This window comes from Balaenoptera borealis (assembly GCF_965194805.1).
Source record: "Balaenoptera borealis genome assembly, chromosome: 1".
NCBI lineage: Eukaryota > Metazoa > Chordata > Mammalia > Artiodactyla > Balaenopteridae > Balaenoptera > Balaenoptera borealis.
This window is the reverse complement of record NC_138860.1, coordinates 58,800,804-58,863,951: the sequence shown is the minus strand read 5'-3', so window position 1 is coordinate 58,863,951 and position 63,148 is coordinate 58,800,804. Positions and strand designations below refer to the sequence as shown.

The window sequence follows — 63,148 nt, the reverse complement described above, 5'->3', positions numbered from 1 at the left end:
TGAGGGGAGAAGGCAGAGGCTGTGTTGTTTTGTTTCTTTGGTATTGGGGAGCACTTCAAGCACAGTGTCCTCTGCTCTCAATAAGTGCTCTCTGAAAGAACACACATCACATCCATTAGGAATGCTGCATGATGTCATAGCTGGAGCCACTCAGAGGCTCCTTCCAGCTCACCTTATCTTGGGTAGAGAGGAAATAATGTGAACTCAGCAAGTGGTACATGAAAATAGATTTTCTTTGAGGTTCTTGTAGAGGGCTTTTAGATTAACCTTTTAAAATTGTGGAGTTGGAACCATATCCATTTTGGCTTATCTCTTAATTATATTTTAAAACAGTAATTCTCAAAGTGTGGTCCCTGGGCCAACATCGTTGTTATCACCAGGGAACTTGTTAGAAATGCAAATCCTTGGGCTTCACTATAGACCTGGTGAATCAGAAACTCTGGGGCTAGAGCTCAGCAATCTGTGTTTTTATAAGTCTTCCAGGTGATTCTGATGCATGCCAAAGTTTGAGAACTACTGTTTTAAACCAAAGTTCAAGTTCAGTTTAATCGATTTAACTAGTAAGAGAGTGTGCTTGGCTATCTATGCCAGTGAGGTCTAAAATAGCCCAGACTACAGAAGCTCAATTCCAAGCCTACCTGCCTTCCTTCAGACAGGATGACAAGAGCACAGCCATTTTGGAAAAGGACCAGGGAACCGCCTTGGGCAAACAGAACTTGCAAGCTAAAGAACAAAGGCCCAGAGGGCCTGCGTCCCAAAGACAAAAACCAGGCTTGAAGGAATAAAAAATTAACTTTATCTCTGTTACACTAAGGAGTATACGTAGTTGCCACAAGACAAGAAGCTCAACTATAAATTTTAACCATATCTATTCCTGTGCTTTCTTACAGAAAATTCTCATGCATTTCTTTCTCCTCGGAGAAGCACTCTATTCCTGATAGCCACCATGGAGCCACCTGTTGCTGATCAAAGACGTTTGATTATTCCTGAAAATTATCAGTGATCATGAGACAAACCCTCCGTTTTGTTATACAGTAGGTCCACTACATACAAACCTTCAAGTTGCGAACTTTCAGAGACGCAAACGTGCGTTCCATCAACGTCAGCTATGAGTGAAATTGCAGCTTTCCCTCCATCTCCTATTGCTGACGATCCTTCAGCTCTACCACCTCCCACCTCCTCCAGTCAGTAAATCTTCTTGCCTGTTCACTCGATGCCAGCCCCTGTATGACAGCTGTTGTACTGTACTACTGTACTTTTCAAGGTACTGTACTATAAGATTAAAAATGTTTTCTTTATTTTTGTTTGTTTTTTAATGTATCATTTGTGTGAAAAGTATTATAAACCTGTTACAGTAAGTACTATATAGCTGATTGCATTAGTTCGGTACCTAGGCTAACTTTGTTGGACTTAAACGAACAAATTGGACTTACAAACGCGTTCTCAGAATGGAACTCCTTCGTATGGAGGGGGCTTACTGTAAAATCAACTTGCCCCTTCTATTCTGAGAGCTGGTGCTTTTTTTTTTTTTTTTTTGCGCCATCCTTCTTATGTTCAAGCTATCTCTTTAAATAAAAAGCTTTGCTTGCCTAAGAGTCTTGCGGAGGTGATATTCATTTCTATGGTATTGCTGTCCAAGAATCTGGAAAGAGCCCATAACATCCTCAGTCTGTAAATTCCTCCTGCAGTTTATAATGCTGTGAAAAGCCCAATGATGCACATATTTTAAAACAGTGCCATTCACAGGAACTTCCTTAGGGTGTTTGGATAAGATGAGCATCTAAAAACATAGTACGTTCATTAAATACATAAAATAAGCTGTAGTAACTACTTTTAATGGTTTTTTATTTTATTTATTTATTTATTTTTGGCTGCATTGGGTCTTCGTTGCTGCACGCGGGCTTTCTCTAGTTGCGGTGAGCCGGGGCTACTCTTCGCTGCGGTGCACCGGCTTCTCATTGCACTGGCTTTTCTCTTGCTGCAGAGCACAGGCTCTAGGCCCTCCGGCTTTAGTAGTTGCAGCATGCAGGCTCAGTAGTCGTGGCGCACAGGTTTAGCTGCTCCTCGGCATGTGGGATCTTCCGGGACCAGGGCTCGAACCTGTCTCCCCTGCATTGGCAGACGGATTCTTAACCACTGCGCCACCAGGGAAGTCCCAAGTAACTACTTTTAGATGACATCCGAATGACAACCTGAGGAGGCCAATTACCAAAATGAGCCTTAAGTTTTGTGCACTGTGCTTTGAGGGAAGGAGAAAGAGGGAGAGGACGCACTTCTGAATAACTGATTGTTATTCTTTTCCCCTGAATTTCCATGTTGTTACATTATTAATAGTGAAACCCTGGGAATTCTCTGGCAGTCCACTGGTTAGGACTAGGCGCTCTCACTGCTGGGGCACCAGCTTCAATCCCTGTTTGGGAAACTAAGATCCTGCAAGCTGAGCACAGCCAAGTGCTACTTTCCTCCAAATTAAACCTGAATTGTACAAGTAAAGTGGTTAAAGTAACGCAGGGGTGGGGCGGGAGATGCAGAAGATACAGCTGGGTTGGGCAGTTTTCTTCTGCTATGCACTGGCTCTACTCATCCCTTGCCTCACTTCCTTCTAATCTACAAGTTTTTCTTTTCCGAGGCCCCCCTCCTCCAGTGTGCCCACCGCCGTCAGCGCTCAGCCCTTATGTGTCTCGTGATCAGAATGGGAGCTCAGAGACGAAAGGAACAAACAGCCTGGGACCCGGGAGCTCTCTTCCAAGGCTGGAAAGCCCAGAGCTGAGAAGGCTGCCCCCGCTCGGTGCTCCGACGCAAGCCTGAGACCGGGACACCCCGGCTCCCGCCCTGCCTCCGGCCCGTGGCCCCGCCCCGCGCCGCTCCGGCTCACGTAAATTAAAGCGCGGCGCCTGCGAAGAAGCCGCCGGCGTGAGGCGAGCGCGTTGCAGCCAATGACGTGCCAGGACGAAAATCACTGACCAATGAACTGCTGCGATGGGCTGGGCAGCCAACCAATCGCGAAGCCTCGCACCCGGATATGATTGCCGATTCTGAAACCGAGCTCTGAAGAAGTGTGAGGGCCTCCCCACATGGGTCTGGGGGTTTGGGGTGGAACAGGGGGTGAGCGTTTATTAGGTTCAGTGCCTTGCGTGTGCGGCGGGCGTGTAAAGGTCATCCCTTTGGGTTTTGAGTGGGGGACAAGTCAATGTGGCTGTTTGTCCGTTGTAAGAATTCCCGCTGCGGTGTCCCAGAACCAGCGCGTGGGGAAACCCCTCGGATGGTACCGCACAGGGAGTAGGAGAGTCTTGAAGACGCAGCTCGAGCAGTGGGAATATGGATCTCTTACCTAAAAGCCCTAAGGAGTTTGGCTCCATTGACTATTGGGAGAAGTTCTTCCAGCAGCGGGGAAAGAAAGCTTTCGAGTGGTATGGAACCTACCTGGAACTGTGCGGGTTGCTGCACAAGTATATCAAGCCCAGGGAAAAGGTAAGCGCGGCCGGGCAGCCCTGTGTGTGCCCTGGAAGGTAGGAACTGATAACAGAAATCCTGCATTTGGTAGACGGTGACAGGCGTGGGGGCCCTAAACGGGCCCATGTTTTCAGGATTCCATACAACATTCTAGCTAAAAGGTAATTACAAAGTATCCTTTTAAAGGTTTTCAGATAACAGAGCTTCCACCCCCAGATCATTCTTGAATTAATAACCTCACTGGAAGAATGACTTCTTTAGTAGTGCAAGCTAGACATCTCCTCCTAGTGAGGGAAGTGTGCTTTTCTGTCACTGTGCATCCCCGTGGAGCTGGCAGCACCCGTGGCTTTACTGATAAATGAATCTGTTAACAAATAGTTGTTGTGGGCCCACTGACTTTCAGGCACTGTGTTCAGCCCTTAAGCCACACAAGCATTAAGATATAAATCCTGGGCACATTCCAGAAGTGAAAAGTGCCAAGTACAGTAATAGGAGGTTTGATAGAGGTGGAAGTAGGGAAGGAAGAAGGGTAGAAAACGAAGATTGGAGGAGGAAGCTTTCAGAGCCAAACCTTATGCTGGGTGCTGTGTGTGTGTGTGTGTGTTTGCTCAGTCACTGAGTTCTCATGATAAACCTTGAGGTGAGTGGTAATACACGAACTCTACAGATGAGGAAACTGAGGCTCTGAGAGCCAGTTTCTTGCCCAAGATCATACATGTAGTAAGTGGTCGTGTGGGGATTTAAACTTAGATCCACCTAGCTCCAAAGCTTATGCACTTGTCATTGTACAATGCTTTTCCAGAGATGGTGACATCAGGGCAGAATTTTGAAGGATCAATGGGAGATTCCTCCACAGAGAGGGAGGCAACAACCTGTGTTTTAAGTTTGGCTTCAGAAAATAGCACAATATCATGAGTTGGAGCCAAAGGCATGAGTGGAATAGGATTATGCCAGACCTAGGTTTTCAACAGTAAAACAAATAGGAGATTTCAGTTATAACTACTGTATTTGGATTCTGTGACTTCCTATCAATTCTTGAATAATAAATTCTTGATTCAGAGAAAAGAACAACCATGATTAGTTTGTTCCTGCAATTGATTAATAAACGCTTGATTCAGAGAAAAGAACAACGCCGGTTAGTTTGTTTCTGCATAACTTGCATTGTTATAGCGGAATGTGGTTTGTTACTAGTGAGTTCTTCTAACCAGTGGTGTTTCAAGATGGAGCCTAGAATCAACTTTGTAGTGGTGCTTTCTCATGGCATAGCATCTTTGCCCTCTGAAGACATACAGCAGCCAGGGTGAGACTTGATTCCTTGAAGTGTCTGAAGCTCATTCCTTTGCCTTGATCACCTCCATCTTGTTTTCTTTCCCCCTAGGTGCTGGTGATTGGGTGTGGTAACTCAGAGCTAAGCGAGCAGCTGTATGATGTGGGCTATCAGGATATAGTGAACATTGACATCAGTGAGGTCGTCATCAAGCAAATGAAGGAACGCAATGCCAGCCGACGGCCCCAGATGAGCTTCTTGAAGATGGACATGACACAGATGGAGTTTCCCGATGCCTCATTCCAGGTGGTGTTGGACAAGGGCACCCTGGACGCCGTCCTGACAGATGAGGAGGAGAAGACCCTGCAGCAGGTGGACAGGATGCTGGCTGAGGTTGGCCGTGTCCTGCAGGTGGGCGGTCGCTACCTCTGCATCTCCCTGGCTCAGGCTCACGTCCTGAAGAAAGCAGTGGGTCACTTCTCTCGGGAGGGGTGGATGGTGAGGGTGCACCAGGTGGCCAACAGCCAAGACCAGCTGTTGGAAGCAGAGCCTCGGTTCTCCTTGCCTGTCTTTGCCTTCATCATGACCAAGTTCAGGCCGGTCCCTGGCTCTGCCCTTCAGATCTTTGAGCTGTGTGCTCAGGAGCAGGGCAAGCCTGTGCGGCTGGAGAGTGCCGAGCGGCTGGCTGAGGCGGTGCGGGAGCGGCAGCAGTATGTCTGGCTGTGCAGCCAGCTGTACCGCAAGGCCGGGCTGGGGAATGTGTCTCTGGACTTGTGCAGTGGGGACACGGGGGAGCCACGCTACACCCTCCACGTGGTGGACAGCCCCACTGTGAAACCATCGCGGGACAGTCATTTTGCCATTTTCATCAGTGAGTTGGGATTGCTCCCTCTCTTCCCTGGAGGGGGCTGGCTTACAGGGGCTGGGGCTGGGGCTTTGGTGGATGGGTATGCCTTGGCTGGTTTTATCTTGCAGGGGGCGGTGCTTGAAGAGGTTAGACTGGCCAGGGCATGAGGAAGGGGGAGCTGCCTGCTTGGATTTGAGGTTTATTTCTTCTCATCTTCCATTGCAAAGGCTTGAAGTAATATAGATGCATTTAGGCAGGTCACGCATTTGTAGAGATGTTAGTCACTTTGTAACAAGGAGTAGTGGAAGCAACGGGAGTCCCAGCCTTGTAGCCTGTAAGCTGTGTGACCTGGGGAAGTTTCTGTGCGTCTCTGCTGAATTCAGAGACAGTACAGAGTAGTAGCTAAAAAAGTGAGCTCTGGAACCAGACTATTTAGTTTCCAGTCCTGGCTCAGTCACTTCCTGGTGGTATTGGACAAGTTAGTGTTCTTTCTGTGCCTCAGTTTCTTCATCTATAAAGTGAGATCTTAACTGTGTAATTGTGAGGAGTGTAAAAGCTCTTTGAATGGTGCCTGGCACATGATAAGTTTTACAAATGTTAGTGTTATTATTGAAAGGGGTAAATGATACCAGATTCACCTTAGTAATGATCAAAAGAGATAGTATGAGGAAATGCTCTCAAAAGTAGAATATTCTAGACAAACGTGAGGTGGTGATACATCATGCTGGTAATTTGTTTCCTGACATCGAATCCATTTTTCCAAGTATTTCCTTATCCTAACTGTGCACCTGTGAGAACTAATAGCACAGCGGATACGAGCATGGAGTCTGGGGCTGGACTGCCTGGGGTTGAGCCCTAGCTTCGCCAGTTACGAGCTGTGTGAACTTGGGCAAATAATGTAACTTCTGTGTCTTAATTTCCTCATTTATAAAATGGGAATAATAATAATACTCCCTGCATCTTGGGCTATTGTGAGGATTTGATTAGTTTCTGTTTGTAAACTGCTTGGAATAATGCCTGGCATGTAAGAAGTGTTAGCATTATTGCTATTTTTCTTGCACTAGGTACTTGCCTCCCTCCCCTTACATACACGCTCACACTTCTTTTCCACGCTGGGTCCTGCCATGGGTCTGATGGCAGCTTTGCTGTGGACATTGTTGACTGGGGATTGATAGCCCCTCAGTAGGTCACAGTTGGAAGGGTTGCTGGGCTTGGGGTAGGGGCTGGCTCTCTGCCACGTGGGGCATATTGGTTGTGGGCTTGAACTTTTCCCAGGACTCCCTGTCAACAAATGCCTCTTTCCAGTCCCCCAGGGTCGGGAGACCGAGTGGCTCTTTGGCATGGAGGAGGGCCGGAAGCAGCTGGCAGCCAGTGCGGGCTTCAGGAGGCTGATCACAGTGGCCCTTCACCGAGGTCAGCAGTACGAAGGCATGGACAGCATCCAGGCCGAGCTGTCGGCCAGAGTCATGGAGCTGGCCCCGGCCGGGATGCCCGCCCAGCAGCAGGTAACAAAGCTTTGGTAGCAGCCTTCAGGGTCTCTGGGGAAGTCATATTAGTAGCCAGGAAGGCAGAGGTATCTTGGCAGAAGCTAGGACTAGGGTCTGTGACCCTAGTCTGTTCCTGGAGGGCATGTCAGCAGCTAAGAGCTAAGTGAGCAGAAGTTATGTTCCAGGCAGTGAGTGGAAGGTGAGCGGTTGCCCTTGTTGAGACCCCCAGTAGCATCTGTGCCTGTGGGGCCACTCGGATGGCATGAAGGAAGTGCTCTCCACCTTGCAAGCTGCAGCTCTTCACACTGCAGCTTACTCAGGCTGTATTTCTCCTAACTCACTTTGTGCAGGATTTCCTTGGCCATTTTGCTTTTTAGAACCATCATTATGTGAGGTAGAATGGGAAAGGGCCAAAAGAGCTCAGCTTAATTTTCAGGATATTAACATTCCTGGTCTGATGTTCCACTGGGAAGGAAACTGAAGGTTTTTGCCAAAATGGTGATATGGTATTATCATTTGACGCTATCTTTCTTGTACTATCCTGGTCACAAGAGAGGGTAATTGATAGGTGACTTTATTGCAAGGACTTTATAGAAGGGAGTTTATCCTTCTTGATAGATGGGAAAGACAAGGTACCTGGAAGCTTGATGCTGTAGTAACAGAACTGAAAAGAAGAACCCAGGCTCCTGGGTTCCCAGCCTGTGGCTCTGCCCACTAGGCTGACTTGTGCTTACAGATGAATATGTATTTGATGCTTTCTGGAAGACTTTGGGGTTGGTGTCCCCTCAGAGAGACCCAGATCCTGTGGGGAGGTTCATTTGTGAATTTCTCTCAACAGTGCCTACATCTCCGCAAAGTCAGGAGTCCCTCATGATTATTAAATACTCTTCTAAGTCTTTAAAAAGAAATAAATGTGAAGATTGGGAAGGGAATGGAAAAGTTTAGGGGAAAAATGTATTTTTTCCTCCTAATTTTTTCTTCTGTTTAGAAGAATGCAGAAAAAAGTTGAGAATAACTGGGGGAAGGGAGACACTTCACCAAATTTGGAGTGGTTGCTTTCCCCATGGATTTTGATATCTTTATCCCTATTCAGATTCCTTCTCTCATGACTCTAGTCCCTTTGTGAGGCTTCCTTTTAGCTTTCATTGTCTTGGACTATTGAAAGTCCTTTTAAGGATTACTGTTGAGAAACTCATATTTTTCTTGTGGAGAACCAACTGCATTTCACGAATGGTTTGGGGAATCTTTAGTTGTTCAGTTGGTTTTCAGAAAGAGAAAGGTCAGTTAAACCTTTTGAGATCTAGTCAAGTGCCCCAGAAGAGTACTTTAACAAAATGGCAAATCTTCGGAGTTGTTGCTGCTCAGAACCGTGGTGCGGGGATTCTTCACATACACACAAAGGGAAGGGATTATAATTTCTCGTATTTCTCAGTTGAGCTGGTGTTTTCACCACATCTCTGCTGTTCCTTCAGGTACCCTTCCTGTCTGTGGGTGGGGACATCGGGGTCCGGACTGTTCAGCACCAAGACTGCAGCCCTTTGAGTGGCGACTACGTCATCGAGGATGTGCAGGGGGATGACAAGCGCTACTTTCGGCGGCTGATCTTCCTCAGCAACAGGAACGTGGTGCAGTCAGAAGCCAGGCTGCTGAAGGATGTGTCTCACAGAGGTGAGGCGTCGTGGGCACAGTGGTGGGGCCCACGTGGACGTGGTATGGACAATTTGGGGTGGTCAGAAAGACCTGGGAGCTTGGCGGAGCTGTAGGACAGACCCGGATACCTGTGACCAGAGGCACACGGCTCTGTGGGTTGTCCTCTTATCATCTGGGCTCTTAGGGTGTGAGTGGCGATGAACAGAAGGGAGGTCAATGTTCTGTTCTTGAGCAAAGCCTGACTCTGCAGTGATAAGGAGCAGGGGTGGTGGTTTATCAAGACAAATGTGATAATCACTTTAATGCCTGCAGTTCAAAGACCACGTGTTTTACAAGTTGCTCCATATACGTCTGTATATTAATTCCGTAATATTAATTCAGTAGGCCTGCCCTCGTCCATGGGGCCACCTCCTAGCACCTGTTTTAGAGGGTTGTACAGTTGGTGGGTGCCCTGGAGGTCACCTAGTCTGGTAGAACTTTCTGCAGTGAAGGAAATGTTTAATACCCAGTTAGCTGCCCAGGGTGGCAGCCATGAACCATATGTGGCTACCGAGCACTAGGAACATGGCCGGTGTGACTAAGGAACTGAATCTTTAATCTTTTTTCTGATGTAAGTTCTTAATTCTGATGAACTGACATTTAAGTTTAAATGGCCACAAGTGGCCCATGGCTACAGGCTTTGACAGGGTAGATCTCTACCATGTTCTCTCTTTTTTAAAAAATTAATTAATTAATTAATTAATATTTGGCTGCGTCGGGTCTTCGTTGCTGTGCATGGGCTTTCTCTAGCTGTGGCGAGCGGGGACTACTCTTTGTTGTGGTGCCCGGGCTTCTCATTGCGGTGGCCTCTCGTTGCAGAGCACGGGCTCTAGGTGCGTGGGCTTCAATAGTTGTGGCTCGCGGGCTCTAGAGCGCAGGCTCAGTAGTTGTGGCGCACGGGCTTAGTTGCTCCGCAGCATGTGGGATCTTCCCGGACCAGGGATCAAACCCGTGTCCCCTGCATTGGCAGGCGGATTCTTAACCACTGCACCACCAGGGAAGCCCCCCACCATGTTCTCTTTTAAGTCGTCTCCCACGTGCTGCTCAGAAACACCCACTAATGGGGAGAGCAATCGTTTGTTTATTTTCTCGGGGCATTATATGTTTGTATTATAAAAGTAATACTTACTCATTGTAATCAATCACAGATCACACGTATAGAGTAGAAAAATGTTCTTCCCCACCCCTTCTCCAGTATAACTTCCCTTTAGAGGCACAGAGAGTCAGGCTTGGAATCTGAAATTGGCTCTCCTGATTGCCGGTCGTTCCCTTTGCCTGATGATGCTGTCCTGTTGGCAAGGCCATCTGGAAGGAGGGCAAAAAGAGAGAATTCAGAACCTCATGAGGTCATGGGTTTGCCCACAGCTCAGGATCAGGTTATTCTCAGCAGGATGGTCTCCTCTTGAGGGGTGTCCCCTGGTCATGTGCACCCATATTTGTTGGGTTCCTGTGCTGTCATTGGGTCACTTGGGCTGCAGGTTGGTTCAGTTTCATCTCACTGAAAGCTCAGTAAAAGTGCTTCAAAGAACGTTTTGCCCTCCGATTTGGGTTTTGGGTTTTTTCCCCACTGTTGTCAAGACTTCTTAGTATCACTTAATTCCTTTTTTTTTTTTTTTTAACTTTTTTTTTTTTTTAATTTATTTTATTTTTTATTTTTTTATGGCTGTGTTGGGTCTTCGTTTCTGTGCGAGGGCTTTCTCTAGTTGCGGCAAGTGGGGGCCACTCTTCATCGCGGTGCGCGGGCCTCTCATTACCACGGCCTCTCTTGTTGCAGAGCACAGGCTCCAGACGCGCAGGCTCAGTAACTGTGGCTCACGGGCCTAGTTGCCCCGCGGCATGTGGGATCTTCCCAGACCAGGGCTCGAACCTGTATCCCCTGCATTGGCAGGCAGATTCTCAACCACTGCGCCACCAGGGAAGCCCCTATCACTTAATTCTTATGGGAATGATTTCCCTCATGGAAGTATTGGTGAGCAAAGAGGAGAATGTGTTAAAAAGCAACTTAACATCTCTGAAAAGCACACTGCCACTTACACTTCAGTGCCCAACGGTACAGCTGGTCCCTAGGAAAACCCCAGAGCCATCTGTTCACTCTATCCTGGAGCAGTTGAGGGAGTAGGTAGAGGGAGAGTAGAGGGGCCTTTTGTATGATTTCCCCCCTTCTGTGAACATTTGTGATGTCCTTGTCCAGTGGGGTGGTATGAATTACTGTCTGTGTGATGTAGTAGAAAGATGATAGCTGCTGCAGACAGGTAGTCCCAGGTTCAAATCCTGGCTGCATTGCCTACTGATTTGGGCCTAATTAATAACTCTTCAGATCTTCAGTTTTTCCATCTGCCAAGAATTGGAATAAGAGCATTGATATAGGATTGTTTCAAAGCTACAAGAGTAAAAGTCCTAGTATAGTAATTGGCATAGAGGAGGTAGTTGGAAACTGAGTCCTTTTTCCCCTAAAAGAACTGATGAATAAACTTCTCACCTGTTAGTGGCTTTATATTTCCCAGAGGAGAGGTACTAGTACTCCTCACTTGAGTTTTCCCAGTGTTCTGAGTTTTGGGGTGTTTCTTTGCCACTTCCCTTTTCTGACTCTCTGGTGTATGTTAAATGTTTAACAACCATCTCTTTGGGGAAAAAAGCCATGATATGCACTGTTGCCAATTTCTGTGGCATAAAAATGGCCACCATGGCCAGATTTCAAGCCACCAACATGTCAACCAGTTCACAAAATGTCTGCATATTTCACAATTGGGTTCTCAAGTCTCATCAAACCAGTCGCAGCACACTGCTGCTGGTGTGCCTTACTTTCCAAGGAGTAGTGTACCACGCATGTGACTTTATTCATCTCTGTCTGTGATCTAGCCCAGAAGAAACGGAAAAAAGACAGGAAGAAGCAGCGGCCTGCTGATACTCCAGAGGACCCCCCTGCAGCCCCGGGGCAGGCCATTGATAAGAGTTACCTGTGCTGTGAACACCACAAAGCCATGATTGCCGGCCTTGCCCTGCTGAGAAACCCGGAGCTGCTCCTAGGTGAGGGGGTCGCCACTGCCTTCCACAGGAGGGAACATGTAAGATCACGGAGGTAATCAGTGTCAGCTGCCTTGCAGTTTAAGAACCATGATTATAGACCAACAGATGCACATATAGTCATGTCTGTCTTATTCCTAACCATCTTCTACATTCATGAACATCCAAATAACTTTTCCTTCAAACTCAAATTGTTTGAAACAGCTACATGTGCTGATACCTAAATTTTTTTCCTCTTCATTTATTTTAAAAATCAGTGTAAAATAAACTATACTTCAGTTTAAAAAGTTAGTGTGTAAAATACATTCAGTGAGATCTGTAAAGTGTACAGATCTTAAGTTGTTCAGCTTGATGAATTTTTGCACATGCATTTACCCATGTAACCAGATGGAATATTTAAAAATCACATCTCCGGAGAAATATACCTGTGCACTTTAGGAGAATTTCTGGCTTTTCAGTGATGCATTATTTGAGTACTAGATGCAATTCTATGTTGAATTTCTACTTTAAAAAGAAAAACCATAGTATAGATAGTACAGTCATAGCCTTATCACTAATAATAGGTTTGGATCTGACCACAGTAGCAAAAAATGTCCATGATTCTGTCTACTCTTTTTTTTTTTTTTAAACATCTTTATTGAAGTATAATTGCTTTACAATGGTGTGTTAGTTTCTGCTTTATAACAAAGTCTGTCTACTCTTGTAACTGTCTTCACCCAAAGTCCCTAAGTATGTCTTATTGGAACACGCTGTACATTTGATCTATCTTGGTGTTGATGTATGTCCCTAGAGTCTCAGTTCTTCCATTTAATCCTCAGGGTCTGTCTCCTTTTGGTGATTCTTTCTTGTTTCTTACCTTCCCTTCATCCCCTGTGGTTGCTGTGGTTTTTCTGTGCTTGTGTGTAGGATTTGGGCCTTTGTTTTCCTGTGGTTTCTGGAACTTGGGTGGATGGCCCTTGCTTGGTGGCTGTGTCTGAGAAGGCAGTGTGGCCTTTGAGTTGAAAGCTGAGCAGAGGGCATCACATCTACACTCCCTGTGATCGTAAACCAGATGTTGGCCATTGTCCCTCCCGTTTCCTAGAGGGGTTTAGTAATGCTTATGGTGGGGGTTATTGCTATAATGTCAGCTGAGTGCTTTGGGATCTTTAAGGGGCCATGATAATAATACACTGGTTCATTCTTCTGGATCTAGTAAAGGAAGGATTGTGAGGCCAGGGTTGAGTTTTCAGATGTTAAATTGACTCCCGAGTTTCTAGAAAGAGACAAGGGAGGCCAGGTCTCTACTAAATCTTGTGTCCCCTGGGCAGCACCAACAATCTGACTCCCTCTTTTGCCCTCCCCAAGTGTGGTGCAAAGCTTTACAGTGAGCAGGTGGTAAAGCGATGCTTTTATTCTTTATTACAGAGACCCCACTGGGATTGTTGGTGGTAGGCCTGGGTGGGGGCAGCCTCCCCCTTTTTGTCCACGACCATTTCCCGAAGTCCTGCATCGATGCTGTGGAGATCGACCCCTCCATGTTGCAAGTGGCCACTCAGTGGTTTGGCTTCTCCCAGAGCGACCGTATGAAGGTCCACATCGCGGATGGCCTGGACTATATTAGCAGCCTGGCAGAAGAAGAAGGTACTGCTACTGGAGAATTTGGAGGGTTGTTGAGGGAGGATTGATCCCAGGTCGTCAGGCCTGCAGGAGCCTCTAGAACTCACCTCTGAGAGGGCAGCATCAGCATCATCCCAGTCTTTCACCAGTTCGTTTGTTCATTCATTTGTTGACAGCTATTCAGTAAATATAGAGTGTCCACCACATGCTCAGTACTCTTAGGGGTTGGGCTGTGGCAACAAGCAAAACAGACCGTTTCCTGCACTAATGACACTAACAAACGAGTGGGCTTCCCTTCTGAATCTCTTCTGACCCTGTAACCTTGCCACTTTCTCATCATCCCAAGAAACCCAGAATCTGTATCTGAGTGAGGAAAAGGGGAAGAAACGTTGGGGGTGTGTGTTGGGAAGTTGTTTTGTAAATCTTTCAGCTAGAGGTGAAGCCAGAAACAGAGCAAAACAGCATTCATGTAGATGAGTGGTTCTAAACCTCAGGGACAATGTCCGCAGGCACTTTTTTGTTGTAACCATTAGGTACGGGTGTTTCTGGCATCTAGTGGGTAGAGACCCAGGAGGCTGCTCAACATCCTACAATGCACAGGACAGCCACTGATGATAAAGAATTATCTAGCCCAAATGTCAATAGTGCTGAGGTTAAACCATGATGCAGGTGTTAGTGGGAATTCCAGTAGCCCTGCTGCTACTGGAATTAAGGCTCAATTTTGCTATAATAATTTGTATCCCAGACTTGGACAAAAGGCATATTAATGTTTTACAATAGCTCCCCTGATCCTTCTGCAGCTTAATATATAGGCTTCTGATGACTGATGCTTTGCAGAACATGAGCCCCTCAGGGAGAAGTCAGTTAGGTTGGTTCAGTCCTACGTGAACCTGGGGAGCCCAGGCCACACACCCTTCCCGGTCTGCTCATTCTGTAATAGATGCTCTGGTTCTCGCTGGGTTAGAGTATCTTCCAGGAAGGGTGTGGCAAAACAGGATGCCTGGGGTAAGTGTTTTGGTGCTGGGATGGACAGATGCTGTCTTATGTAATTGCAAACTGAACTTAATTCTATCAGAGTTTCACAGGTTCACTCTGAGGCTGGGACCAGTCTGGGGGCCCAGGGCTGATACATGTGAAGCGCTGAAAACAGTGCCAGGCATGTGGTAGGTACTCAATCCATGATGTGCTGCTGTTGTTATCACCTCAAGTCAGTTTTGAACAGCCCTGGCCTTCGTCTTAACAGCAACCTTTCGGATTGTTGGGGGGCTCAGTGCCACAAATGTGGGCCTTGGTTGTCCTTGGACTTTGATGAGCCAACATGTTCTGCTCTTGAAGAAACCAAAATCAGGTCTGTGCTATGAACAGTGATGGACATGTGTAGTCCTAAGTAAATATGTATTTATTGAATAATCATTAGCACTGTCTCAAAGTTTGCCCAAAACAAATCATTAGTATCGCAGGCCTACCCCTTGTAAAAACTAACATTATAGTAAGGAGTGGATCAGATTCATGGTCAGTTCTTTCTCACCCATTGAGCGAAATCAATTCTTTCTTGAGCCAGTAATTGTTCAAGCAACTAGAAAAGATATGCTAACTTTAATTTGAGAACATTTTCTCCTAGGAGGCAACATATGCTGTTTCCAGAGTTAAGTTAAAGTTACCATTTGCAGGGTCAGCCCTTAAAAGCAGAGGCAGCTCAGCTGTTTTGTCTAGATCAACGGTTCTCAACTCTGACTATATTTTGAATCACCTGGGGAGCTTAAGAAAAGTACACCAGAGGCTTCGCATCTCCCCTCCCATCTGTTCCTCGCCACCCCAGGGTTTTAACTCTGTTGATTAGGAGTGGAGCCCAGGTTCTCTGAATCTTCAGAATTTTCCCATTTGACTCTAATGTTCTGTCAGGATTGAAAATCACTGGTATAGATGGACCCTTAACCAAGCAGTAATCCTGCTAGAGTGGACCCCAGTAATGTGTGTGTGTGGAAAGGGCTTTAAGATGTGGAGGAAGAAGATGAGATGCAGGCCCCATCGTAGACGTGGAGTACTCACAGCAGGACGCTGATGACATGCCTCCTCTGGACTGTGACGCTAGTGCCCTCATAAGCAGACCACACCCTCCGTGTCATCCTTGTGACTTAGCCACCTGTGCCCACCACAGGTCACGGAGGAGATGTGGTGGAGGAATGTAAATGGCGTTATTGTATCCAGCAGAGACAGAGACTCGTTTGCTTCTCTTTCCCAGCACGACCTCACTACGATGTCATAATGTTTGATGTGGACAGTAAGGACCCAACCCTGGGAATGAGTTGTCCACCCCCAGCGTTTGTGGCCCAACCTTTCCTGCAGAAGGTCAAAAGCATCTTGACTCCTGAAGGTATGAAGAACAGAAGGTTGGGGAGGGAGAAGGGATGGGCCCTTTAAGGACATTTTTCTTTTTAATGAAAAATGCACGTATCATAAGTACCTTGTGCCTTGATCGGTTTCCCCAAATTGAACATATTCATTTACCAGCACCAAACACCGAACATTTCCAGTGCCCCAGAAGTCCACCTCTTACCTCCTTTCAGTAACTTGTCCTCTCAAGGATAACCACTATCTTCACTTCTATCAGCACAGCTTAGTTTTGCCCATACGGAATGTTCTCTGTTTCTTTCACTCAGCATGATGTTTGTGAAATTCACCCATTGTGTTGTGTTGACACTGGGTGATACACAATTTATTTCTCCATTCTGCTTTTGGCATTTGGGTTGTTTCCTGTTTGGGGCTTTTATAAGAAGTGTTGCCATTAACGTTCTAGTAGATGCCTTTTGGTGAAATGTGTGTGCAGGTCTGTTGGGCATAGATGTAGGGCTGTAATTGCTGGATCACAGATTATGCATATGTTCAGTTTTTGTAGATGCTGCCACACAGTTACAAAGTAGTCGCAGCAATTCACATCCCCACCAGCATGGTGGTGCTAGTGACCATTTGAATTCTTCCCACATGCCCTGGACTGGGCAGTATGTGATTTCATCTTCATAGCAGCCTGTTTTCAGATGAGGAAACTGAGATAGAGACTTGCCAAGGTGACACAAGATAAGAGCTAAGGCTCCAACCCTGATCCTTGTGACTTGAAAGCTGGAGCTCTTAATGCTTATGTTCACTGCCTCCCAGGTATTTTGATTTGGCTGAGGTACTGTGGTGAACAGTTGATTTAGAACCCTGAATTGTCACAAGTGAAGGCATGTGATATATATGTCAAGAACATAATCTCTCTGTGGAATTGCTGCATTCTTACTTGGGGGTATTAATTACTTCTTTCTCAAAGCAATCCTTTGTGAAACTGGAGCAAGGAGAATGGTAACATTTGTTAGCAGCACAAAAGAGCAAGAAGTTAGCTTGAAGCTTTCTCATGGTTCACACATCCCTCATGCTTTTCTCTTCCTGCCTTTGTATGCTGTGTGTTCTCTGCAAAGTCACTGCTGCTGTAGGTGTGTTCCTTGGTCCACCAGCCTCCCTGGGACAGGAATGGCTCTATTCCTCAGAGCTGAACCTTGTCTCCAACGTGTCCCCTGAACCACAGTCATTCTGACCCTTTCCTCCCCACCCTACAGGTGTCTTTATCCTCAACCTCGTGTGCCGAGACCTAGGGCTAAAGGACTCAGTGCTGGCTGGGCTCAAGGTGGTGTTCCCCCTCCTATATGTCCGGCGAATTGAGGGTGAAGTAAACGAGATCCTGTTCTGTCAGCCGCACCCTGAGCGGAAACTTGCCACGCGAGAGCTGCTGGAAATGGCCCAGGCCTTGGAGCAAACCCTGAGGAAGCCTGGAAAGGGCTGGGATGACACGTACGTCCTGTCAGACATGCTCAAAACTGTGAAGATTGTTTGATTGTCAGGACCAGGCAGTCCTCTCAGCTTCCTGCCAGACTGAGCTTGGGCTCCTGGCCTACCAGAGATTGAAGAAATATAATGCACAATACTTTTTAAGCCTTGTATTTTTCTTAGTTTCATACTCACCTGCATGCGACCTCCAGCTTGGTGAGGTTGCGTGAAGATCTGGGAAAATAAAAAAGTCCTTTCCATCGTGTCTTCTTCAGTACTGCTTGGGTTGATTGCCTTTGCTTCCTTTACTGTGTCCTTGAGTAGGAGTCCCTGCTGGAGCCCCCATCAGGTGTGATGCCTTAACAAGCATGCCCCAAGCTCCTTAGGACTGGAGACAATCAAATGTGATTGCTGGTTTGCTTTGCTTTCTCCTTCTCTTGGTCCTAAAGGAACAATCTCAAGTGAGATAGCAGAACATTCTGTGCCAAAAGACTATAAATAGAGTAGGATCATTTAAGAGAACATCTATGCTGTCTCCCTACAGATGGAACAGCTGCTGACACGGTCCCAAGTTTTTTTGTTTTTTTGTTTTTTTTTTTTTTTTATTTTTGGCTGTGTTGGGTCTTCCTTGTGGCGAGCGGAGGCTACTCTTCGTTACCGTGTGCGGGCTTCTCATTGCAGTGGCTTCTCCTGTTGTAGAGCGCGGGCTCTAGGCGTGTGGGCTTCAGTAGTTGTGGCACATGGGCTCAGTAGTTGTGGCTCGCGGGCTCTGGAGCGTAGGCTCAGTAGCTGTGGCACACAGGCTCAGTTGCTCCGTGGCATGTGAGATCTTCCTGGACCAGGGCTCGAACCCGTGACCCCTGCCTTGGCAGATGGATTCTCAACCACTGCGCCACCAGGGAAGCCCAATGGTCCCAAGTTTTAAGAATCTGCTAACCCACTCCTCTGCTTAACAACTTTCCTCGTAGGCTAAGCCATCTGTTCTGTTCCAGTGGAGGGAGTGGATGTAACTGGCCCCATGACTGCATGTGTCAGAGACTTAGCAGGCTGAAGTCTCCAGTATTGGTTTACTCACATTTACTGAGTGGCAGCTACATGCCAGACCCACTGTAAAGAGCTGTAGTGGAAGTAAAGATGTCTAAGAATTGCCCAAAACCACGAATTAGTGATAAAAATTAACATGTTCCAGGAACTTTTCTAAGTAATTCAATACACTGTCTCATTTGATCTGAGATAAAGGATAGTTAAACCAAAACTGCATCTAACCCCAAATCTCACTTGGCCAGAAGTATCAATCTTACCTACTGAAACTGTTATGCCAGCAGTTCGGAAATTGGCTGGAATTTCACCTCTCCTAATAGTAGTAAGCCAAGGCTGACTTAATGAGGAGCACCACGGAAAATCCACCACCCCATCGCCTCTCTCCGCAGACCCTTAAAATGAACTCTAACCTCTTGAGGGGAAGCATATTTCAAAACTAGGTTGTCATCCTTCCAAAATTTGCAGCCCGTTGAGGAGAAGGCTGTGTGTGCAGAGTAATGATTTTAGATGGTATCCATTAGAAACACTAGGTCTTCTTCAGGGGAGGGCCTTCCCTGGAACTGTGTAGAGGGAAGGTTATCTCTTAGCATGCCCTGCACCCCAAGGACCTCAGCTTGGGAATCCTCCATTGTTTTCTAATTTGTTAACTTATAATGCAGTGTTAGGATAGGTTATAGAGGCACCGGGTCTGAGTTGGAGGATCTAGTGCTGTGCAGACTTTGAAACAGCATACGTGGTGGCATAGCCAAGCTAGAGAATTACCAGAATGCTGACAAGGTCTCAACTGTGTCCCTTACGAGGAGTAGTTGAAGGAATTAGGTTCACTGGAGAGAAGCCTTTGGATGTAGGAAGAGGCACTCAGGGGTGATGATAATTGTCTTAAAATTTTTGAAAGACTGTGGGTATGTAAGAAGAGTGAGGTTGGTCACACGTGCCTCCAAAGGCTGAAGAAAGACCAATGGGCAGAAATTACAGTTGGGCAGCTTTCAGCTTAATTTCCTACAAAGAGGTTTGTGCTGATGGAGACCACTGTGTTTACGAGGACACATGGCGATTCAGGCTTTTATACTCAAACCCTAGTCTAACTGCTCGGTGTGCTCACTTGTGAGGAAAGGGTTTTGTGTGTACAAGGCAATGCCATTGGCCTGTATACTATCTTTCCTACTGGAGAACTATTAACTTTTTCTTTTTTGGGGGGGGTGGGGGATTTCATTTTATTTCATATTTTTAAAAACTGAGGTGTAGGGCTTCCCTGGTGGTGCAGTGGTTAAGAATCCGCCTGCCAATGCAGGGGACGTGGGTTCAAGCCCTGGTCTGGGAAGATCCCACATGCCCGCAGAGCAACTAAGCCCGTGCGCCACAACTACTGAGCCTCTGCTCTAGAACCCACGAGCCACAACTACTGAAGCCTGTGCACCTAGAGCCTGTGATCTGCAACGAGAGAAGCCACCGCAATGAGAAGCCCGCGCACCGCAATGAAGTGTAGCACCCTGCTCACCACAACTAGAGAAAGCCTGCGTGCAGCAACAAAGACTTAACGCAGCCAAAAATAAAATAAAGTAAATAAATTAAAAAAAAAAAAACTGAGGTGTAATTGACACAACATTATATTAGTTTCAGGTGTACAACACAGTGATTCAATTGTATATATTGTGAAATGATCACAGTATGCTATTCACTTTTGCATTGATGACAGGCAAATGGCTCTTCATGAGAATTTTGCCTGACTTCAGGCGTATGAACTCTGGAGGATAGGGAAGCTTGTAAAGTCATATTCCTTCCAGACCAGGCAAGTAACAAAAGTGTGAAGTGAGCCAGGTGTGAAACAGAAAGGCTAGGTTAAAGCCTGCCGTAAACCAGAGAATATATGCCCTGTAGAAAGGCAGCAGCTCTTCTTCCAGCGGAGAGTTGTTCTGCAGGAGTGCTAGATTTTTTTAAGAGAAGCCAGAAATCCCAAGTGGATGTGTGTGTGTGTGTGTGAATATTAAAGTGTTAGCCAATCAGAACACCTCTTCAAGCCATATTCAACCAGTTGGCCAGTCATCTTCCACTACAGGGCACAGCCTTCAGAGCACTTGAGAATCTGGCATACACCCAGGCTCCAAATGAGCATGAAACAAGGAACGAGCTGATAGCTACCAATCTCAAAAGTCTGGAAAAGTTCCATCTTGTGTTATGACTTAACATTTTCCGTAATGGCTACTCTTGAGTGGGGATTGTCCCACCACCTTTGGGATAGTGTACAATTTATCTTCCCAGGACTGTCAGAGAACTGAATGAAAATATATCACATGACCCACCCCCCACCACCAAGGCACATTCTGCAACAATGTAGAACTGGTGAGACTGGTTATTGCTCCTCCCCCTTCCCCCTAACACCAGTTTTTCACTGTGTGTCTCCAATCTGCCTTCATGGCTCAGCTCGCCAACTGGGCTGCTGCTTGAGTCCATCTTCTTACAGGTAGACCAGTAGTTCTCAGCTGCATGTTGGCGTCATCTGATATGATAGGCAAAATAATGGTCCCCAAAGATGTCCACATCCTAATCCCAGCAACCTGTGAATATGTTACATTACATGGCAGAGGGGAATTAAGGTAGCAGAAGGAGTTGAGGTTGCTAACCAGCTGACTCTAAGATATGGAGATTATCCTAGAGTATCCAGGTGGGCCCAACATAATCACGAGAGTCTTTAAATGTGGGAGAGAGAGGCAGAACAGCCAATGTCAGAGTGATGTGATGTGAGAAAGACTTGACTGGCTTTGAAGACGGAAGGAACTCAGGCAGCCTCTAAAAGCTGGAAAAGGTAAGAAAACCGTTTCTCCGATAGAGCCTCAGTAAGGCATGCACATCAGCCAATAACTTAATTGTAGCCCAGTGAAATTTCTGACTTCTGCACTATAGACATATATAATGTTTGTGTTTTTTGAGCTACTAAGTTTGTGGTAAATTGTGACAGCAGCAATAGAAAGCTAATATACAGGGGAAATATGTGTGTGATAAGAACTTTTAAAATCTCATTTGGCAACTTTCAAATATGCAATACAGTATTATTAGCTCTGGTCACCATGTTGTACATTACATCCCCATGACCTGCTTTTTTTTTGGTTGCATTGGGTCTTCGTTGCTGTGCTCAGGCTTTCTCTAGTTGCTGTGAGCAGGAGCTACGCTTCGTTGTGGTGTGCGGGCTTCTTATTGTGGTGACTTCTCTTGTTGCGGAGCCCAGGCTCTAGGCGCGTGGGCTTCAGTAGTTGTGGCATGCAGGCTCAGTAGTCGTGGCTCGCGGGCTCTAGAGTGCAGGCTCAGTAGTTGTGGCTCACAGGCTTAGTTGCTCCTCAGCATGTGGGATCTTCCCGGACCAGGCTCGAACCCGTGTCCCCTCATTGGCAGGTGGATTTTTAACCACTATACCACAAGTGAAGTCCCAAGACCTGCTTATTTTTTAACTGGAAGTTTACATCTTTTGACCCCCATTTTACCACCACTGCCACCAACCCCCCCTCTTCCCCTGTCCCTCTGCCTTTGGCATCCACCAGTCTGCCCTCTGTATCTACGAGTTAGGTTTTCCTTTTTTTTAGATTGCACATATAAGTGAGATTATATGGTGTTTATCTTTCTTTGCCTGACTTAGCTTGGCATAATGCCCTCAAGTTCCATCCTTGTTGCTGCAAATGGCACTACTTCATTCTTTTTTTTTTTTAATGTCTGAATGATATTCCATTGTGTGTGTGTGTGTGTGTGTATGTATCTCACATCTTCTTTATCCATTCATTCATCGATGAACACTTAGGTCGTTTCCGTATGTTAGTTATTATAAATAATGCTGCAGTGGACATGGTGGTGCATATATTTTTGAGTTAGTGTTTTCATTTTCTTCAGATAAGTACCCAGAAGTGGAATTGCTGAATTGTGTGGTAGTTCTATTTTAATTTTTTTGAGGAACCTCCATACTGTTTTCCATAATGGCTGCACCAATTCACATTCCCACCAACAGTGCACTACCTGGGAAATTTTAAAAAATACTTAGGCCTGGAAATTTCCTGGCAGTCTAGTGGTTAGGACTCGACGCTTTCACTGCCGTGGCCCAGGTTCAATCCCCAGTCAGGGAACTAAGATCCTGCAAGCTGCGCGTTGCGGCCAAACAAAACAAAACAAACAAAAAACCAAAAAAACTTGGGCCTGGGCCTAAGTTAAATCAGAGATTCTGATTTAATTGGTCTGGGATTCAGCCTATGCATCAGAATTTTAAAAAGCTTTCTAGGTGATAATGTTGTGCAGCCAAAGTTGAGGCCCACTGAGGGAGAGGTTCTATGGTAGCTGTGTTATTGTAACTGAAAGTGGGGTCCGGCTGCTCACTGCTCAAAAGCCAGTAAAGAGGCAAGTTTGGTGGAAAGGAAAATTTGCTTTATTTTGGATTCCGGCAACTGGGTGGGGGGGTGGGGAGGGGGGGAGGGTGGACACCTCTCCAAAGGCCAACTCTCCCCCACTGACAATCAGGGGGCAAGGGCTTTTATAGACGGAGGGAGGGAGCTATATGTAGAAACAGCATAGTCAGCTCTGACAGTCATCTTGAAATTGGTCATCGGTAGTCTGGCCAGTGTCGTCTTGATTGTTTTAGGTACAGTTAATCTTCAGTTCCAGGGTTGGTTTGTTCCCATTTCCTTGAGGCCAATTCTCAGAATTGTGGCAGCTTATGTCTTGGCTAAAGTATGGTCATCATGTAATTAACTTCTTCCACCTAATGGGGGTTTCAGTATCTGCAAGACAGCTCACAGGATATGGCTCAGAATATTATCTATAGCCCTTGAGGAGGAGCTAAAGGTCCTTGACTTTACTTAATGACTAAACTATTATTATTTGGTCTCTTTTGACTGTTTTCCTTTGTTTCTGCACTTTCTCACTTCTCTGATTAAACTTATTCTTTGGCTAAAGTTTCTCCACAGACAAAAGGCAGGCGAAGGACATGGTTTGTGGAGGGGGGGGGAACCATAGGGTCCTGCTCGGTGTCATTATGAGATGTGGGGGAAGGAGCTGTTATTCCCATCAGTGAATATCAGTTTAGTTCTGAGATGTAAGCAGCAACAGTCACTTGATAATTGGAATATGCCCTCCCACCTTGTCTAGGAAAAACACAGTGTTTGCCTTTACTCACAGAATACTCTGATATCAGATGTGTGGGTTCTTTTTCCTCCACACTGAGCAATTCTCCAACTCTCTCTGGCACCAACTAGGGGTCATACAATTCAATTCAAATCTGACACTCTCTTTCTGGGGTTAGTGCAGACCACACAAGACTGCCCCCCAACCCCACTTCAGACGCCAGTCTCCCCACTGCAAGTCCAGGTTGTGGCCCGTGCTTCTGACCAAGTGGCTGTAAATCCGAGGTTCCCATGACCCTCTCTTCGGGTTTGATAATTTGTCAGAGTGGCTCACAGAACTCGGGAGAACAGTTTACTTAGATTACCAGTTTATTATAAAAGGATACAGCTCAGAACAGCCAGATAGAAGTACATGGCAAGGTATGTGGGAAGGGGTGTGGAGCTTCCATGTCTTCTCTGGGCATGCCACCCTCCTTGTACCTCCGTGTGTTCACCCACCCGAAAGCTCTCAAAACCCTGTGCTTGTGGGAGCTTTATGGAGGCTTTATCATGTAGACATGATTGATTATTAACTCAATGTCCAGCCCTTCTCCCTTCCCCAGAGAATGGGGGTGGGTGGTGGGGATGAAAGCCCCTAGATCCTAATCATGGTTTTGCGAGCGACCCAGGTTCTTGGACTCTTTAATCAATAGAAATTAATGAGAGGCCAGATGAGGAATTCAGGCAAGGCTTTATTGGAACTAGTGCTGCGGCATGAGGGAGAGAGAACAGGTAACAGGTGCCCTTGCTCGCTCCCTGTGGCGGGGCGCTGGGGCAAGTCGCTCCCTTAAAGGGGGTGAGGTCGGGGCAGATCCGTGGGTGGGGCCGGAGGGGCGGCTTAGGAGGTCTCCCCACCTCCTTGGTGGTGCTGTGTGCAGACATCATGTGCAGTACCCTGCTTTTGCTCCTGGCACCTCAGAAGTGGCAGCTGGGTTTTGGTCTTTTTTGTATCTTGTTAATAATTTGCCCCAACTGCTCATGCTAGCAGTTGTTTTTAGTCCCTTATAGTTTCTTTGTAGTCTGTTGCTTGAGGAGACGTTTGTCCAGGTGCAAGCACTGCAGTTAAGGGTCCCAGGTCTCAGCCTGTCTCAGCTTGGTCTTTCTGATGGCCAGCTTTCATCCAGGAGCCTAGCAAGAGTGACCACTTAGAACAAAAGATGTTTTGCAGGAGTTTTAGGAGCTCTATGTCAGGAACTGGGGTCAGAGACCTATACATACATAATTATTTCGCACACCTATGCGCTGGTGCACACGACAGCCCCCTGCCCTTTGAGTGGACGGCAGCAGCGGGGGAAGGTCAGCTTGTGGTATGGGGTGATCTCCTCTGTGGAGCACAGTGGACACACTCGTGCCATAACTGGGCCCTGGTGTGCATCCTAAGGACTGCTCAGTGAAGGCCAAATACTTCAGCAGAGTAAATCACAGGTAATCCACTTTCCCTCTTGTGGCTTGGCTTGCCATTTCATTTCTACAAATTTGTCAATAAGTAATGGTCAATAAGAAGTAGAATTCTTTGTTTTTTTAAAAATATTCAACAGGCATTTTTTTGAGAGTGTGTTATGTGCCAGACACCATGCTTGTGTTGAGGATAGATGGAGGAAAGAGAGACAATTCCTGCTGTTACAGGACTCACTGACAAATTGCAACACCTGGATGAGTTCTGGAACCACCGCCCCTCCCCCCCATGTTAATTGTGAGGAATGCACAGAAGATGGTCAGGTGTTCGCTAAGAGTCTTCTTAGATCCTTGTTAGGACAGGAAAGGGTCAAGTCTCAATAAAAAATGGCTCCCTTAAAGTGACTGAAGGAGTGACGAACTGTCTTGTTTTTCTGGCTCAGGTCTGAGCTGGTTCCTATGCCTCCCGGTAGATGGCACTAGAAAACGCATTTAAGTGCTGGGGTGTCTACAAAATTTCCTTGGGAGAGGCAGAAAGAACTCTTTCAATGACTTGTTTCTCCTGAACCATTTTTCCTGCTTTTTTCTCTCATGTCTGAGGACAGACTCCTTTTTTCTCTCTCTTTACCCAGTATCCTACCCCCTCTGCTCTTTCGTCATCATTATTTTGTCCTTCCCATGAATATAAAAAGAGTATGCTTTTTCTCCAATCAAGGACGTCTGTCTATAATGGTTTGCCTCACATCCCTGATTTTAGAAACAATGGCTGGAAGTAGAGCAATGGGATAATTCTAATAGAGCTTAAACCTAGGAAGCGTATAAGAAAGAAAAATGTAACACCATGCACCTGGGCCTGAGTCAAATTTTCTGTCAGATGTAAGTCATTTCTATCATAGTAAATTAGAAGATAAGAGAAAGGTTGGTAAAAGTAAAATTTGATTGCAGTAATGGATTTTGATATTTTTTCATGTAAGCCTGCCTGTAGTGGGTTGAACAGTGGCTCCCAAAAAGAAATATCCAAGTCTTAACCCCTGGAACCTACACATGTGATCTTATTCAGAAAAGGGTCTTTGCAGTTGTAGTTAAGAATCTCGAGATGAGATCATTCTGGATTGGGGCAGTTCTAAATCCTATGACAAGGCCTTAGAATAGAGGGGGAAACAGACTGAGACGGGGGAGACACACAGGGTAGAAGGCCATGTGAGGACCGAGGCAGATTGGAGAGATGTAACCACAAGCCAAGGGATGCCAAGGGTCACTAACAGCCACCAAAAGCAAGGAAAGAGGCATGAAACCATTCTCCCTCAGCCTCCAGAAGGAACCAACAATGCCGACACCTTGATTGAGGACGTCTGGCTCATAACTGTGAGAGGATGAATTTCTGTAGTTTTAGCCCCCTAGTTTGTGGTCATTTGTTTTGGCAGCCTCAGTAAATGCATACCACTGCCTTGTCCACACCACTCCACAGAACCAGAGGTTGTATGGTCTCTGGGCAACGTGCTACCCACAGGTGTGTTTAGTTTAGCCCTCACAGGACAGTTTATATAAAATCTGGATTTCTGGCTTCTTTGGAAAACTTAGAAGCTCTGGCGATGCCAGGCTCACATTCACACTTGGCTAGAACTGGTAAACACCTGTCCATTTTAGATCAATCATATTTGCTGCAGTCCCCACTGCTCCCTATCTGCCTCCTTCATGCATTTGTTACACACCTGGTCCTGTAGGCATTTGAGGTTGTAGATTCTATATATGCATCAGGATTGGTAGGTTAAAAGACCCAATCCTCTCCTTTAGAATAAGAGGAAAGAAGCCCCTGATTTTGCAGTCAGTAGTTATGGAGGGTTTTTATAAAGCAGAACAGTGTAAGAGGTAGTTCTGAAATCTGGTTGCTTAATGAAACTACCTGGAGACCATTTTCCATATACAGATTCTGGACCGTATCCCAGACCAACTGCATCAGAATATTGGATATATGTGTGGGGTGATAGAGGAGGACAGGGGTGGAGACTAGGAATCTGCATTTTTAAAAGCTCCCAAGTGATTCTGATAATAAACAGGCCATAGAACAGCTGCTACAGGATATTATCTTCTAGGACTAAAAAATGGAGTGTGAATTTCTTATCCCACTGGAGATCTTTGAAGCATGTTGTTTTTAAAAAGTCTTTTCTCAATAAAATTGGAATGATTTGCAATATTTTGCAGAGCTAAGGGTTTGAATTTGTTAAATTCTTTGTATTTAAGTATCTACAAACGAAAAGTGGCCAAACAAGGTAGTTCCTTTTAATAAGAGCAGAGAAACAAACAGCTAATTAATATTATAGTGATATATTTTATCCAGGCAATATATTCATAAAACCTTTTTTCTCTCTGTTTTGGTCATGAGTGGGAACAGGCTGAGAAGATGCTCCATTGAAACAGGTATTTCCAGCTTCTCTTCTTTAATAAAAGGCCTGGATCTCTACGAGTCTCCGGGGGTGGCTCGTAGACCATCTGAAGGAATGAATAAGGAAATACGAGGGTATTTAAAGGAAGTCGTTACCACAATTTTGATCAAGGAAGGTTACATGCATTTGGCGATTCTCCAAAGCATTGCATACAAATTCAACTCACAAATATCTTATTAAATGATTCTTTTATTCGATAAACATTGAGTGCCTACTATGTGCCAGGCACTGTTCTATTGCACTAGAAATACTGCAGTGAATAAAAGTAAAAATAAAAGTCCCTATTCTCATGAGCCTTATATTTGATGATGAAAACTAAAAAGAGAGCTTTGTTAATATGTGGCAGGTGCTTTTCATAGAAAGCATGTTTGTTATATGGATTATATTAATTTCTTAATTTTAAAGGCACCTATGCCAACATGTCCTGCAGAGAACCCAAGCTGACCTCTCCCTGAATGATAATAGTTCACAGAAGCCACCAAGTGCAATTTTCAAGCTTAATTTCTCTCAGCAATGTTTTATAACTTTTAATCCACAATTATTGTACACCTTTGTCACATATCTGTCTAAATACTTTATAATTTTAATGCTATTGTAAATTGATCCTGTGCAGAAATGGGGAGGATTCCTGTCTTTCTCCTGTTCTCAGCTGTATTTCTTCATCTTCTTAAACAATGCTGCTGGGGTCCAGGCCAGGCCTTTCAGGGGCTCGTCAGCTTCTGCCTGGAATGCCCTCAGGTGGCACCAGCTTCGCCCTCACAGACCTACTCTCCCCTCACAAGCAAAGCAATGTCTGCAGCCTTGAGCGCCACACCTTTATCAGCCGTACTCAGGTTCCTCAGTATCCTCTTTATTGACGTTATTCTGGGACCTATACTAGACTGGGGAGCCAGAAGTCACCACGCAGGCACACAAGAACAGGAATAGAAACTTTGATCTTTTCCTTAATATCTTCCTCCTTTCAGCGTTTATCAAGCACTAGCCACATACCAAACACTATGCTGGGGCAGTAGGGTACCAAAATCAAGAACTTTACATTTTGATAAGCTACCAAATTGGGTTAGATTGCCAAAGGTGATGGCCCTGGGAGGTGAGGGTGGAGAGGAATGAAGGTAGGCTGGCCTTTCTCACTGCCTGGCTCTCTGGGGGCATTGCAGATACAGAGCTGCCATCTTAGGAAGACTGAAAGCAAAGGTGACTGAGCAGTTTAGCTTTTCAGAACTTGTTTCTGCCCTTTTTCTGGTGAGAGAAGAGCTCCCCTAGCCAGGAATTAAGATCCTATTAGTTCATAGCTGTAAAACATAGTTAACATAAAGAAAACTAACATTTACTTATCACCTACTATGTGGAGGCTACCATACAAATATTGTATAATTTTTAAGAAGTAGCTTTATTGAGGTATGATTGACAAACAACAAACTGCACATGTGTAACTTATCATACACTGATAAGTTTTAAAATTTGTATATACCCATGAAACAATCAAGACATCACCCTCAAGAACTTCTCTTTGTAATCCCTTGGTCCTATTTCTTCCCACCCCAAGTCTCATCTTCAAGCAACGAATGGTCTGTTTTCTGTCACTATAGATTAGCTTACATTTTCTAGAATTTTATATTATCAGAGTCATGCAGTATGTACTCTTTTTTGTTTGACTACTTTCACTCAGCATACTTTGAGATTCATCATATTGTTGTGTGTATCAATAGTTAATTCATTTTCATTAGTGAAGGATATTCCAGTGTTTGGATATACCACAATATCCGTTCATCTGTTGATTAATTTTTCTTTTTTTGGCTGTGCTGTGTGACTTGCGGGATCTTAGTTTCCCAACCAGGGCTTGAACCCGTGTCCCCTGCATTGGCAGGCAGATTCTTAACCACTGCGCCACCAGGGAAGTCTAGTGCTATTGTAAATAGTGTTTAAAATTTTCAATTTCAGATTGTTTGTTGCCAGCATATGGAAATACAAGGCCAATATACAAAAGTCAATGTATCCTGAAACTTTGCTAAACTCATTTACTCTAGTATCAATAGCTTTTTTTCCCCCCAGATTCCACAGGATTTTCTTCATAGACAGTCATGTCACCCTGAGTAAAGGGCTTTATTTCTTCCTTTCCAATTTTAAATTTTTATGTGTTTTTATTGCCTTTTTGGACTGGCTAGAATCTCCAGTACAATACTGAACAGAAAAGGTAAGAGCAGACATCCTTACGTTGTTCATAGTTAGGGGAAAGCATTCTGTCTTTCACCATTATGTATGATGTTGGCTGTAAGTTTCTCATAGATACCCTTTATCAGGTTGAGGAATTTGCCTTCTACTCAAGTTTACTGAGATTTAAAAAAAAATCATAAATGGATGTTGGATTTCATCAAATACTTTTTCATGATTTCTTTTCCTTTTTGGTCTGTTAATATGGTGAATTATATTAGTTGATTAAAAAAAAAAAAAAAACCAACCTTGCATTTCTGGGATAAAGTCCACTTGATTGTGATGAATTATCCTCTTAAAATATTGTTTGACTGGTTTTGCTAAAATTTTCTTAAGAATTTTTACATTGCTGTTCGTGAAAAATATGAGTTAATAATTTTCCTTTCTTGAAATGTCTTTGCTGGTTTTGGTTTCAGTGTAATGCTCATTTTGTAGAATGAATTAGGAAATACTCCCTCCTTTCTAATTATCTGGAAGCATTTGTGCAGAATTGGAATTCTTTCTTCCTTTAGTACACCTCACTGGTGAATTCGTCTGGGTCTGGAATTTCCTCTGTGGAAGGGTTTTTAACTACAAATTAATTCCATTTTTTGGATAGATACAGGGATATTCAGGCTTCAAAAACAGTTCTTGAGTGAGCTTTGGTAGTTTCTGTCTTTAAAGGAATTTCTCTCCCCTACTTTGGTGACTCCAATTACATATATCTTAGGATTCTTGAGATTGTTCTACAGCTCAATGATGCTCTATTTATTTATTTTTTTCATTCTCTTTCTCTGTTTTATTTTTGATAATTTCTATTGCTAGATCTTCAAATTCACTTATTTTTTTTCTGCCATGTTTAATCTGCCATTAATCCCATCCATTGTATTTTTCATCTCAGATACTGTGGTTTTCATCTCTCAAAGTTTGATTTGGGTCTTTTTATATCACACATATCTCAAACATATTTAATGTTCCTCTAAGTTCTTAAATGTGTGAAATGCAGTTATAATGATTGTTTTAATGTCCTTTTCTACTAATTGTATCAGCTGTCTTTTTTTGTGGTTGATTTTGGTTGACTTTTTTTCTCCTCATTATGGGTTGTGTTTCTTTGCTTCTCTGAGTGCTTGTTAATATTTGATTGGATGCTGCACCTTGTGAATTTTATGTTTTTTGAGTGCTGGGTATATATGTATACTTATAAATATTCTTAAGCTTTGTTTCAGGACATAGTTAATTTACTTGGGAACAGTGTGACACTTTTGTCTTGCTTTTAAGCTTTGTTAATCAGAAACACAGAAGTGTTTAGTGTAAGGTTGATTTTTGCCTTACTTTGAGGCAAAATCCTTCTGAATACTCTATCTAATGCCCCAGAAATTATGAAGTTTTCAACTCAGGATGAAAGAACTATTCCAGATCCTGTGTGTACTCTGGGTATTATTTCCCCTAATCTTTACAGTCCTTTACTGAATACTTGAAGGGACCCTCTGCCTTGCAAACTCTGGCCACTTGATCTCTCTGGAGTCTCATCTGTGTGTCTTCAGCTCAGAGTTGACTGGGCTTCATGTTGATTCCATGGCCTGGGAACTCTCTTATGGCAGTAAGCTGGCTCAGTCGTAGGACTCACATCACTTATTTACCATCAGTCTCGAGCAGATGAGCCGGCGGGCAGGCTGGCCCCAGCTGCGGCTGGAGTATTCCTTGGCAGGGACTTTGTCTTTTATTGCCTGATGTCCAATGTCTTGAAAATAGTTGTTTTATATATTTTGTCTTGTATTTCAGTTGTTGAAAGTGGGAGGTAAAATTTGGTCCCTATTACTCCATTTTAGCGGAAATGGAAATTACTTAATCCTAATAACTTCATTTTACAATGAGTATTTTTTTTATCTCTATTTTTCATGCAAGAAAATTTTGGTTCAGAGAGATTTCATTCTAAGCTAATTAAAGGTAAACCAAGGGCTTAAATCCAGGTGTTTCTTTCCAAAGTCGGTTCTTTTCACTGTGTTAGGCTCATGGTGTTGTCTGAATGGCAGTCAGGGCTTGGTTTTAGCTCAGTTTCTGACTTCAATGATATACATGATCTTAGTCAAGTCAAGCAAATTTTCTATGTCAGGGAACTCAAGGGAACCTTTCGATTGCTTTGTTCCAAGGCTACTCTTTAGGCCCTGACTGACTTCTCTTCTTATAGGCTACATATTTTCAGCCTGGTTTTCTGTCCCTTTTAAAGCAATGACCCTACTTGTAAAGTTATTTTCCTTTAAAACTCCTTCCTCCCCCAAGTGCTTAGTGCAGAGCCTTGCACACAAAAAGGTCCTCAATTAATGCTTATTGAGTGAGTAAATAAATGGGTGCATGCATGATTGACTGAAGAGAAGGGTGCTGTCCCCTTCCTTGCCTTCTCCTAAAAACCACAGCAGGAGGGTCCCAGGCCCCTGCGATTCCTGGACACCACTGGAATCACATTAACATCAGCAATTCCCAGCGTCTGGTTCCACTCGGTCAAGCAGGCCCTTTAGCTCTCTTGAAACTCTTCCCCCCCACGCAGTAACAGTATTTCTGAATTTTTAAGAGTTCATGAAGGTATGACTACCAAGTATTTTGAACTGTTGGGGAAAAAAGGCACTAACTATAGTTACATAAACAGAAGGTGGTAATTTTTTTTGTTCCGTCAATTTAAAAACCAAAGTGAAATTCTGATTGTACTGGTTTCGGGCTGTAAATGTCACCTGTCAGCAAGAAAGTCATGAAATTCATAAAAGGACATTTTCTTCCTAAGATCCCTCTGGCTTAAATAGCTCCTGCTGACCAGGTGATGGGATGAGTCAAAGCCCCTTTCTGGCACGCTTGGCCATTACCAGGAGCACTTGCCTCCTAGGAGGTCTTTTGCAGCCCAGTGGGCTATGGAACAAACAGGAGGGGCCAGAATACAAAATTCTGCTCAACAGCCCCACACGTGACTTCGTCCTTCAGGCATGGTGACATCCCCATGTATTGTTTGATTCCACAAAATGGTTAGTCTCAGACGCTGGCTTTTAGGACCCTTGGGAATCCAGTTAAATTTAACCGCTGTTTATGGAGCATATGCTGTGTGCCCAGCTCGGTGCTCTTATCGACGTGATCTTTAGCTTTCTGTTTGGCAGATATCTCACTCCTTAATCCTTCACTCTGAATAGAGAACACTGAGAAGTAACACGTTGGGGCCTGGGAGGATCAGCTCTGCAAAGAGACTGGTAGCTCTGATAGATTAAGGGTCTCTGATAGTTATAGAAATGCCCAGAAAATTCTCTGCCATTTCTGATCCCAGCCCCCTACTTATTCCCATCCCCTGCAAGGCTTGAATATGCTACAGTGTTTGGAAATTAGTTCAGGTAAGTCCAATGAAATATATACTATGATATAGGTGCTTCAATTTGTGTTTTAATTGCTTATTAAAATTCATACTTAAAAGTGGATATTTTATATATGTTAGTCATACCTACATGTTTATTCATTTTGTCTTTATAAATAGTTATTTGAGATAGGTGCTAGCATTTTCTCCATTTTCCTCAGATGTGGAAACTGAAAAGGGTTAAGGTATTTACCAAACAAGTTAGAAACTGAAATTTAATTAAAATTTGATCAGCTGATTCTAGTTCCAATGCTCTTCTCGCTATACCCCTTCCTCTCAGAGGGTCCTCTATGGGCCAGTAACATTTGTTTTAGATCTTGAATTTACCTGTTAGTGCTTTTTCTTCTACCTATGCTGCTCACTACTGACTTTAGTGTTAGATAAACCTTATTTTAAATCCTGGATTTATCACTTAAAAGCTTTGTGACTTTGGGCAAACCACTTAACTTCTCTCAGTTTCTTTAGGATAAAAGCACCTGGCTTTCAGGGTGGTTGTTTGGAATATTCTGAGAGATTATGTATATAAATGCCTGGCACACTAAATACACTGGGAGTAACCATTACTAGCCATACAGCTCCCATTTCTTTCACAATGCATCCTCTCATTGCTCTTGAAGCTTCATTCCATAAAACCTTCCCTTATTATTTCAGACCTCATGAATCTATCTCTTCTGAGTTACTTCATCATTTACAACCTCTGTTGTTCAATTTGGCAATTAATTATTGTTTTATATTCTTAATCTTAGTCCCTGACTAGTTTGGAAACTTTGGGGAGCCACTGGGCTAGGTCTGAGATCTCTGTATATTCTATGGTATTGAATACATTCTAGGTGTGCAGTAAATACTTGATGGAGTGCGATGGCTTAGATTCTTTGGGGAGTAAGTGTTGTGGTCACAGTAGAAAGCAGAAGGCAGGCTATCCCATTGCCACTGGCTTGTACTAACATGTCCAGCTCATATTGTTGTAGAGACTGAGAGGATAAAGGCAGCCTTCATATGTCCAAGCATACCTGTTTGTAGCAAGACTGGTGATTTTGGTTATGTATTGCCTCTCCAGGTTGCCCGACACATAGTGACCTATGAACTGAGTCAAGGTGGCAATGAGACCAAACCACAAGTCTCAGAGCATAGACTTTGAGTCTTACATCCATTCTGACTACCTTTGGGTCCTTGAGCAAGTTTTATCAGCCCTCTGAATCTGTTTGCTCATTTTAAAAATGGGGATAATGGTCCTTTGCAGGGCTGTTGTAAAGATAAAATGAGCTTTATTAAGTGCAAGGATTTAGTAAATGGAAATGTGCTATAAAATCTTTTAAAAATTATTTTTATTAAGAAGGATTTGGATCCTTGTTTTTACTATTTTAAAAAGGCAGAGAAGGGTAAAATGAAGTGAATAAAAAGAGAGCTAACTTGTTTCCCAAATTGTGCTTATCTAGAGTCAAGGAAAAAAGGTGAGTGAGACAATTTTGGTGAAGGGCACCTGAGGATACTAGCAAGTTTATAAGCCAAGTGCAGAAAAGTGTCCTAATCAGAAAAAAGGCTTGCTTTTTCAGAGTCCTAGAATACTGAGGGAGCTAAGATGGTTTTGGGGATGTGGGATGGAAGAGCAAGAAACAGGTATGACCTTGAGGGTCAGAGCTAGAGAAAGAGCCCATGGAAGGAGTAGAATCTGTGCTAATTCAAGGGTCCACGTGCCAATGATTAGCTATTTACCTAGCATATATACACCAGGCACTGTGGTAAGTATTTTTCAGGCTGTATCTCATTTAATCTTCGCAACAACCTCTGGGTAGCCGATACTGCTATCCCTGCTTTACTGGTGAAGAAACAGAAGCTTTAGAGGAGTTAAATCATCACAAGATCAGCTCTTGTTCTGCCTGACTGCAGATCTTAACTCTCAACCAATATGTCCTACTCTCTTGAAACCTGTGAACTTACGTTTCCACTTAGTTTGTTTCCCTCCAAATATTTTACTTTGGAGTAAAAACTACTTCTGTATGTGAACACACCAGGGTATGTGGTATTGTGATCTGGGTTAGGAGGTTATTGCCCTGGAGAAGAGGAAGTGGAGAAAGACCACAATCCTAGCGACAGACAGACACACAGGCCTCATGTTCATTGATTCTCTGGTCATCATGGAAGCAAAAATTTACAAATTTACAAAGACAAAGGAAGCAAAAATTTACAAAGGTAATCTGATGGAAACCCAGATTAGCAGAGAGCAGGGGGAGGGTGGTAAATTTTGGATTGGGGACTGCCCTGCAAGAGCCCCATTTCTTCTCAGCTGTGTGGGTCAAGATCACAAGCTGTTCCCTAAAGCACATTCACCTCTTCCTGGAACAGTGCTTATTTCCAGAGCTCTGTAGGGCTTCTTATACATCCTGACCATCTCCTGGGATGTGACCCTAATAATTCATTCTTCATACTGCTTATTAACTGAACATGACAGCATAGTTGAATACGATGGGCCTGGGAGAGAAAAGATTTTTTTAATAGCTAAAAGAATCATTTAATCTCAATATGAAAAAGATTTCTCAATTTATGCCTCAAATCTTTTCTTTTTTTTTTTTTTTAATAAATGGAGAGGTATCTTTATTTATTTATTTTTGGCTGTGTTGGGTCTTCGTTTCTGTGCGAGGGCTTTCTCTAGTTGCGGCAAGCGGGGGCCTCTCTTCATCACGGTGCGCGGGCCTCTCACTATCGTGGTCTCTCTCGTTGTGGAGCACAGGCTCCAGACGCGCAGGCTCAGTAGTTGTGGCTCACGGGCCTAGTTGCTCCGCGGCATATGGGATCCTCCCAGACCAGGGCTCGAACCCGCGTTCCCTGCATTAGCAGGCAAATTCTCAACCACTGTGCCACCAGGGAAGCCCACAAATCTTTTCTTGAGTCACCTCTTTATGGCTATCAACTGTACCAGGTACAGAGATGAATAAGAAACAGCCCCTAAGTCTAATATAAAAATGTAAATGTGATACATTGTGATTATTCCTAGAATAGAAGTTCCAGCAATTAAAGCCTCCCTCAATTAGAATAGATTACAAAGTAAAGTCATGAGCTTTCCTGTTTCTGGAAGTTTCATGCAGAGGCTGGATAACCACCTGGTCATGACTGGATTCTTGCATAGGATGGGGACATGGACTACATGACCTGAAAATATTCTCTTCCTGGGGTGCTAAGACTATTATTTCACGCAGCAGCTACAATGTTGTGGTAGTTCTGGCATTAAGGCAGAAGCAGCATGGCAGATATTCCTGGTTGCCTCCCCCCAATTTATTCTCTCTTTCCTAACTAAGAGAAATCCAAGTTTGTCCCAATTATGCCCAGCTTAAGCTACTCAGTTTGCCACTAGGGGTGGCCTTGTTACATAGTTCTGACAGTGAGATGCAAGATCAAGTCACCAAGTGGGGCTTCTGAGAAACCTTGTTAAACGAGACTGAGTCATCTGATAAGAGCCTTTTCAGCTTTTACATTTTGCCTTTTGTCCCCTCTCCAACTTTTATTTTCTGCTAGCAACATGGCTATGATGTCTAGAGGTGGAATAGCCATTTTGTGACAAAAACCACTTTGCTAAAGATAGACAGAAAAAGAAGAGAAACCTGTGTCTCTGGTGCCATCCTATATACTCTTTACCAGCCTCGATTCCACACATGGGAAATTTTTGTCACAGGAAAAAATAAACCACTATTTAGTTAAATCACTGTAATTGAATTTCTGCTAATTGCAGCCAAATACACTCTTAACTGATATATACAATATAGTGAAAAACATTATCTGGGTTCAAATTTCCTTTTCATCATTATTATCTATGAGACATAAGGCAAGTTACATGGATCTCATGAAATGTCAATCTTATCTTTAACTGACATGAATAATACATATCTTACAAGGCTTTTGGAAAGATTAAATGAGACAATATGAATGAAGTTGTCCAGCACATTGCCTGGTACACAGAAGGACCTCAATAGATGTTTCTTTGATTTTTGTAGTTGAATATCTCCCTAAATGTGGTCCTTGAGACCACTGAGAAAAGATGCTCATTTTATTGATGGGCAGAATCCATAGGGATGCACAAGATGATCCACTGATGTGTGAAAAGAAAATATTAGAAATTCTATTTAGATTTATTTGTATCTTTTTAACATTTCTATTTTGAGTGCATTTTATCTTATAAGTACAGAAACACATGATCTAACTTATAAATTAAAAAATTAAATGCCTGAAGTGCATAATAAAAAAAGGTTTGGAGACTACTGCAACATTACTTGGGTTGCTTGTTTAGAAAAGGAAAATTTCTGGGCCATTCATTACCATGAGGTGACTGCTTTCACGTGGTATGAACAAAAAGCGGTGGGAGCACAGGGGAAGAGTATCTAGGTCTGTTTGGGAGAGGCAAGGACAGCTTCCAGAAAAGGCATCACATGAGCCAAAGGATGAGGAATTTGCCAAGAAAGAAAAGTATGTTCTAGGCAGAAGATTCAGCTGGGCAAAACTTCAGAGCAGGAGAGAGCTGGAGGGTTCTAGAAACTTAGAGTGCTTTGGTTTTTTCTGTATCAATGTGGTGGGATGGTCAGGAGATGTGCCTGGGACCCAACCATGCCATGCAAATGTTTAGGTTTCATACTCTTAGCAATTGGGAGCCATGGAAGGATTTGAGGCAGAGAGACACCGTTAGATTTGTGTGTTAGATCACTCTAGGAGCAGAATGGAGAATAGATTTGAGGGGACATCAGCCTAGAGAGAAAAAGACCAGTGAGAAAGCCAGTGTTTTTGACCAGGTACGAGATGATGAGGGTCATTGAGGGAGCTGGTAATGGGAGTGGAGAGGAAGGGATGGATTTGAAAGATAATAAGAGGTTCACATGAATAAGACATGATATATCTTTGTGATATACTGGATATGAGCGGTGAGGGAGACATGTTTTTTGCTAAAGTAATTAGGTGAATGGAAGGGCCATATCCCCAAAATAGGATGTTGAAGGAGGAGGCATTCTGCTGCTTCTGCCACTAACTGTCTGAACTTCACAAGTTACTTGACCTTTTCAAGTCTCATTTCTCTTCATCCATAAAATGAAATTGTTATGACTATTAGATATAATGGTATGTAGGAGGTACTCCATCCATGAAGGCTAACAATAACATCTTTCAGATGTTAAGATGCATAATATTTTATTTTCCCAAGTAATACATATGCTTTAGCATAGTAAAAAAATGCATGCATGCATCTTCAGAAAGTCTTGAATTGTGTGTGTTTGTATAGTTGTATTCACTTATATTTGCATAAAGGAACAGAGAAAGGATATACAACAGACTTAAATACCTAAGGGATGGAGATGGGAGTATGGGATGGGGGGAGGGAGGATGGGAAGATGAACATAGACATGGGAACAAGATTTTAAAATGTGCACCCTTTTATATTGTCCTAATTTTGAACCATGACTGTATTTTAAAACATTAAATAAAAAAATTAGAATGATAAACAACAAGGTCTTAATGTATAGCACAGGGAACTATATTCAATATCCTGTGATAAACCATAATGGAAAAGAATATAAAAAAAGAATGTGTGTATGTGTATAACTGAGTCACTTTGCTGTACAGCAGAGATTGGCACAGCATTGTAAATCAACTATACTTCAATAAAAAAAAAATCCTGGGTGACTTAAACGGTGTGAATTTCAGGCATGTGTCCAATGGGTTCCATCAAAAGTCCTGGGGCTATTACACCTCTCTGCCTTTACAAAACCCACCTCTTTTCTGGAATTTTCCTCCTAACCTCCTCCCACCCCCAACTTCCCTTCTACCTTGGTTGACTTATTTTTTCCTTCCTTTCCTTACTTTCTGCTCCTCTTCCACCCTCCCCTCCTTCTTTCTTTCTAAAATATACACATATATCACCTATTCTGGTCTCTTAATCGCAATTATTAAGTAATAAGCAGAAATCCTTCAGCTATGAGGTTGACATAAACAAGGGCAAAAATTCACCTTTGCATAATACCAGAGCCAAAGGGAAACCAGAAGCCTTAAAAGAAATTCAGAAGCTGTTTCTCTAATTAGACTGTGAGCTCTTGGAAAGCAGAGACTCTTGTCTTTTCTACCTTTGTGGCTCCAGTACCTTGCACAGTGGCTGGTACACAGTAGGTGCTCAGTAAATGAGTGCTAAACTCAACTGAAAAAAATCTAATAGGGCATGTCCTTCCTTCTCTTAAGAATTTTTGTCTGGAGGTGAAGAACTCTGAATTTTGAAAATTAAATGATGCGATATACACAGAAGCAGGAAAGTGGTTAAGAGCGCGAAACTGAGGGGCAGGTAGACCTGGGCTCAAATTCCTTTTTTACAAATAACTGTGTGACCTTGGCTAAATCACTTAACTTCTCTGAACCTGTTTTCATCTGTAAAACGTGTACGCCTGGGTACGCACACACACGCACACGAGTTTCAGATGGTTAGTAAGGCAGTTGCATGGGATAACCAAAGTAAAGGCCTTAGCACAATGCCTGGCACCTAGTAATTGCTCAGTGTTGTTTCATTGAACGTGTTATTGCTGAACATGATATCTAGTTACTATAACAAAATTTCTGCAAGGTCAGATCAATGGTACAGGTCTCAAACTTACGAAAACTGAAAGAGCCTCAACTAAGAGGAGCTGAGGAGGAGAGATTGGATTAGAAGCCTGTCAGCAGAGGGTACTTGCATCCTTAAATTGAGGTCCTTGCTGAAGCTATAACTGGACGACAAGAGAGACCAGGCTTGGAGTCATGGATTTTGTGCACGACAAAATGATTAGAACAAAGTGCAGTGTTGGCTGGTGGCCTCATGCTTGTTATCTCAGAAGTGCAGACCTTGTGCACCTCTGATTCATTTTCAGCAATGTGCTTTTTTTGTGGGTGGGGTGGAAAGAGGAGGGATGACAGAAGGATATTGGAGGACTCATGGGAGAGAATATTTGAGGACAGAACCAAATAGACCAAGATTCCTGTGCTTTTTAACTCATTGATTGCCAGGAACCTGGCTGAGGCAGAGCATTGGTTTATTCAGCTTTTATGCAGCTCAGCAGCCTGTTAACAATATGTGTCTGAGTCACAGGAGGTCAAGTGACTGCAGCTTCTCTGATGAGTCATTGTCTTGCTTCCACTAATGTCCTGGTGGCTGGGGCTGACTTGTTTACTGAGAGCAAGCTACAGCTGTCTGCAGGTACAGACTCACTTGTGCTCCAGACCTCACCAGAAGAGCCAACAGGCTTGATTCCAGAGCTTCTGCACTCCTGGAAGGTCCTGATGTGGAACAGGTGGTAGGGGCAACCCTATGTGATGTGATAATGCTCCTCCCTTTGATTTGATATTGTAGTGAGCAAGATTGGGAACCCAAAGGATGGAGCAAGAGGTAGAAGGTGTGAATAGCACCAATTACATCACTCAGGATCCTAGCAAGACAGATGACACGTTCACACTGGGCAATTGAGGAACACTTAATAGAAAGACTATTTACAAGGTGTGGGCTGGGTTCAGGGAAACAACAAGGGATGGTGCAGTGTCTCTTGGAAAGCAAGAGTGGGGAGCCATTACTAGGCTGAAGAAGCAAGGAGAGGGAGTGGTTACTGGAGTTGGGAGGGAGGAAAAGTATGGAGAGGGTCACCTGAGAGGAGCTGTGGCCATCATTTAAGGGTCACAGTCGACTTCTGGTCAACCAAGAGGAAGGGAGCAAGAGGAATAAATACCCAAACTTACTCTCTTTCCACTCTCCCTTCTTAGATCCTTCCACTGGCCAACTCTAACTGGAAGCCAGTGAGCAAGGGGGCTATTGATATAGGTCACAGAGGTCAGCCTCCTGGGGAAGGGGGTGGGTGGAAAAGGGAGAGAGAGGATCTGGGGGGCAAACAGAAAATATTTAGTACAACTTCCTGCCTAGACATGTTACTTTCCTCTCTGGTTCTCAGTTTTGTTCATCAGTAAAATGGGGAAATCACTCTACCTACTGTGTTTTGAGAATGGAATGAAATAATGTGGGTAAAATGTTTTGAAAAACCCCAAAGCGTTTTTGTGAATGTTGAGCATGAAGTTGCTGAGTAGCTGCCACGTTTCAAGGAAGAAAATGTCATAGTGACCAGAGTAAATTCCTTGCTTCCAAGTTGGTTTACCAGCCCTTTAAAAAAAAATTTTGTGTTTTATATTGGAGGATAGCTGATTAACAATGTTGTGTTAGTTTTAATTGTACAGAAAAGTGATTCAGTTACACATATACATGTATGTATTCTTTTTTGAATTCTTTTCCCATTTAGGTTATTACAGAATATTGAGCAGAGTTCTCTGTGCTATATAGTAGGTCCTTGTTGGTTATCTATTTTAAATACAGCAGTGTGTACATGTCAATCTCAAACTCCCAATCTATCCCTCCACCCTTCCCCCTGGTAACCGTAAGTTCGTCTCTAAGTCTGTGAGTCTGTTTCTATTTTGTAAATAAGATCATTTGTATAATTCTTTTTTGATTCCGCATATGTGATATCATATGATATTTGTCTTTCTCTGTCTGACTTACTTCACTTAGTATGATCATCTCCAGGTCCAACCCAGTTGCTGCAAATGGCATTGTTTCATTCTTTTTAATGGCACCAGCCCTTCTTGAGACCCTACTAAGTATATAGCCCACACCTGAGGCTGAACATGGGAAAGATGGGTGCGCTATAAAAAAAAAGTGATGACAGATACAAGGCATAGCCACTTCTCCCTCAAAAGCCTGTACTATAGTTAGAAAGATATGAAGGTGTGTGTTCATGTGTGTATACTCCTTTATCTACATATGAAATGTACAGAATAGAAAGACAGGATGATACTATGTCTATCACGTGAATACACACACATGCACAAAATAATGAGTCATTTATGCAAAATGAAGCAATACAGTTAGGAATGATCAGAGCTGGTTAGGGACAGTCAGGAAGGTATTCAGAAGAATGGAGTTTGAGTTGGAAACTGGATCTTGAGGTGCCAGCCTTTGGCCTGTCCAGGTTGGTGAGTTATTATTCTCTTTCCATGTTTAGAAATAGACCTTTTCAAAAAGAGGATGAAATATTTGAGTTCTTTCAACTTACATCTTTGTTTCCTCTTTTTATCTCCAATGTCAGGCATGGTATTCTGAAGGTCCTCAAGAAATGTTTGTTAACTGAACCAGTAAAAAAGATCTGGCACTTGTGCTGTTTTATTAAGTGAGAGAAGAGAATATATATGATAACAGTGTCTCTTTTCAGCACTGGTCTCTATGAGAATTCTTCCAAGGGTGTTTAAAAAAAACCACTGCATGCAAAAGAGAAGCCACAGTGAGTGAGCTTAGCATATGCGTTTGATAAGTGATTTGCATATGATTACTGTGTGCATAGATTGCAATCTTGGAAATTTCCAGACGGAAAATGACTGCTCTCTGGGAGATGTTTAGTTTATTAAGAGCCTGTGACATGCCAGACATGTTTCTCTTCTTTATTTCTGGGACTCAGTAGAAAGAGATGAGTAAGGGTGGTGATAGTCTCCTCAAATAATTGTCAGGTTATTGCAAAGCTTAAAAACAGTGGTTAGCCCTCAAGCACTTGTCCCATAAATGTTACTAGTCAAGGACTCAGGATGTAGCAATGCGACAGAGTGTTAAAGTAACATTATCCAAACTTCTTTGAGCAAATATCAATGGAAATGATGCTGGTGTGGGACAGCTCAGAAACACTGCTATGAACTCAGAAATCACTGGCTCTGAGCCCATGGGGCACAACCCAGAGAACAGAGCCCTGGAGCCATGCCAAGACTTCTTGAGCTTTGAGATGTGTCTGTAGCAGGTAGGAGCTCTTGAAACAGGTTGAATATTGTGGAATAAAAGCACAGCCTGCCCTTCCTATCATCTCCCTGAAGAAGAAAGAGGAGAACATCACCCACTCAGAAGCTTGAGGGCCACAGAGGATGTTTGTTTCAACCCCTGCTTTCCCCCAGGCTCAGGGCTGCGGGGGTGTGAGGCTGGTGTCAGGCTTCCGATGACCAAAGAACCACTTGTGCCACACCTCAACCTAAACACAAGACTGCCAAGCCCTGGTAAAGGACCACAAATGATGAGGAGTATATATGCCTAGGTGGGCCCTGTCTGTTGAATTTTTTTTCCATTTATTTTTATTGAGGTAAAACACACATAAGATAGAATTAACCATTTTAAATTGTACAGTTCAGTGGCTTTTCGTACATTCACAATGCTGTGTAACCATCACCACAATCTAGTTTCAAGACATTTTCAACATCCTAAAAAAACACCCCATGCCCATTAAGCTGTCATTCCCCATTTCCCCCTTTGCCCAGTCCCTGATAACTGCCAATCTGGGTTTGGTCTCTATGGAGTTATCTATTCTGGATATTTCATATAAATGGAATCCACAATATGTGGCCTTTTATGTCTGGCTTCTTGTTCACTTAGCATAAAGTTTTCGAGGGTCATCCACGGTGTGGCATATATCAGTACCTCATTCATTTTTATGGCTAAATAATATTCCATTGTATGAAGATACCATATTGTGTTTATCCACTCATCAGCTGATGGAAATTTGGGTTGTTATTACCTTTTGGCTATTGTGAATAATGCTGCTATGAAATTCGTGTACCAGGTTTTTTTTGAATACCTATTTTCAGTTTTAGGGGGCTATATACCTAGCAGTAGAAATGCTTGCTGAGCAATATGATAATTCTGTGTTTAGCTTATTGAGGAAACAGCAAACTGTTTTCCATAGCAGCAGCACCATTTTATATTCCCACCAGCAGTGTAGGAGGGTTCCAGTTTCTCCACATCTTCACCAACACTTATTTCCCATTTAAAGAAAGGGCTTTAGCCATCTTAGTGTGTGGTTCTGATTTGCATTTCCGTAGTGACTCATAATACTGGGCATCTTTTCATTCCCGGTTTCGTTTTAACTCAATGGAAATAGTCTAAAGCTATAAGTTTCTGCCCTTGAGGGGATCTGTAGTATAATGTAGATGGTAAACTCTCATGTGTAGATTTGTTTAGCTATCTTTGAGTCATGTGGAGTAGGCTACTATGGATGAGTTGTAAGGTCTTTCCAGATATGACCATTATCTTTAGCAGAGCTAGAGATTTCTTCATTTCCACTTCTCTGTAGTTTCCTGCCTCTGTGTTTTAATAACTGGATCTTACCATTCCTCTGTGAGTCCTCAAATGCAATCTGCAATTGCACTGATTTTGAGTTGTTGTAACTGGTCTTGAGTATTCTGAGATTGGGACATATTTTTTTAAATTTTTATTTTATATCGGAGCATAGTTGATTAACAGTGTTGTGTTAGTTTCAGGTGTACAGCAAAGTGATTCAGTTACACATATACATGTATCTATTCTTTTAAAAATTTATTTCCCATTTAGGTTATTACAGAATATTGAGCGGAGTTCCCCATGCTATATAGTAGGTCCTTGTTGGTTATCTATTTTAAATATAGTAGTGTGTACATGTCAATCGAGACTGGGACATACTAAGAATATATAGTGAGATCACATTCCTCCTTCTTATTTGGGTATTATTTGTTCAACAGAAATGTTCTCTTCTTCCTAGTAGGACTGCAGATAAATACAGGATATCCTGTTTTGTTTTATAATTTACCTGAATCTGGCAACTCTACTTACTGGGCACTTAGTTGGACTACAATTCTCAGTGTTCCTTGCACTTGGGGGTGGCCATGGGACTGAGTTCTACCAGTGTAATGTTTGTAGAAGTGATGTGCCATTTCTAGGACCAGCCCATAAAAACCTCCCATGTGTGCTCCTGCATGATTTTTCCTTTTTGTAATTGGCTAGAATGGAGAAAACTTCTAGGGTGACTTTGGAAACTGCATGTTGAATTTAGGAGAGCTACTGTTAGACTGACTGCATAGAGGAAGACCACCCCATAACTTATTCACTTTTCTGCACTATGTGAGCAAAAAATAAATTTTTATTGTATTTGGACTATTATGCATTTTGGGATCTATTATATTTGTTATATGAATAGTTTACTTAACCAATAAATATATGCAGGGGATTAAGTAATTTTATTGGTGACTAAATTGCTAGAGAAAGAGAGAACTTAGTATGGAACAGCTAACTGAATAATATGGGAATTATTTATAACTTCCAAAAGCAGTGCCATAAAAGTGTGCCAGTAGGCTCTTGCTGTGTAATCATTGACTCTAGAACAGTGGCTTAAGAGAACAAGTCATTTTATTATCTCTCAGGTTCTGTGGGTCAGGAATTTGGGAAGGGCTCAGCTGATCAGGATATTATTTATACTGGAGTTCAATTCAATCGGTATTTAATGTGGAAACTCATCTTATGGAAGCCATGATTTGTGCTGTGGAGGGAAGTCAGAAAAGTAGATGGCATGATTCTGACCATCAGGAAGCTTGCAATACTATCAGACTTGCCCACATGGATAGGTACAAAATAATATAGAACGCCTAGTTAACGTGTTAAAAATCATTCATTCAGCAAATTCTTGGGGGGCAGAGTCAAGATGGCATACTAGGAGGACACGGAATTGGCGTCTCCTCAAAACTAGGGCACCTACCATGCACCAATGTGAGACCGCGGACATCTAAGGGGACGGGAGGAACCCCCAGCGACTGGGTAGGATGTGGGGCGTGGGGGGAATGAAGGGGGAGGAGAAGTGGAGGTGGGACAGGACTGGTGCCCCTGAGGGGCAGCTGGGGGAGGGGAACGGATCCCACAGCCCGAAGGGGGAAATTGGGGAACCATTGGGAGGGCAGAGGATCAAAAGGGAGTGTGGCCAGGTTTCCCCTGCCCACTTGGGCCCCTGGAGCCTGCTGAGATCCCGGGCCTGATCCTCTGCCCACCTAGGCCCCCTCCAGCCGCGTGGGTCCTGAGGGAGTGGGAAGGAGGGAAGGGGGAGCAAAAGTAAAGGCCGGACCTCCGGGACCCGGACCCCTGAGGGGTGGCTGGGGGAGGGGAGGAGTTCCTACACCCAGCGGGACCCACCCACGGTTAGGGGTCAAGAGGCAACACGGGAGACCCTGGGGGAGATGGTGGGGGAGGGGTGCGAAGGAACGGAAGGGAATGCGGCCAGCGCTTTCCCTGTCTACATAGGCACCGGGGAGCCTGTTTGGCTCCAGGGCCTAATCCTCTGCCCTCGGAGCCTCCCTCCTGCCCGGCAGAGCCCAAGCCCCGCCCCTATACCCCCACCCAGGGCCCTACCTCCAAACTCCGGAACTCCACACTCCAGAGGCCCTCCTTTCCATGTGCTGCCTCTCCCCTTCCTCACAGGTCCTAAGTAGAGGCCCCGCCCCACACTTGAACGTCACCACCCCACCTGCCTAGATCCTGCCCCACGCTAAATCCGTCCCTGCCCAAGTTCCACCCCCACCTAAACTCTGCCCCCATAACTAAGGCTTTTTTTTTTTTCCTCTTTTAGACTGGGGTTCTGTTTTACCTTGTTGATTCATTGTTGATTCTTTTAGATTTTTATTTTTCCTAATCTTTTATTTTTCTAGTTTTATTTTATTCTTTATACTTTGTTATTGTTCTCTACTTTTGGTTTCCTCCCCCGCCCCCCCCCCTTTTTATTCTTTATTCTGTTGTGTTTTATTTTACCTTGTTGCAGTTGTTTCAATTATAGTTTTATTTTTCCTAATATATTTCTTATCTTTCTAATTTTATTTTGTTTTTTATTTGACATTGTACTGCTCCTTTTTTTCCTTTCTTCCTTCCTTTTTTATTTTTCACTGCGCCACAAAGCTTGTGGGGTCTTGGTTCCCAGGATGGAGGTTGGGCCCGAGCTCCTGTGGTGGGAACTCCAAGTCCAAACTGCTGGACTAACAGAGAACCTCAGACCCCAGGGAATATCAATCGAAGTGAGGTCTCCTGGAGGTTCTCATCTCGGCACCAAACCCAGCTCTATCCACTGCCTGCAAACTCCAGTGCTGGACATCTCAGGCCAAACAACCAGTAAGACAGGAATACAGCACCACCCATCCAAAAAAAAAAATGAAATGACAAAAAAATGTCACAGATGAAGAAGCAAGGTAAAAAACTACATGACCAAATAAATGAACATGAAATAGGCAACCTACCTGAAAAAGAATTCAGAGTAATGATAGTAAAGATGATCCAAAATCTCAGAAACAGAATAGAGAAAATACAAGAAACATTTAACAAGGATCTAGAAGAACCAAAGAGCAAACAAACAGTGTTGAACAACACAATTAGTGAAATTAAAAATAGTCTAGAACGAATCAATAATAGAATAAATGAGGCAGAAGAACGGATAAGTGATGTGGAAGATAAAATGGTGGAATAACTGCCGGAGAGCACAATAAAGAAAAAAGCTTGAAAAGAATTGAGGACAGTCTCAGAGACCCCTGGGACAACATTAAACGCACCAACATTCGAATTATAGGGGTCCCAGAAGAAGAAGAGAAAAAGAAAGGGTCTGAGAAAATATTTGAGGAGATTAGAGTCAAACTTCCCTAACGTGGAAAAGAAAATAATCAAGTCCAGGAAGCACAGAGAGTACCATACGAGATAAACCCGAAGAGAAACATGCAAAGACACATATTAATCAAACTATCAAAAATTAAATACAAAGAAAAAATATTAAAAGCAGCAAGGGAAAAGCAACAAATAACATACAAGGGAATCCCCATAAGGTTAACGACTGATCTTTCAGCAGAAACTCTGCAAGCCAGAAGGGAGTGGCAGGACATATTTAAAGTGATGAAAGGGAAAAACCTACAACCAAGATTACTCTACCCAGCAAGGATCTCATTCAGATTCGACAGAGAAATTAAAACCTTTACAGAAAAGCAAAAGCTAAGAGAATTCAGCATCACCAAACCAGCTTTACAACAAATGCTAAAGGAGCTTCTTTAGGCAGGAAACACAAGAGAAGGAAAAGATCTACGAAAACAATTAAGAAAATGGTAATAGGAACATACATATCAATAATTACCTTAAATGTAAGTGGATTGAATGCTCCAACCAAAAGACATAGACTGGCTGAATGGATACAAAAACAAGACCTGTATATATGCTATCTACAAGAGACCCACTTCAGACCTAGGGACACATACAGATTGAAAGTGAGGGGATGGAAAAAGATATTCCATGCAAATGGAAATCAAAAGAAAGCTGGAGTAGCAATTCTTAAATCAGACAAAATGGACTTTAAAATAAAGACTATTACAAGAGACAAAGGAAACAACATAGTGATCAAGGGATCAATCCAAGAAGAAGATATAACAATTGTAAATATTTATGCACCCAACATAGGAGCACCTCAGTACATAAGCAAATGCTAACAGCCATAAAAGGGGAAACAGACAGTAACACAATCATAGTAGGGGACTTTAACACCCCACTTTCACCAATGGACAGATCATCCAAACAGAAAATTAATAAGGAAACACAAGCTTTAAATGACACATTAAACAAGATGGACTTAATTGATATTTATAGGACATTCCATCCCAAAACAACAGAATACACTTTAAGTGCTCATGGAACATTCTCCAGGATAGACTGTACCTTGGGTCACAAATCAAGCTATGGTAAATTTAAGAAAATTGAAATCATTTCAAGTATCTTTTCCAACCACAATGCTATGAGACTAGATATCAATTACAGGAAAAAATCTGTAAAAAATACAAACACATGGATGCTGAACAATACGCTACTAAATAACCAAGAGATCACTGAAGGAATCAAAGAGGAAATCAAAAAATACCTAGAAACAAATGAGGATGAAAACACAACAATCCAAAACACAACAATCCAAAACCTATGGGATGCAGCAAAAGCAGTTCTAAGAGGGAGGTTTATAGTAACATAATCCTACCTCAAGAAACAAGAAAAATCTCAAATAAACAACCTAACCTGACACCTAAAGCAATTAGAGAAAGAAAAACAAAAAAACCCCAAAGCTAGCAGAAGGAAAGAAATCATAAAGATCAGATCAGAAATAAATGAAAAAGAAATGAAGGAAACAATGCAAAGATCAATAAAACCTAAGGGCTAGTTCTTTGACAAGATAAACAAAATTGATAAACCATTAGCCAAACTCATCAAGAAAAAAAGGGAGAAGACTCAAATTAACAGACTTAGAAATGAAAAAGAAGTAACAACTGACATTGCAGAAATACAAAGGATCATGAGAGATTACTACAGGCAACTATATGCCAATAAAATGGGTAACCTGGAAGAAATGGACAGATTCTTAGAAAAGCACAACCTTCCAAGACTGACTGAGGAAGAAATAGAAAATATAAACAGACCAATCACAAGCACTGAAATTGAAACTGTGATTAAAAATCTTCCAACAAACAAAAGCCCAGGACCAGATGGCTTCACAGGAGAATTCTATCAAACATTTAGGAAGAGCTAACACCTATCCTTCTCAAACTCTTCCAAAATATAGCAGAGGGAGGATCACTCCCAAACTCATTCTATGAAGCCACCATCACCCTGATACCAAAACCAGACAAAGATGTCACAAAAAAAAACTACAGGCCAATATCTCTGATGAACATAGATGCAAAAATCCTCAACAAAATACTAGCAAATAGAATCCAACAGCACATTAAAAGGATCATATACCATGATCAAATGGAGTTTATCCCAGGAATGCAAAGATTCTTCAGTATACACAAATCAATGTGATACACCATATTAACAAATTGAAGGATAAAAACCATATGATAATCTCAATAGATGCAGAAAAAACTTTTGACAAAATTCAACACCCATTTATGATAAAAACTCTCCAGAAAGTAGGCATAGAGAGAACCTACCTCAACATAATAAAGGCCATATATGACAAACCCAACAGCCAATGTCATTCTCAATGGTGAAAAACTGAAGCCATTTCCTCTAAGATCAGGAATAAGACAAGGTTGCCCCCTCTTGCCACTATTATTCAACACAGTTTTGGAAGTTTTAGCTTTGGCAATCGGAGAAGAAGAAATAGAAGATATCCAAATTGGAAAAGAAGAAGTAACACTCTCACTGTTCGCAAATGACGTGATACTATACATAGAGAATCCTAAAGATGCTACCAGAAATGTACTAGAGCCAATCAATGAATTTCGTAGAGTAGCAGGATACAAAATTAATGCACAGAATTCTCTTGCATTTCTATACACTAATGATGAAAAATCTGAAAGAGAAATTAAGGGAACACTCCCATTTACCATTGCAACAAAAAGAATAAAATACCTAGGAGTAAACCTACCTAGGGAGACAAAAGACCTGTTTGCAGAAAACTATAAGACACTGATGAAAGAAATTAAAGATGATACAAACAGGTGGAGAGATGTACTATGTTCTTGGATTGGAAGAATCAACACTGTGAAAATGACTATACTACCCAAAGTAATCTACAGATTCAGTGCAATCCCTATCAAACTACCAATGGCATTTTTCACAGAACTAGAACAAAAAATTTCACAATTTGTATGGAAACACAAAAGACCCCAAAAGCCAAAGCAATCTTAAGAAAGAGAAATGGAGCTGGAGGAATCAGGCTCCCTGATCAGACTATACTACAAAGCTACAGTAATCAAGATAGTATGGTACTGGTGCAAAGACAGAAATGTAGATCAATGGAACAGGATAGAAAGCCCAGAGGTAAACCCACGCACATATCATCACCTTATCTTTGATAAAGGAGACAAGCATATACAGTGGAGAAAAGACAGCCTCTTCAGTAAGTGGTGCTGGGAAAACTGGTCAACTACATGTAAAAGAATGAAATTTAAAAAAAAAAAATGAAATTAGAATACTCCCTAATACCATACAGAAAATAAACTCAAAATGGATTAAAGACTTAAATGTAAGGCCAGACACTATAAAACTCTTAGAGGAAAATATAAGCAGAACACTCTATGACATAAATCACAGCAAGATCCTTTTTGACCCATCTCCTAGAGAAATGGTAATAAAAAAAAAATAAACAAATAGGACCTAATGAAACTTCAAAGCTTTTGCACAGCAAAGGAAACCATAAGACGAAAAGACAACCCTCAGAATGGGAGAAAATCTTTGCAAATGAAGCAATTGACAAAGGATTAATCTCCAAAATATATAAGCAGCTCAATTATCAAAACAAACAACCCAATTCAAAAATGGGCAGAAGATCTAAATAGATATTTCTCCAAAGAAGATATACAGATTGCCAACAAACACATGAAAGGATGCTCAACATCTCTAATCATTAGAGAAATGCAAATCAAAACTACAATGAGATATCACTTCACACCACTCAGAATGGCCATCATCAAAAAGTCTATAAACAATAAATCCCAGAGAGGGTGTGGAGAAAAGGGAACACTCTTGCACTGTTGGTGTGAATGTAAATTGATACAGCCACTATGGAAAACAGTATGGAGGTTCCTTAAAAAACTAAAAATAGAAGTACTGTACCACCCAGCAATCCCACTACTGGGCATATACCCTGAGAAAACCATAATTCAAAAAGAGTCATGTACCACAATGTTCATTGTAGCACTATTTACAATAGCCAGGACATGGAAGCAACCTAAGTGCCCATTGACAGATGATGGATAAAGAAGATGTGGCACATATATTCGATGGAATATTACTCAGCCATAAAAAGAAATGAAATTGAGTTATTTGTAGTGAGGTGGATGGACCTAGAGTCTGTCATACAGAGTGAAGTAAGTCAGAAAGAGAAAAACAAATACTGTATGCTGAGGCACATATATGGAATCTAAAAAAAAAAAAAGGTTCTGATGAACCTAGGGGCAGGGCAGGAATAAAGATGCAGACGTAGAGAATGGACTTGAGGACACGGGGAGGGGGGAGGGTAAGCTGGGACGAAGTGAGAGAGTAGCATTAACATATATATACGCTACCAAATGTAAAATAGATAGCTAGTGGGAAGCAGCCGCATAGCACAGGGACATGAGCTCTGTGCTTTGAGACCACCTAGGGGGGTGGGATAGGGAGTGTGGGAGGGAGACGCAAGAGGGAGGAGATATGGGGATATACATATGCATATAGCTGATTCACTTTGTTGTACAGCAGAAACTAACACAACACTGTAAAGCAATTATACTGCAATACAGATGTTAAAAAAATACTTAAGCATCTACTAAGCACAAGGCACTCTACTAGGAACTGGGTATATAACTGTGAACAAGATAGACAAATTCCTTTCTTCATGGAGCTTACTTTCAGCTGTGTGTGTGTGTAAAACAGCTAACAAACAACTTAAAAAGTTAGTTATGTAGGATATTAGAAGATACATGCGATGGAGAAAAATAAAAGAGGAAAGAATAGAAATTGTCTGTGAGGGAGTACAATTTTAGGTGCAATGGTCAGGTAAAGTAACATTTGAGCGCAGACTTAGAAAGAAGTGAGAGGATGAGCCTCGGGACCATTTGAATTAAGAGTGTTTCAAGCAGAGGGAAGAGCAAGTGAAAACCCCCACAAAGGAATGTTTTGGGTGTTTTCAAGGAGCAGCCAGGAAGTCTGTGGCTGTAGCAAAGTGGGTGAAGGGGATAGTTGGAGATAAAGGCAGCGGGGAAGCGGGATGGGGGTTGGGGATCAGTAACAAAGGGCCTTTTAGTATGAGTAAGATGGGAAACGGGTGGAGAGGTTTTTGACTAAAGGGGTGACATGATGGGATTTATGTTTAAAAAGCATCACTTTGGCTGCTACATTGGGAATAAGTAGGAGGGTCAGGATAGAAGTAAGGAGGCCAGATAGGAAGCTGTTGTAATAATCTAGGTACTAGATGGTGGTGGCTTAGACCAGGGTGTAACAGCAAAGACGGTGAGAAGTAGTCAGGTTCTAGATCTATTTTGAAGGTAGAGCCAATAGGATTTCTTGATGGACTGATTATATGGTGTGAGAGAAAGACAGAAGTCAAGAATAACCATGATTTTTTGGTGTACTCAGCTGGAAGGAGGGAGCTGCCACTAACTGAAATAGGTAAGAAAAAAATAATTATATGCTGATGGAATGATCCAATAGAGAACTTAATGATGCAGTAAAGAAGAGAGAATCGTTGTAACTGAATAAAAGAGTAGAATCTAGTGTGTATGTGGAGATTCTGTCTTAGGAGTTTCAATAGTCCATCTATTAAAAAAAAAAAAAAAAGTAGGGAAGGCAGAATATATGGCCGAGAAATAGTATATAATTCATCATTTGAGAATGAGGGTGAGAAGAGACCTGGAGGTCTGAGGAGAAAGGAGAAAATATGAAGTTGTCATCTAGGAGAGTGAGAGAGTGAATGGACTATGGAAAGGCAATAGGATTGCCAGGTCTATTTGAGGTTCAGTGATATTAACTTAAAGTGGTTCCTTATCAACATGATGGTGCTTTTTTTTTTTCTAGCCACATTCTGCTTCTCAGGTGCAGGCACAGAATAGGAGGAGAGTTGGATTTTCCCAGGGCTGGGTTTTGCTATGTGTTATAAATTGAGAGAGAAGCAAGAGGGTGGAGGGCATAAGTAAGATAGTGTTTATAATGACAAATCACAGCATTTAAACAGGATGAGGGAAGTGAGGACATGATGGGGTGAGGAACAGTGAACAGATGGTAGAATTAATTGATTGTAGGCCCTAGTGGGGCTGACAGATTATTGCAGGTAGATACTATAGAGAGTGACCTGGAAAGAGAAGTGGATGGAGGTCTGACTGTGGGATGTTTGAATCTGAGATTATGGGTGACTGTAGATTTTGGTAATGACAAGGACTAGGGGTTGGCCCAGGGGAGATGGACTGAGATAGAATAGAAGACAAAATCATTGGAGGGGGGAGGATGGAAGAACAAAGAGAACAGTGTTGAAAGTATCATCAACATGGAACTGAAATTACTGAGAATTAAGACAAGCATGTTGTTAGAGTGGCAGTGGCAGTGGCCTTGAAACAGGGAGAATGACCAAGAAGTTGGTAGATGTCTACAGCAAGGTGGGGGGTGATAATATACTGAGATATAGATTCAAAACTGGAAAATTTTAGGGAAAGGGAAAGAGAATGATTTAGAAACAGCAATGAGGAGCACGGAGTATACCTACCTCACTTTTAGTCTTAAGAATTTAGGACACATGAAGGAGACAACAGCTACCACTAGAGACTACTCCAGTAGTCTGCAGACAGGGTCCTCAAGGAAGAACCAGGTTTCTGTTAGTAACTTTGGAGAAAAGTTGAGGATAGAAGAGAATTTACTGCTAATAGACTGTGGGGTGCAGAAGGCACAGTGGAGGGGGTTCAGCAGTAGGGGGGAAATGGAGATAGGAGAGATGACCAGACTGATGAAAATAACAGGCCCCATATTTAATGCAGAGATTATTAATGATAGTATGAGAAAGTTCTTTCCCTTGTCTGCTTCTGACTGACTGTTTCCATGAACTAGGGCTCTGCCTGCAGCAGGTAGTGTGTGTCCTAGTTCTCTCCTGTCTAAAATGGATCTAACTTTTGGAACAGAGAGGAGAAGCAGATAATAAAAGAGCCCTCAGCCAACAAGGCAAGATTAGACATAACTGTCCATCAACTCTCTAACTGATTGCCCTAAAAGAGACCTCTCTGATTTTCTTGTTCTGTTTGGATCAAGACATCTGGATAGGACAGAAAAATCTTTGAAGAGCCCATCCCGGTTGCATGAAAGACTTGGCAATGGGAAATTTTTCCATTCCATTGCGGTGTCTAGCCCCTTTGGATTGTGAGAGAAATTGTGTCAGTGGATGGAGGACCAACACTGCAGCCAGATCCTTCTCTAACTAGCCACTGTTGAAAATTGATTTTAAAAGGACAAAGAAGGAAAAAAGAAAAAAATTGTATTAGTATAGGTGATAAATGGCTCATCTGAAACATATGCACACTCATTCACAGAAAGCATAATTGTTTTCTTGCTGCTGCCATGGCCTCCTTGGCAGAGCTGTTGTTTTGCAGATGTCAGCAGCCTGAAGGGACTCTCTCAGTGTGAGTGTGTGTGTGAAAAATTCCTGTCCTGCAGTAAGATATAAGTAGAGCATGCCCTAATGGAATCAGAGACATTGTACACTGAGTTTGGGATTCAGTCTTCCCAGTTGAATTTTTATTTTTCAGAACATATTTCTTCAGCAATAAGGTGTTTTCTGGAAATTTTTACCAATAAAAAGAGATAAATTGCATAAAAGGGAGATGGGGTCAAAACTGCCTATTACCTTTTATGTGATTTTCTTTCTATTCTCTCAGCACATATCAGCCAGCATTTATACTCCTAAAATGTATGAGAGAATGGAAGAAAAGAGAAAAAAAAAATTTCCTCCAGCTACTCTAAAAGGAGAAGTTTTTGAAGGTCTTATAGGGCTGTACAGAGAAGATTTTATCCTAGTGACTGGTGCATGGAATAGTGAAGTGGTGGTAAAATCAAGGGTCTACTGTTTTGAAGCTTTTTTCAGGTTCAGCTCTGAGACCTCAGGGTACTGACTTCTCACAATGAGTTGCTCTTTGGCAGACTTGATACAGGACTAATTCTTAGATCTGCAAATGTTTTTCAAAGACAAATGAGGGTGCTAGCTGGGAAGGAGGGTCAGCAGGCTGAGGGAAACAGTGTAGAGTGGGAGTCCTGCTTGAATGGTCACCAAGGAAAGTAAAAAGGAGGCTTCCACAGGGAGTGGGAATTTTTGGAGATCCTTGGTTCCAGAGATACTGGGTTCCTTTGCCTAATTTTGACTGAGAATCTGAAAATTATACTTGTGTCATTGGCTACCTTGATTCTATTAATACTTAAAGCCCTTTTCAGCTATACATGGAGTACACAAAAGTTGTAAAGGAATTAAGCTTAATTGTAATTGCTCCATCAAAGTCAATCTTGGCTCACTTTTGCCACCTCTTAACTCGCTGCTTCCTGGATGTTCTTACCTATTTGTGAAAACTCATTTTGCTTTCCATTACTTTGTCATGCTTGAGTCCTAGTGAATTGTTACTTTCACCTACACTTTCTGTTTGGTTATTTCTGGGCTCTTCCTAAGAATGAACTCTTCAACAATTCTTATTTACTAGATGAAAGAATCCTAAAATTGATGAGATCCATGAATAGTAAGATTCTTGAAGATATTTTCTCACATAGATCTTTATCACATAAATCATTTAAAAATTAGTTAATTAAAAACCTTTTGGTTATTAATAAAACATATTACAATCCCTGTGTAGGTTTGGGTAAGTATAAATAAAACGTCTAATAGTCATTTGGTACTGTGCAGTTTCTAGAATGTTTTAGTGTTCATTATTTATTTGATTTCACAACGGTTCTGTGCATTAAGAGGAATGGACATAATATACCCATTTTATAGGTGAAATTAAGGGCTAGGATAGTGAATCACACAGCCAGCAGGAACTTGAATCCCAGTCTGCTGACTTAAGGTCACGGCAGTTGAAATAATTTATGTAAAGATAAAACCTGCTTTTGGTCACAAACAATACTGTGCATTTTAAAATATTTATTTTTAAATTTTTTATACAATTTTATTTTATTTTATTTTTTTTTTATTTTTTTTTTGGCTGCACCCTGCAGCGTGTGGGATCTTCCCTGACCAGGGAACGAACCTGCGCCCCCTGCAGTGGAAGCACAGAGTCTTAACCACTGGACCACCAGGGAAGTCCCTATACAATTTTAAAGGTTACACTCCATTTACAGTTATTACAAAATATTGCCTATATTCCCTGTGTTGTACAATACACACCCAGTAGTTTAGGCCTCCCATTCTCCCACCTCCTATATTGCCCCTGTCCTCCTCCCTACTGGTAACCACTAGTTTGTTCTCTAGGTCTGTGAGTCTGCTTCTTTTTTGTTATGTTCACTAGTTTGTTGCACTTTTAAGATTCCACATATAAGTTTACCATGTATTTTTCAATCTCAATATTAGGTTGGCAAATGCAGGCACTATGTTTTCCTGGGTTCAAGGTTTTCCCACAGGGATCCATGTATGGCCCCTTGAAGCATATCAGAGAGCATCTCTGGTAGTTCTTAGCTGTGTGGCATTGGCCAAGCCTCCTAATCTCTCCAATTTCTGTTTCCTTGATGGAAGAGGGAATGGTGTTGCTATCTGACTGTTGGTTATTACTTCAAAGGTAGCTGTGTTGATCTAATGAAATAACTGATGTGAAAATGGTTTGAGGCTATAAAGCAGTAATAAAAGCTCTCAGTGTTATTCGTCACCACCGTCTTTGGCCAAAGGTCCAGGAGGGAGGGGGTTCAGTTGGGTGTCAAGTGTATGATCATGGATGTACTTTTCTGAGATTTATACTTCTCCTGTAAAATAAAAGAGAGGAGACCCGGTGAATCAGGCAAAGCTGTCTTAGGGCACTCTCACTGTGGTGTGTGTGTATGAGGTCCTCCCCATTCTTGTCCCCTTGCCCCAGTCCCAGACCCCACTTTCTAAGCTGGCACTGCTGTAATGTAATCTTTTCTAAGAGATAGTTGATAATGGCTTAAGGTAATTTTTTCTCTTTTCCAAGTGATGTTTTCCCATTAACATAATACTCAGAGATCCCATAAGAATAACTCTACATTGGCAGAATTGTAGAGTCATTACAAGCTTCTTGGGGAAGGGATTAGGTATATTTTTATTTTGGATTGTGGCTGACTATTACTTAGGTTGTCCCCAGACTGAGACTATCATACTTTGTATTACCATTTTCATGTATTACCATTGCATAAATGCCAGAGGCCATTTATTTTTATTGCAGTATAATATTAAGTGTACAGTTTAATGAGTATTGACAAACATATACAACTACATAACTACCACCACAGTCAAGACATAGTTTCCATGTGCCCTAGTCCCCCATCCCCATCCTCAGCTCCAGACTGCCTTCTGTCAATGCAGATTGTCTAGAATGTCATATAAATGTATTCATATAAGATGTAATATTCTATGTCTGGCTTGTTGATTCCATAGATTATGGCCTATGCTTTAAGTAAACAAAATTCAGTACATGTAACTACTTTCCTACAGCTGTGAATAGTCTGCCGTTTTGTGTACTGAATGAACTCTTGGCTAATGATAGTCCATGTGATCATGGTGGCCTGGGCATCTCACATTTTTGCTGTTTAAATCAGACAGAAATATTTCCCAGTTAAAAATCTTAGTTATAGTTAGCTAGTTATCCACTGCCATTGAGTGGCAAAGTTTTGGGGATAGGGAAGCTTGAGGACTCTCCTGCTTCTATTTGCAAAGGTCTTTTAACCTTACATTATGCAACACTTTTGTCTTTGATAAGCTGGTGTGTATGTAAACCAATTACGGGTCAATCAAATGGCATTTATTCAACTTTTAATTTTTTTAACTCTTCTTAACATTTTTAAAATTTACTTTTGGCTGCGTTGGGTCTTCGTTGCTGTGCGCGCGCTTCCTCTAGTTGCGGTGAGCGGGGGCTACTCTTCCTCGCGGTGCAGAGGCTTCTCATTGAGGTGGCTTCTCTTCTTGTGGAGCACGGGCTGTAGGCGCTTGGGCGTCAGTAGTTGTGCCTCTCGGGCTCTAGAGCACAGGCTCAGTAGTTGTGGCGCATGGGCTTAGTTGCTTCTCGGCACCCTGGACCAGGGATCGAACCCGTGTTCCCTGCATTGGCAGGCGGATTCTTAACCACTGGGCCGCCAGGGATAATCCCTATTCATCTTTTTAAATTGTAAGAGTAATACATGCTCATTGTAGAAAATTTGAGAAATAAAAGGAAAAGGACAGTAATTTTTTCCCCATACTTTCTCATAGGGAATAACATTAAATTTCTGGGTATATTTCTTTCCAGTTCTTTTTCTTAGACGTGGCCTTTTCTGTAGATATGGTAATGTTTTATATAAAAGTTTGTACCCTGCTCTTTAAATTTAATATTTCATTCTTAGCATTTCTTTGTGTCATTAAAAAGTCTTCATAAACATTTTAAATGGCCATTTATAGCTTACCAAATAGATATTATTTTATTATAATTCTATATATATACATATATGTGTGTGTGTATATACATATATATACAGAGAGAGATTTACAATTCAATAAATGAGAATTAAGAAGCATTAGAGGGACCTTCACCTTTAAAAGGAGTCCTATGTGATATCTAACTTTAGTATATATGGATTATGTTTACAGGAGAACACAGTATTATACCTGCTTGATAGAAAGAAGCACAAACTGGCTGTTAAATCAGACTTAAGTGATATAGAGAGTTCTCCTTAACCCTTCTCTCTTAATACTTTACACTTGCCTACTGTTATTTCTGCTCTGCATGTGTGTAGATTTATCCATGCTTCCATGAGACTACTGGTGAGTTTCCATCTGTCGGCTCTCAAATTGACAGAAGTCATACGGAGTGGTGCTTCCAGAGTTATTTTGCTTCTGATGACAGCTGATGAAAAATATGGACAATAAAACTGGGAGTCTTTGCCCTCTCACCACCACCCTCCCCCCTACCCCAGACTAAAGGAGAGAAGCCCTGAGAGGCATAAGTGTCAACTACAATGGCTACAGTATTGAAAGTCTGTATATCTATATTGGATGTTCACAGGGTTTACAGAATTCAAAAGATGCCCACAGACAAGATGATTTGCAGTAAGATCTAGAGTCTATCCACGAGATAACCTTTAGAGAAAGAACTGAAGGCCTTGAATAGGTCTTAAATAGTACACAGAGTAAGAATATTGTTTAGGCAGTGATGCTTACAATGGACAACATGACAGATGCTTAAGTTTTTTTTAAAGATTTTTTGATGTGGACCATTTAAAAAAATTTTGTATTGAATTTATTACAATATTGCTTCAGTTTTATGTTTTGGTTCTTTGGCCCCTAAGGCATGTGGGATCTTAGCTCCCTGACGGAGAATCGAACCCGCACCCCCTGTACTGGAAGGCAAAGTCTTAACCACTGGACCGCCAGGAAAGTCCCATTGCTTAAGTTTTTATTCAGTTCTGCTTCATAAATATTTATTGACCACCAAGCTAGGCACTGTGAGAAATATATGGAATATGACTTTGCAGTAATCTGACTGGTTTTAAAAAAATGAATTCTTGAATCCATATATTCAAGTATGTGCTGTTCTTTGAGAGGTTAAACATTTTTCTAGGGATGTTTTTACCACTTCAAAATTTTCTAACTCCTCTCTTAGAGCTTTCCTTCAAGCCTGTAGCATATTTAAAAAAAAAAAAATCTAACTATCCATATAATATGTGTATACCTGTGTATATAGATATATATTCTTAAAATTAGCCAAAAGTTATTTGGTGCTAAGTCCTATGAATGAGGTAGGAGATCAATGTGGATAACATTCTGTTCATCTAAAACGATGTGTGACTGAGTTTGAACTTTGGGGTAAGGTTCATCAATTTCAAAGGAGTTCCTCTGATATTGTATGAAGTGTGGAGGTATTGCAGTAAGTTTGTTGCTTCTCAAAATGACCCTGAAGGAAAACATTCATTTAAATAGAAGAACTCTGAAGTGTTTATAAAAAGTTCTAATTTCTTAGCTAGAGAGCCACGCCTAAAAAAGGCTGTTAACCTTTGCAATCTTCTGCCTTGCTAGGAAGATGGTGTGGAAACAAGTGTAATAGTTAGAGAGCAAGAGTTGGCATTAATTACTGGTGTTGAAATAGGGCTGAGATGATCGTGTGATACAGTCAGGAAGCTGGGGTGCCTGACGAGGCTCCCCTTTTCAGCTTTGCATTCACTCTCAAAGGTGTAGGTTGTCTTCCTGTCAAAATTTTCCCCCTGCTTTTTGCTTTCAAGTTTTCCCTTGTTAGTTGTTTTATCCAAAGTAATTTATGAGCAAATGGTGTCAAGTGTGTCTCTGTGTGTTTAATTTGTCTTGATTCCATGTTACTGTAGGATTGATTCTGGAAATGGGAAGTAAAGAAGGAAAGCAATTAACAAGACTAGTTCAGGATGATTTCTTGAAGGAGGTGGGTGGGACTGACTTTTCCTAAGTTCTAGAGAATCGAGATGACAGGCGTTGCTTCAGTGCACATGAAATTCAAATTTATCTAAGGATGATACATTCTCTAATGCATGGTAGCACTGTCTCCTAGAGTGGAGTGCAAGATACTCGAGGCAAGGATGAGTGCTTCTGAATCTTTTATATTCCTCACAGCACATAACCGAGTGCAGGACAGACTCATTAAGGCTCACCTCAAGAGTCACCTCTTCTCTGAAACTTCCATGACCCTCTCCAGACAGAACTGTTACTCTCAGATTTCCATCTCGTGTTCCTTTAAACAAACCCTGTGTCTTAGCTTGGGCTGCCATAACAAAATACCATAGGCTGGGTGGCTTAAACAACAGAAATCTATTTTCTCAAAATTCTGGAGGTTGGAAGTCCAAGATTAAGGTGCTGACTGATTCAGTTCCTGGTGAGGATCCTCTTCCTGGCTTGTAGATGGCTGTCTTCTCACTGTGTCCTCACATGGCAGAAAGAGAAAAGAGAGCAAGCTCTCTAGTGTCTCCTCTTAGAAGGACACTGATCCTATTGGATCAAGGCTCCACTCTTATGACCTTATTTAATTTTACTTACTTCTTTACTCCAAATACAGCTACACTGGGGGTTAGGGCTTCAACATATGGATTTTGAGCAGACAATTCAGTCCATCGCACCCTTAGAACACTTATTACATTGTGTTGTAATAATTTATGTCTGTCTGCAATAGACTATGGTCGTCTTAGGTGCCAAGCACTGTGCTAGGCACTGAGAATCACAAAGATGGAGCTTGCCTTCAAGGAGCTTGTCATTAGTTGTATTAGCTTTCTATGGCTGCTATAACAAATTACCACAAACATGGTGGTTCAAAACAACACAAATTTATTATCTTACAGTTCTGTTGGTTAAAAGTCCAACACTAGTCTCACTGGGCAAAAACCAAGGTGTTGGCAGGGCTGTGGTCCTTTTGGAGGCTCTCGGGGATAAGGATTATCTGTTTCCTGCCTTTTCCAGCTCCTTGAGGCTGCATTCCTTGGCTTGTGGTCCCCGCTTTCTCCATCTTCAAAGCCAGCAAAGTTGCATCTCTATAACTACTCTTCTGTAGTCATGTCTCCCTCTGACATAGCTGGTAAAGGTTCTCTTTTCTTAAACTGGGCCCATCCAGATAATCCAGCATAATCTCCCCATTCAAAGCTATTTAATTTAATCACATCTGTAAAGTCTCATTTGCCATGTCAGGTAAGATGTTCATAGGTTCTAGGGATTAGAATGTGGACATAATTTGGGGGGGGCATTATTCTGCCTACTATGTTAGTGGAAGAGAAAGATGTAAATTAGAGACTCAATGCAACGTGTCAAGTGCAATGTGAAGATCTATTCAGGGTGCCTATACATGAGAAGCATAGAAGGTGGCTGTTCAACCAATCACAGTAAAAATGAGACACTGACAGCAAAAATGAGGAGGAGGAGATGGGTTCCAGGGAGGTAGAAAGGGCATGATTTGTGAACCAACTTGAGGTAGGGGATGAGGGAGAAAGAGAGAAAGGGAGTTAGAATGACTTCCAGATTCTGGACTGGGACTGGGTGGGACTCTTTGTAGCTGAGCCTCAGAAATTAACTAGAATGAGGACACAAGTATCTTAGGACTTCTCTCTGCTCCTCTCTTTCTGTATTTTTTAATTTTTCTCTCTCTGAAGACCAGCATCTTTTGCATCTCCCTTCTGTAGATGAAAACATTACTAACCATAGTTCCATAGTTCTCTCTTTCTCTCTCTGAATTCTGTAGTACTTGGAAAGGGCTCTGATTGATACAGCTTGAGTCAGTGTTCCCCTAGTGCATGAGGCTGTGGCCACGGCACAGTTAGTTGCCCTAATGCCATTTTATTGTCATGACTGCTCTGGCTTCAACCATATGGTAGATGGAGGAGTGATTCTTAGAAAAAGCAGACATTGCTGTCTGTTGAGCAGACATCCCACTTACCTTGGAGAAGATGATGTGTTCTGTTTTGTCTTTCTCTTCTTTTTTTTTTTTTAAAGTTGAAGTATAATTTACAGTGAAATGCACAGATCTTAAATGTTTAGTTTGATGAGTTTTGGTAAATGTATACTCACACTCAAATCAAGATATAGAACGTTTCCATCACCTCCACAAGTCTCTCATGCCTCTAGCAGTCAATCCCCACTCCTCAAAGGGAACCACTGCTCTGACTTCTGTCACTGTAGAATAGTTTTGCCTGTTCCAGAACTTCACATAAGTGGAATCATACAATACGTACTTTGGCTTCTTTCATTCAACATGATGCATCTGAGATTCAACTAAGTTGTCGCTGTATCAGAATCCACTCCTCTTTGTTGCTGAGAATCTATCACTGAATGCACATATCACACTTGTTTATTCATTCACCTTTTGATGGACATTTGGGTTCTTGGTTTTTTGGTTATAATGGACATTTTTATACAAGTATTTTTATGGT

At 42.4% G+C, this 63,148-nt stretch overlaps 1 protein-coding gene across 5 annotated transcripts; it reads left to right on the top strand.

Annotated features, from left to right (window-relative positions):
• Positions 1–2,932: 2,932 nt before the first annotated feature.
• On the top strand, positions 2,933–17,429 carry METTL13 (methyltransferase 13, eEF1A N-terminus and K55). 5 transcript variants are annotated; one of them, XM_082386237.1, is made up of 8 exons: positions 2,941–3,471; positions 4,832–5,591; positions 6,873–7,072; positions 8,527–8,722; positions 11,603–11,770; positions 13,172–13,387; positions 15,606–15,737; positions 16,957–17,429. In XM_082386237.1, the coding sequence occupies exons 1-8, from the start codon at positions 3,319–3,321 to the stop codon at positions 17,229–17,231; spliced, it is 2,100 nt and encodes a 699-aa protein (XP_082242363.1). In that variant the 5' UTR covers positions 2,941–3,318; the 3' UTR covers positions 17,232–17,429. The 5 variants fall into 5 exon arrangements, with proteins under 5 accessions (XP_082242364.1, XP_082242366.1, XP_082242365.1 ...); XM_082386238.1 differs by lacking the exon at positions 11,603–11,770 and having other exon boundaries at positions 2,933–3,471; XM_082386239.1 differs by lacking the exon at positions 13,172–13,387 and having other exon boundaries at positions 2,937–3,471.
• Positions 17,430–63,148: the final 45,719 nt, after the last annotated feature.

What these genes read in the sequence shown, in the direction of transcription:
- METTL13 (XM_082386237.1), top strand. Translation starts at nt 3,319, where the DNA reads ATGGATCTCTTACCTAAAAGCCCTAAGGAGTTTGGCTCCATTGACTAT. An exon ending in GGATGCCCGCCCAGCAGCAG is followed by an intron (nt 7,073 to 8,526) that starts GTAACAAAGCTT and finishes CTGTTCCTTCAG; the next exon opens with GTACCCTTCCTGTCTGTGGG. An exon ending in AAACCCGGAGCTGCTCCTAG is followed by an intron (nt 11,771 to 13,171) that starts GTGAGGGGGTCG and finishes TCTTTATTACAG; the next exon opens with AGACCCCACTGGGATTGTTG.